We start from the raw sequence: 72,089 nt of genomic DNA on the forward strand, positions 1-72,089 counted from the left end.
CCTGCCACATTGATTGCATTCAGAAGTGTGTATCCTTTGGCAGGGAAGATCTTGTATTTCTTTTTATCTATGTTGCTCGGTGTGAGTGTCATATATGGGTATGCATGCGACATGGTATGGTTAGATTTTTCTAAGTTTTTTCATGTATTTGGAGGATCCTTGGAAATTATATCTCCATATCCATGTGTTGTACACAAGTTTTAGACATGGGTACTTCAATAAATATGAAGAGTCTAGCAAACATAGCTTTTTAATTGCTAATAATTGTGTAACGACCTATATTACTCTGACTCTTCATTTTTCTTCATGTACTTATATCTGATGCTTGTGTCTGAGACATACTCGGACATCAGGGAGATGACCTTCCAAATACATAGAGAAGCTTAGAAATAAAATTACACCAAAGGGATAGGCCAGCAAGGAGGTTTTACATAAGCACACCAAATCTCATTAATGGTCCAATTACAATGTTGTTTAGTTGCATGAGGTACCATTAGTAGTAAGGTTGGCATCTTGCCTCTCACTGATAAATATATTCACTAAATTGTTGATTTTTGCTTGCTTAGATCATTCATTGTAGAATTTATAACTGCTAGCAGCATATGGGAGCCGCCTTCTCATCTCTCTGAAACAACCCTTCTCTCTCAATTTAACTGGTGCAGAGGGGTAAAGATTTGGTCCTCAGCAGTGGAGATGTCAACTTGTTTATCTAGGGTAGATTAATATTGAAGTTGATCTATGGCAGAAATTTTAGTGGTTGAATATAAAGATATATAAAAATAAGAGGAAAGGAATTTTGAACAAATGATAACCGTAGAATTGTTGGAAGTGCCACCATAGGATAAAGAAATGGATATTTCCTTTTAGTAGTGAAGGGGATCCTTTTCTGGCACACAGATGTGTACAAGTCAAATTCTATTGTTGTCTTTATGGTTAAGAATCTCTTTCTTTCATTACATTGCTTTTAACCTGTTTGTTGTGATTCACAAACTTGTCTTTTTCTCTGATAAGTTACTCTTTGTTTTTTGCTTCTATAATATATTTTCATTGTGATCACCTTGAAGTTTGAAATCTGGATTGCTGTATGTTTGTCATTTGCTTGTGCTCGTCATTACCAGGCAGTATGATAAATTTGTTTCTCATCTGTTTCACAACTATGTTTTCTTTATCTAGTGCATTTCATGCATATAGTTGATTTGCTGCATGAGTACATGTCATTGTGTTACTGGTTTGTTGTCTGCCATTGACAGTGGGTTCTTGGCGGCTCATTTATTTAATTGATCCCAATAAGTGAGCCTGTCTGTTACTTGTTTTCACTAGTACAATGCGAGTGTTTTGCATCTTGTCAGCAGCCACTGTGAAGAGCAAAAACTTTTCAATGGGTCTTATATTGTTTTAAAAATCTACTGAGGAATCTTTATCATGATTCTGAATATCTTGCAAAAATGTATCAACAAATCAACCCCTGGGCTAGTGATATTCTCAATGAGCTTCACCATGCACTTCAAAGTTTCAATGAATCTAACATTTTTCGAAATATTTCATTTTACTATTAATGTTTGTGCTTTCAGACCTTGGGTTTGGAAGTGGCAAGTGCAAGTCCATGTATGGTAGAGAAGGTCATCTCGGTATTACAGTGGTCAAGTTTGCCAGTGATCAGTCAGGCCTGATCGATGCTGTCAGGCTCGCTGAATACTTTGAGAAGGAAAACCGTGGTCGCAAGGCTTGGTCCCATCTACAGCCCTTGACTTTAGGGAAGGATGACGATGATAAAAATCCCAATCTTGTGAAGGTGGATGAGAGGAATGGAGAAAAAAAGAGGATCTTTTATGGCTACCTCGGAACAGTTGCTGATCTGGACAAGGTTGATTTTGACATGCGGAACAAGGTTGTGATTGAGAGTAGGAGAGAGCATAAAGGACCCAGGTAGTTGCTTCTGGCTTAACATTGCAATGGTACTAGGATGTTTTCTCAATTATAGTTATATTAGATTTTGGGAATAACTGGTACATGGATATTTTACGGTACCATTTCTTGGTATTGGAAAGTGGTTTTCAAGTGTCTCTCGTTTAATCGATGAAATTATTTGTCATCAAATTAGCTGCCCCTCTTGTCGAAAATGTAATTATATACCTCGTTGATACAAGGATTGTCTGGTTACATCTATTGTATGCTATTGGTATTTTTCAGTTATTCTAGTAGTTTTATCTTTAAAGAAAAAGGTATCAAAGAAGGAAGAATAGTTTGGTTATAAAGCCATTGTCCAGTTCTTGAACTAGTCTACATGGGATTGTTTTTCGTGAAATATTTGATTTGCTCCAGAGAAAATTTTATTTAGATATGTTAAAGAGGTTTTATGAGCAAATCGGCTTCTGTTTATGTTTTGATATTCAACATTAGTCGTACGGTATTTTTTTTTTGGTAATAGTTACAAGCAGGAAAGGCAGTAAAGAAACAATTTGTAAGGAGCATGTCAAACAGAAATTAATTCCTAATGAGATGCACTCTCCAGGAGGTGAGAAAACAATGTTGGATATTAGGTGTCTTAAGCTTCTTCAGGTCTTCGAAGATGAGTAAAAATGCATTTATGGCAAATGGCGTTTTCAGTTTTGGGCAAGTATAATAAAAGCAGCACCAAATACCATTTTGCCTTGCTTTCAACCAAGAGAACTGCCAAACCATACAGCTTGAGAGGGGACAGAGCATGAAAAGATGTTCTGGGGTTTCATCCTTATCACTGCAAAAAGGGAAGGGGAATATCAGTGATTTATACCCTTTTCACTATTATGGATGAACAAGGTTAATCCATTGAAGCAAATCTTCCATAAATTTTGAAATGAGTTCCATTTCCTAATAGAAAATCAGAAGTTTGTTGGCCAAGTAGGATGTTGAGCTGGACCTTCAAGAGTAAGAAGGTTATACCTAGTTTTGATTCTCCTATTACATAATCATACATCAAGAAATACGAAAACGATCTGAATTTTAATCAAGAGAAGACTTGCTTTTTTGTTTAGTTGCTATTTATATAACTTGATTAACGAGTCTCAATTAAGCTGAACTCTTGAAGTACTACTGCTAACAACAATTATTTTGTGGCTAACAACTCATTAGTTATCTTTACTAGAATCTGTCTTAACTCTTAACAATTTAGCACGCGATTCATATAGGATAATAATTCTTGAAAACTCATCGATTTGTAAGTTGACTCGTACAAGATCTCAGATCCATTGTTTTAGGGATTAAGTCTAATTGTAGAAAAATTTCCTCAGAACTAGAATATTTTTGTCGTCACCAACGTGCCAGCGAGTTCCTTGCTTGGAGTGTACTTTGGAACAATAGTTTTATTAATTAAGGAATTTCTTCTTATCTTTTAAAATCCGCCATGGGAAGCAGGTCTAGATTAAAAGAGTCACTACCCTGATTCCAATGGTTTGCATAAACTCCCAATTTATGAAGTGACATTTCCTTGCTCATTCCATCAAAGCTTTTGGTAGTTTTAACCAAAGAAAAGCAAAAGGCCTTCGGGGCATTAAAACATGACATTTGAAAGAGTGGAAGGCCAGAGAGGGTATACTTAACGAGAGTCAACCTTCCATCGTGATAAAGTAATTTTGAAGCAGAATAGGCTTAAAAAATTGATTTCTTTTAGACGTCAAAACCAATATAATCGACCCTAAAATCAACAAACTATTTTGTTAAGGATTTGAAAACTATTTCACTTTTGAGTGTTCACGTCTAGTTCAGACCCATTGTCCTTCTCTTTCATAAAGAATTCCATAATGTTCTTTGATCAGGGTGCTGGTTTTCTGTTGAGAATTCATCAAATTTGAATTAGCGGATTGTTGAGCTAATCTGACTTGGTCTTTGAGCAAATCCTCTAAATTTGTCATGATCTTTTTGGCAGTACAAAAATTCTCGTGTTGTTTTTGCAACACACTACTCATGCTCGTTAACATATAACATCGAACAATCAAGTCAGAATCTCTCCAGCGATTTCTCGCTTTGGGTTGAGCTTCAGAAGGGCATGTTTTATCAAGAACGAATTTGTGTTTCTCACAGTTGATAACTATTAGCAAGTTTAGTTTTCATTCTCGAAAGTTATCCCAATTTAATTTATTCTCAATAAGAATACTAATAAGAGAAGTAGGAGACATATTTGAATTGAAAAAAAAATAAAGATTCACTAATTACTATCTTTGTATTAAGCAAATATTTTTCATTTCAACAACATATCAAGAATGCAGTATAATGCATGCGTCTTGTATTAAAAACTTGAAAAAATATTTTTCCGTTGCTACGATTATTCTCACACCCATCAACCATGCTGCATTGGGGTCTCATGATTAACTAGCAAGAATATGAATTACATCCAATCAGTTCGTGAATCTTAATTCTCAAGACTCTACACGAACTAACGATCATTTAACGTTTGGTCATCATCTCTATCTTAAATATTATTTTTTGGGAAACTATTTAATAAAAGATGATCTTGAGTGTGTAATCATTGATTCAACACTCATCATGAACATGTTCTCACATTGTGAGTCATTTTGAGACAATCTCTCTGAAAGTCATGCATGATTAGTTGTCCTTAAAAAGAAATCTCATATAGTGAACCCACATGACAAAGTTTACCTTGGGGTGTAGCCAAGGTAGGAATCAGCTCGAAGCTTTTTCATGCTATCACTTAAGGACCATCAATGGAGGTCGTAGGTCTTGTTCAATGACCTTCTCCCACTCAATATTTTTAAAACATGCGAGATTTTTTATCCCAAATTTCAAGAATGATCATATAATAGTCCTAGTCACATTCTTACCTAATCTAAATGACATGCTTCCAATATATGCATGACATTCTATGACAATTTTATAATATTCACATCCATTCACAATAATCAATCAATCATAAAAACAAACAATTTGGATTCTCCACATGTTTTCTTTTAAGGGAAAAACCGAAGAAGTGAATGTGAACCGTGCACCAGGTAAGGTCCCAGGAAAGGGATGTGAGTCAAATTTGACTGCTTAAAAATCAAACCTTTCCTAACCAGAGCCAATCCTAAACATGCATATTCTAATTACCATACTTCTCATAGTTATCGAATAACCTAAAGAAGCCAATGAAACAATACAGCACATGTATTTTCTCATTACCACACTTCTTATTTTTTATACGATCAACTGTGGATCATCTCATATATATACCACAATTATAAAACAAATATATAATGAGATAGCTAATTAAAACAAAATTGCCAGTCAAGGTTTCCATGGTTCTATTTCTAGAAAATAAAATTGTAAGAGCCCATTTTTGCCCGGCCCGAGCCCAAGTATTAAAACCAAAATATAAAAAATATATATAATAATAAAAAATAAGTAATGTCCATTTACATCTAAAACCCGCTAAGCCCAATACCAACCCAATGACCCTAAACCCAATTTTCTAAACCCAAATTAACAGCCCAAAATCAAAACCCAACCTAGCCTCAGACTTTCCCAGACATCAGAAACCTTAGGCAGCAACATTCGGCCTAAGCCACCGTAGTAGCCTCGCAACGTGCTGCCTTCGGCTTTCCTTTCTACGCGCGCCACTCCACCACTTCCGTACTTCAGCACCTGAAGCAAACAACAAAAAAACAACAAAAAGACGGACGAAAAGAGGGGCAACAATGACAACAAAAATACAGTGAATAGGATAGAGAAAAAGATAAAAAAAATTCTCTGTAATTTTTGGCTATAAAAAGCCGATTTTTAATTTGTAATGGAGGTTACGCACACACAGAGATTGAATACAAAAAGAAATCAAAAACAAAATTTCAGAGAAGTAGAGTTTTGGAGGTGATTTCAAATCTGACTTTGGTTTGGGGGTTGTTTTCTTTTTAATCTTTCTTCGTTTTTCTTTGCCTTTTTTTACTGCGTTGTTCATTAATAGTGTAAAACGAAAGGCAAAGAAAGAGGGGGAACTTACCTGGTCGCCGGAGTCGTCAATCTAGGGCCCTCTCCGTCGAAATCGGGGCGTGGGCAAAGGCTTGGCGGCAGTGTGAAGAACGGGTTAAAAAAACCCTAGCAGAGCCACTGCTCTCTTTTAGAAAGGAGAACAAAATGGTTTCCTTTTTTTTCTTTCTTTTTGTTTTGTTTATTTTAAAGAAAGACAAAACGGCGCCGTTTAGGTGGCCATGACTCGCGCGGTGACCTGACCCGGAGGGGAGGATCCATGTTCTGGCCTTAAATGGTCCATTTGCGCAATTGGTCCCTCGGTTTTCAAAAGAGTGCTTAAATCAACTTTTATTCCCTTTAAATTTAGCCACACGCTTTGTTTTTTTGTTTCAAATCGGTTTCCATTGCTGCGCAGCGTTTTAGGGAGGCGAATTATTTCCATTTTGGCCCCCTCATTTAATACACGCGTTGCAAATTAGTCCTCTGTTTGGTTAATTTCATTTATTGGCTTTTTCTTTTTGTATTTTTTTTTTGTGTTTTTTAAATTTTATTATTATTATTATTGTTATTATTATTATTATTATTCCTATATATTCATTCACATGCACTATTTTTATATAATATATATATATATATGCATTTTCTTTTTTATATAGTATACACGCATTGCTTCTTACGTAATATATATATATATATGCAATTTTTTTTTGTTTTGTATCCGCCTACCTATATACATATTTTTTACATATGTTTTTTTTCTTTACTTTTGTTTCCTAACTTCAATATATATATACTTTTATATTTTAGTTTCAAAAATCTTTTTTACTTTTGTACATATGTATACGTATGTTTCTTTCTTCTTTTCTTCATAAATTTTTTTTTACAAACATATAAATGTATACATACACATTTTAGAATACGCACGTGTTCCCATATTTTACAATTCAAAATACACATTTTTTATATTATATATATTTTTGAATTATCATAAACATTTTATTATTCTATATATACTCTGTTATTTATATACACATTGTACATATATATAAGTTTTTTAATACATATACGTGTTTTCATGATTTACCAATACATATGTACTTATATATTTTTTATTTTTGTAAATATATACACATACAAATTTTTATATGTTTATTTTATTTTATGATTTTCATGTACATATATACATGCATTTTTTTATTTTATTTTTTTGATATATTCCATTCCTTCCTTTTTTACATGTATACTTGTAGATGTGTGTTAAATATATGCATACACATATTTACAAATTTACTTGTATCTTGTGCTTATATTTTGTAAATACATATACATATACAATTTAAATTAAAGTATTTGTTTCAATGTTATACATTAACTTTTCTAGCATATCTTTCAGAAAGTATATATTTTGGTTTCGTCAAAACATTAAAATCATCGTATTTTATAAATTTTCGAAATATTTGGCATTCATGATTCTCGAGGAAGATCGTGTCCTAACTTACTGGATTGCGATTATTTTTCGATGAATTTAGAAAGCCAAGTATTCATTTTGTAGTGAATTCGCAAATTTCAAATAAAAACCCATTCTCGGGAATTCGACACGTTGTGTCCTAACGCATTGGATATGACATGTTATTTTCTCGAGACGAGGATTTTAAAAATAAAGGCAATGTTCGATATTTAGGAATTTTGTGAAATCGAACCCTAACTTACTGGGTTTTGATTTTTCTCATTTGACCCAAATAATCAGATATCCTTCTCAAAATGTATAGGTTTTAAAAATCAAAGAATAAGCTTAATTTTGAGGATTTGAAATGTTGCACTCTAACTTACTGAGTGTAACAATTTATTTCTTTAAAATAAATGAGCTTTATCCTCCAATTCATTTTATTCAAAATAAAAGGATCGTTTTTTAAAATCTTTTCAAAATTTCGACATTAAGACATTAAACAATCGATACGGTACCAATTTTGGGCGTTACGAGGGTGCTAACCCTTCCTCGTGCATAACCGACTCCCTAACCTGTTTTTCTCAAAATCGCAGACCTAAAATTATTTTCAAGGTGATCCGATCACACCACAATAAAAGATCGATGGCGACTCCAATTTTCATTTTTAATAAGTCGATAACTAAAATTTTTGATTTAACATGAAAATGGTTTCGACAAAAATTACATAATTTTTTGCTACAAGACGTTCCTTGAGTTTTTAACCGCTATCATATCTTTTCCTCGTCATGGACTCCTTTTGGAAAAGTTACATTTAAGTCTTATGTCTGTTTCTGGCTTACAAGAATTCTATGAATTTTAAAAAAATAGCCTTACGTGGAGATGATAGTCCATGGTCTATTTCCTAAGAAGCACAACCTTGGCAATAAAAAATAATTATATAACAAATATATAATATCATATCCATTCTCGTATATAAATCAAAACATGCATAAGATATAAGAATGTCACTTTCTATGTAGTCAAATCATTCAAGAATAGAAATTTATTTTGATTATTGTATACTCTAATTTATATAGGTTTTTTAGCAGTTTATAACACCTTTTAACTTAAAAATAATATTAATTTTGAGTATTTTTAATTAATTAGGTAAATTTTGTTTATATTCTGATGATGGGCATGAATTTATAAAAAATGCAAACATGTGCTTTATTGTATTAATTTTGTGCATAAATTAAATTATTTAATGTTATTTATTAATGTGTTATATTTTATTATGATGGGAACCATGAAGTTGATATAATATGAAGCTTATTATAATTCTTGCTTGGACATGAGTAATCCTACTCTACTTGGATAGCAAAATTATGCAATGGTCATGGAGATGTTACTTTGACCCAGTTAAAAATGATGTTACATGGAGGACAAGTTTAATTATTTAATGGGTCACAAAACCGTCCAAATAAGGGGAAGACAAGCCCAATTTTACACAAGCATGTTGGCTACCCAAAAATTAGTTTTGGGATATTTATTGGAGATCTCTACAGTTGAAATTAAATCAGAAAAGAGCCCATGAAGTTTGCCTTTGAAATTGTCAAACCCTTGCTTGATTCTAGCATGATTTCATGCTTGAATCAAGCAAGCATCATCCACCCTTTTCCACAATGTGTGGCCGACCAAGGAAATGAGTAAATGGGGGGGGGTATTTTTCACTATTTTTAGTAAACTCTCCCACCAACCTCAAGTATAAATACCCACTCCCATATCACATATCTGTCATCCCTTACTCAATCCCTTATCCCCCATTTCATATTATTCTTCTATTCTCTCATTTCCTCTCTTTATTCTCATGTATATCATCTCATAGTTCTTTCTTTTCTTAGCCAGCAAAACCTTGATAAGATCATCTCTTGGCCGGCCACATTGAGGAGCCATTAGCAAAGGAGCAGTATAAGGATTGGAGGAAAACATCTTCAATAAGAGTTCGCAAGAATGCTGATTCAACATAGTTTATTCTTTCTTACTTTGTTACTTTAATTTTAATCATGTTTGCAATGTGCTATGCTATCTTGTCATCAACAATGGTAACTTAAATTTGTTTAGCTAGGATGATTGCATTAATTCAACAAAATTTGTTTAAAACATGCTTATAGTGTTTGTGCCACAGTCGATTATGTTTTCAATTAAACTCAAATATGTATTTCATTCATACATGATTGGATGTATTAGAATTAGCTGAGCGATCCTAACCAGACGACGACTAATGGACACAATAGTTGAAAAGTACATGCTTAATTTAAATCCTAACCTGTCTAAATTGAAGGTTCTTAATAACTTTAACGAGCTCTATTATATTGCATAGTTTTTAGGTTTATGTGATTAAATTGTTTCAAAACCTAACCCGTCCTATTACTTCACATGAATTCTAAGAAACCTTTAGTTTAATATGATCAGTAAAATGCATGTTTGACTAAGTAAAAGATTTCGAAAGGACTTAATTTGGTTTCAAGACTCATGAAAGATTGAGTTGCCATGGAATATTTTCCGAACACTGTTAAGCATGAGAAAAATGAATTAAGTTGAATGATGTAATTATCCTAGCCTATTCATGTTATTGGTTATTGAATTTTGTGTTTTTGCTGCTAAACTTATTTCATACATTTCACTTCATACTTTGCATTTAGATTAAAATTACATTATGCATCATCTTACATTTAGTAATTATTTTTACATCACACCACCCAAAAATATTGTGTTTTTATCACCAAATTATTAACTCTAATTTTACAATTAATTGATTAACATGTACAATCCCTATTGTGACGATAACTCTTTTACTTACTTATTACTTGATAACGACTGTGTACACTTGCACAAACCTACGCGATACAATTATCTATTTATACTTATAGATAGAACACAACCTGGATCTGATACCAATTGTTGGAAAAAAATGGTTTAAAAATGCATCAGAAAATAAATTTAGGGAAAATAGAGTTTTAATTTTTTTTTCCAAAACAAGATGTTAGTCGTGATATCTAAAGTAATAAACATTTAATCAAAATTGTACATTTTCGATTCGTCTAGGATGAGCGCTTCGACTGAGTAGTCTTTTTTGCTATCCTCAAGCTCATGTCTATCGAGTGTGGGCTTGCTTCGAATCAGAAAATTTCCCACAAAAATTACCGATGGGGTAATTTTGCAATTTTTCTAAATTTTTGGGTCAAGTTGTATATCAGAAAAATAATTCTAGAAATTTTCTGAAATAATCTCTTTAGAGAAATTTTCTCTCTATAACTTTCTCTTGAACTCAAGTGTGTGTAAAATAATGACCCAAGACTCTCTTTATATAATGAGAATTTAGAGAGTTAAACTATGATTAAACTTAATTATTTTAATATTAAATTAATATAATATTTATCAAGATAAATATTAGATAAAATTTAATATTAAATCTTATTAAAATAAGTTTAATATTAAGATAATTAATTTAATATAAAATTAATAAAATATTATTAAGATAAGTATTAAATTAAATTTAATATTAAACTATTAAAATAATACTACTTTTGGAATAGTTAATTTGAAATCAAATTCTCTGGTAGAGTCCCAGTAGGAGTGTAACTCTTCCACTGCTCAACCAATGAAAACCAACTGCCGCCAGCCACCAGGACGCCGCCGTCGCAGTTGCCGACACTATCGTGTCCGATGGTGCAGGTGTGACACCCTTACGACATCCAGAGCTGGTTCGGCTACTGCCGGTTCGATCCGGGTTAGTGACAACTCGACCTATCCTGTCTAGCAACAGGTTGGACCGTCGACCTGGTTTCACATACCGGGCTTGATTCGACCAGTTTTTGGGTTTTGGTCTTGATTTTTGAGCTCTTGGGCCCAATTTACGATCTTAGGTCCAATTTTGAAGTTCAATTACCCATTGGGCCAATTGTCTGACTTGAAAATTAATTTATGATAATATCATAATAATTTTAATTAATTTGATTAATTTTAATTTTACTTGATCAAAATTAAATTTTTCAAAAATCACTTAGATTTTCCAAATGAATTTTTCAAGAAAATTCTTTAATCAAATTCTTTAGTTGAATAACTCTCATGACCACCTAATTTAATTTCACATCGAATAAACTAATTCAATTAAATTATTTTCAAAGTCGTAAAATTTTCTTCTAATTCAAATGTAGTCCGATTGAGCTTTTGTTAAGCTAGTGGAGGGACCAATCGGACAAATACAATGAGGCTCTAGTAATTGCAATTATGTCTAGAAGCATCATTCCGATAATTCACAATTACTTAATCATGGAGTCAATCCACAAAAAAAGTACCATGATTGAGAACTCCTTATTGTATACTATTTAGGAAAGCAATTCATCAACTGGTTTTTCCATTGACCTTGTCATGTGTGTGTTACCCTCATATGATATCTTTGATTCCTTTGAGTTAAATCCGTTCACTCAATACAATCTTATTTTATCTCATTGTCACCATTGTGTCTTCTTAATTATTAATATGATCACTATCAACAAATGCCTATGATAAATTGCTCATTCTAGAACAAGCAACTCGTGGCCAAATTCCATATTTATCAATCAACACAATGCCAACGAGAGGATATCATTAACTCTTCAATTGAGCTATGAATTCCACTGTTGCTAGTAAAGCCATGCCATACACAAGTCATGTACCCCCAACATACCGGTTATGGGCTCGATCATCTTTACATCATAAGCCTCCACTTATATCAAAGCACATGAGTTGAATATGCATGGTAAGTGACTAACTAAAGATTTTAGTAAATCACACAATGAACGTCACAAGTGAATTAATTCACAAACGGATTCAGAATTAATTCATCTTGGGTCCAGTCCAATGTATCATTCTACCAATGAATACATCTACGCCTCTATCCTTGAAGTCAATTGCTTTGATAGCCAAGACTAGTCATCTCCCCAATTGGAATTGTAGACGACATGATACTCCTTCTTAGTATTTGAATCATATGCTCACTTTGATTCTTTTACGGGATTACAGATTTATTTAGATTATCTATTGAATTAAGTTATCTTTCTCTCAATGTAAACATTCTTACAATGCCACTTATCTTCAGTTTAAACTTAGACAATCAATAAGCTAATATTTGTTAGTCACAATTTCGCTATGCATCCAAAATATAAAAGACAGAAATACAAAAGACATAATGGTGAAATGTGAAATTAACTTTATTTATTTATTCATCATTCAAATAAATAGAAAACAGTTACATGTTTACTACGATATGGGCAACATGGAGTTCAAGCTCGTCGTGACAACCATCGCTTGACTTCAAGGTTATCTTTTCAGGCATCGTCTAAGAATTCATACTTATTAACATATTAAGTCTAGCATATGTCTATGTCAACAACTTAGTATTTTTAATAAAAAAAAGAAACAAATTATATGAGATAACAATAATATTTCTATATTGAAAAAGCTCAATCACATAAATCCTAGGGTTATGCAAGGTAATAAGGTTCTTTCGAGTTATTACAAATTTCTATCTAATTTTCTCAAATATAGATCAAACATGCACCATTCAGATATTGTGTCAATTAATTACAACCCAGTTCTAATTTAATAATTAATTCAATTGCATCCCTACATTTATAATGCATGAATAACATATGCATGATTTTATCTGAATGAATTAGCAACCAAGGCACATAACATCATTAATAGAATTAAATAATCTAAGATATGGAATTTAAATCATTCTAACACTGAAAGAATTAAGCAACCATGATTATATTAAAAACATAAAACTCAGTTACAATCATGTTTCTTGAATTGAACAAAAAATAAAAGAGTAAAGGGAAAAGAAAAGCAAGCTATTTCTGGTGGTTCTCTGCAACACAACTCATGTTGCTCCTCTTTTGTTCTTCATTTCTTTTTGTGAAAACCAAGCTGAATTGCTTCTAAAATGGCTACATGGGGCTGCTCTCAAAGCCTTGTTAAAATCTATTGAGGAATGGAAAATGGAAAAGAGAGAAAAAAGAGAAGAGAAGATGAATGAGGGATGAATGAAATGGGTGAATGGCTAGGGGTATTTATACTTGTGAGGAGCCTTTTGAGTTTACTAAAAATAGCATGTCAGTCCCTCTTTTTTCTCTCATGCATGGCTGAGCCCTTGATTTGAGGATGACTTTGCTAAATTTAGCTAGTCAAAGCTTGATTCATAGGAAGGAATTGAACGGTCACATGAGGAAGTTGTTGTGGCTGATTTTTAAATTTTAATAAGTTTTGTGTGCCTACGTTAATTATTTTATGGACAATCGGGCTTCTATAGCCAAATTGTTCTATTTTCCTCTCTTAGTGGATTGTTTGACCTTTAAATTAACCAACAAGCTTGTCCACTATAATTACGAGCTGGGTCAAACTGACTTTGGAAGTCCAATAAATAATTTTAGGATTCCCCATGCAGGTCAACCATCAACCCACGTCTGCGTGACCTTTGCTGCAGGAAATGCTATAACATCGAACATCAAACAGGTGAGCTTCAAGACTAACTTTTCTCTTATTGCACCAAACCGCGTAAAATAATCAAAAATATGTCACATTAGCATGTAAATAAGCAAGATTACAAAATTATCTTTAATTTTATCCTACTTTACAAATTTGTAATAAAACTACAATATTTTCTATCAAAATACTCAGAATTTACATGAATTATTAATTAGAAGGTTCTGAAAATGTTTATATAATTTTGAGTGATCACACCACCAAACTTAATTCATTTCTTGTCCCGAGTAATGCCAAATTATATTAGAACTCAAGGGGTTACTTTTGCAAAAATCCCTTCAAATGAAATCAATCCTTCCTATAGTCATGTGTTTAGAAAAATTGTGCTAAAAAGAAAAAGTTTGGAAACATGCAACTTGAGTACTTATATCATTCAATTATTTTCAAAGATTAATATTCTAACAAAAATATGTACTAAATATCTTCCCTTAATAAATGTGTGCTAAGTACTTCCCAATCAAACTTTATTTCCCTTGATTAAACTATGTAGCAATCCTAAAGTTTAATGATGGCTTCATATGTTGAACTTAGTAATTCCTATCCACTAATGTAGTTGACACATAAATTTAAATCAATAGGTCTTTAATATGATTGTAACGTGGCTTGGGTCAAGGTAGGAAAAAAGATAAAAAAATTTTAGGCTAAAACCATAGACTCAGTTTACCACCTTCCAAATACAATTATCCCCAAGAATACCAACTCTTTTGAGTTTGAGTACATATGCTCATTGTACATCTTTTTTCAATAATTGGATTTTTTAAGCAATCACTGATGCTTTCTTGAGCATACAAATCCACATTTTGAACATTCCGGTACTTCTCTCTAACTCCTCTAAATTTAATCGCAAAATTATTCTAGATGCGTTGAGTCTAAGATTTGGGACAAGTAAAGAATAATTTAAATAAATAAATGACTTATTAATGTAAGGTTCGAAAGAAAAATCAGGCTATATAGCTCAAAGCATGGTTTAAAGGATAAATATTTACTAAGGTTGACTTGAAAGACTCGAACGGTCCAACAAAAATTTTCCTAAATCACTTGCAAATTACGATGCCTCTTAGGATTTCGCCTCAAAGAAATTACTAAGTTAATTCTGAAGACTTAAGCTATCATGCGTACTTAGTTTTTCTAAGGAGTTCAAAATTTTCATGGTTTGACTTATATACAATAACTAGGTTCAACATTTTTTGTCATAATTAAGCTAGCATAAAAATAATTGAAATAATAAAATTTTATTCATACTAAAGCTAACATATTTAAGCAAAAATTAAAATTTTTGAATGGTATTCTACTTAAACATAACTTGATGGAAAAAAATTAAATTTCGTCAAAAAATTTAGAAAAATTCTAATTTATGGCCTTTTGTCAAATATCTCAGAAAAATTCTAATTTTTGGTCCCCCGCACTTAAATAGAAACAATGTCCTCCTTGTTTAAAACATAAAATAGAAGGGGCAAAAATCAAAGAAGTCAATGTGAACTGTGCACTATGTAGGGTCCCAAGAAAGGGAGGTGAGTCAAATTTGACTAAAGTACAAAATATTTCGTTGACAGAGCCAATCCTAGACATGCACATTCCCATTACCACACTTTTTATTTTTTCGAGAATTTAAAAGTAATGTGCAAGTCTGCTCAATTTTATTCATAATTGCAACCTAATATTTATTGAACAAAAAATGTAAAATAAAAATAGATAAAAAATGAAATAAATGACAACTAAAAATATAAAATAATGACAAAGAAAAGTTAAGAGAACCCCCTCAATTTTATTCAGAATTGTCATTGGCCGAAACAATGTCAAAGGGCCATTTGTCGTACCAGCCATACTTATCTAGAAAGTAAGCATACTCTTGCCCAGCAAATCTATCCAACATTTGATTAGGAAAAGGAAACTAGAAATGATCTTTCCTAGTGGTCTCGTTTAACTTCTTGTAATTCATGCAAATCCTCCAACCTATGGCTCGAATATATGAAATAATCCATTTGATAACCTTATTGTGCCTTTTCAAAACCACAAGTGACTATTCTCTTAATTCTTGGTGAACTCAACTGAAATAATGATAGGTAAAGTCGAAGATAGACCCAAATAATCATATTTTAAGCGAGGACACAAAATTTTCAGTTGCAATCCAACTGGCTTTTCAATCAATGCCTTTGGTCTTTTGTACTCCCGAGATGATAACTCTAATAATTCGAGTGGAACTTCTTGAGTGAATCTCTTCAAATTAGCTTCTAACAAAGCCAAACATTTCTTATCTTCATCACCACTTGGCAAATTCGCTAGTAGCATACACTCTAATGGATCATCTAGAGAATTGAGTTGCAATTTTGTAGAAGCCAATGATTTTATCTCAGAAATAGTAGAGCATTCTTTGACTACATCTGGGGATTTAATAGCATTGAATACACTAAAAGTTAACTTATCATAAAAAATTTCCTTAAATTGAGTACCTTTGTAATGCCCTAAAATTTAGATTTTTGGAATGTGATTGTTTGCAAAAAGTTTGATTTGGTATTGTGGTTGTGTGCCTTTGGAGTATGCTTTAGGACCCAAGTTCAATTCCTAAGTTTTGGATTTTCTCCTATTAATTTTTGGTCTTAAGTTGGAGTTTTATGGCTGGAATGTGACTGTTTGCAAAAAGTTTGATTTGGTATTGTGATTGTGTGCCTTTGGAGTATGCTTTAGGACCCAAGTTCAATTCCTAAGTTTTGGATTTTCTCCTATTAATTTTTGGTCTTAAGTTGGAGTTTTATGGCTTAAATTAATTTATGTGTTGGAGTGTAACAATGATGGGTTTAGTGGTTCAGTGGTTATGCTTTAGCATACTTAAGGTCCCGGGATTGAGTCCTAGTGTGAGTGTATGGATTATTTTTATTGATTGCTATATGTGAGAAGTAAAATTCGAGTGGAATTCTATTAAAAATCTGGTGATAAATCTTATTTGTTCTATTTAATTTAACTTTTACCAAAATCCCTTTTATTTTTCAATTTTGTAACCACCCACGTTTGTTTTTCTTTCTTTCCCTTTCTTGCTTGCACGTCTGCTCCTTGTTTTCTTCATCATATTTTTTTATTATTTTTTATTCTCTTTTTCTTCTCTAGTCTTTGGATTTTCTTTCAATCTTTCTTGAGTAGTTGTAGGTTTTCTTCTTGGGATGGATTTGTTCCTGTGCGAGTTAAGTTTCAATTGGGTATTTGTTTTGTTGTTGAAGGATGCTGTGTTTGAGGTTGTTCGTTTGAGTGGGTTTAATTGATATATGTATTGTTTATTAAAATTTGTGTTTTCGTGCTTTTGATTTAGGTGAATATTGTGAAAATCCTAATCCTCTAGCTGAGCAGACTTAGTTTTAGTCGTTGTTTCCCATGTGGTAAGTATGCGAATTTTGTTATGCAGGCTAGAATTTTGGGTGTTAAAGTGTCGAATTGATTGATTTTCAATAAATTGATTGGATCATTTTGCTGGAAATTGTTGGTTTACGGGTTCCCAGTAGTAGAGTTGGTCGATTATGTAATCAGGTGTGTGAAAACAACCATAATTCCATTGAAATTCGACTGAAAACTCGACATAGAGGTTGTTTTGAAACCGCCCAGTTTCCACATGGCCATGTGTCAGGCCGTGTGAGGTACACGGCCGTATGGGCCTTTTTGGCCAATTTTAGGGACCGATTAAGGGTTGTTTAGAGAATTCGATAGTTGGGTCCGAGGACATTGTAAGGGTCAAAAAATTGAAAGTTTTTTACTTAATTATGTACGAGTAGCTCTAAAAGCTTGATAAATATGTTAAGCATGTCATGTAATATATGCCATATGTGTATGTATGTCATCTATTTATGATTATGATATGTATAAAATATGTATATGATAAGTATATGTGTGGGGTGGGATGTGTTTTGATGGAGGAAGTGTATATGGCATTACTTACTGCAAATATGGCGGTTAGACCGCAACACTATATGTATAGCAGCTCCACTGTAATTATATAAGTGACATACCACCACATATTGGTGTGATTGGATGGATGGACTCGTGTAGTTTAATATGGTGTGATTGGCTGGATGGAGATGCTGTGTAGTGGATGGGGGTAGGATATGATTTGCATAATATGATTTAATATGATATGTACGATATGATTTAGTATGTTATGCTACAGTATGATAAGTTAATATCTGCATGGATTTTCATAAGATATGAATTATTTGAAATATGTTATTCTGGCATAATATTGATGAATATGAAAAATGCATGTTTTGGAATTATGGGCCAAATCACACATTGGGCTATAAGCTTACACTCCTGTATGATTTGTTTCAGGTAATCCTTCGACTTAACATTGGACGACGTCACAGAAAACTTGAACTTCACATTTTAATTCAGTGTTTCATGGTTTTATTCTATTTGATTTAAATTGAACATTTCAGACTTTATTATGGTTTGTTTAACTTTTGGACATTTTATGATTTGTTTAGACCATTAGGACTAAATGATTTATTATGCTAAAGCTTAAAATGGTTAACAATCGAACTTAGGGCAACTAAAATGAACTCCGTTTTTTTTCAAACTATAAGTTTTAAATATTCACTTCTGTAAACTAAATTTAAGGATTTCACTAAAAATAATTTTGGTACACTATGATTATAGGTGAATTAGCTTGAACTATTGAAATGGTCAGTATGTTTTACAAAAGAGTGAGATGATGGAATTTTCAACCCGCTGGATTTGGTTTTTCTCCAAAATAAGTAATAGTTTTATTTTATCTAGCAATGTAACCTTCATAATCCGACCACAACGTCTACACCGAGTTTAGGTTGTTACAACCCTAATGTTTCTTCTGGAATTGTTGAGGATATGGAGGTGGTGGGGTTTTGATCTTGGCCTATTTGTTTTGTTGCAGTAAGGCTGTTTCTTGGGTCTCAAGTGCAGAATTCTCAGTTGTGGGAACAAAATTTGGTACTATAGGAATTCCAACATTTAGTTGAATTTCCTCCTTGTTCTGAGTAACAACAGGTTTACCTCCAGTTTCAACAACTTTGGGTTGCAAAGTCTTCCCACTTCTCAAGGTGATAGTTTTGCAATTTTTTTCCCATGCTTTTAGGATTTTTTGTGTTGCTAGGCAAAACACCTTGAGGTCTGCTTCTGAGCATATTGGTTAGTTGTCCCGCTTGGTTTCCAAATTCCACAAGGTTGCATCATTCTTTTCCATATATGCCTTCAACAAGTTCTCCAAACCATTAGAAGATTTGACTTGTGGAGGTTTTTGAACTTGTTGAGTAAATCTCAACAGATTATTCATTTGGGATGGAATATAAGAATTGCTAGGACATGAGCCTTGATTACTCCATGAAAAGTTAGGATGGTTATGCCATGAAGAATTATAAAAGTTCGAATGCATACCTCGACCATTCCTATTCTGATTTTGATTCCTTTTGTAGTAGACAGACTCTGAATTTGACAGGAAATTTTTGAGCACATAGTTGTACCCACAAAACACGCATGAAATGTTCTCAAATTGAATTGGCTGTTGTCCTGTCATATTACCATTGAAACCGTTAGTAGTAAAGTTCTTATGCATAGAGGAAATTGAAGATACTTGAGCTGCTAAAGATATAAGTGCATCAACTTCATTGTAAGACTTAGAAAGAATTGCTCCATTTGTAGAGGCATGTACCACCATTCTTATGTGTGCAGTAAGACCAGTATAGAAAGTTTCCATTTGAATGCAATAAGGAATAACATGGTGATGACACCTTCACAATAACCTTTTGAATCGCTACCGTGCCTTGTGTAAAGATTCTTCGTCGAATTGCTGGAATGTTGTGATCTCATTCCGAAGTTTGGCATTCTTATTAGGAGGGAAATACTTCATCAAGAATCATTCGACCAATTCTTGCCATGTACTTATGGAACCAGATGGTAGAGATTTCAACCACATTCATGCTTTATCTCCCAAGGAGTATGAGAATAATTTTAGTCTCAAGTCATCTTCTGTAACTCCGATCAATTTGAACGAGTCACTTACTTCCATGAATAAGCAAAGATGAAGATGTGGATCTTCAGTAGGCATCCCACTAAATTGACCCACAATTTGAAACATTTGGAACATGAATGGCTTTAGTTCGAATTGTGGTGCCTCAATTTAGGGTCTAACAATACCTAGATTGAGCTTATTGAAGAGAGGAACAACATATTGTCGAATGATGTAGTTTCTATCATCAGAAAAAATGATCAAATTGTGAGCATTATAAGCAAATGCTCCTCCTTGAACAGGTTGTAAAGCATCCATTATCACCTGAATAACAACGAAAACTATTAAAGTAAAAAAAAGAGATAAAATTAAACCAATTTGCAAGACAATTAATTTCACAAATAATTGACTAAAATAATAGTCTCCAACAATTATGCTAAAAACTCGTATTAGAATATTCGATTATGTGGAAGTATACACGATCATTGACAATAAAAAAGTAGTGAGTAAGAGTTATCATCTCCACATGGACTGTTTATACGAATCAAGTATTGCAAAACTAAGTAATAAGAAAGTTGGTGATGAAAATAAATTAAAGTGATGGGTTTTAATTATATTAAACTAACTTAAGTTTGATTTAAATTAAATTAAATAAAGAAAGAAATAAGTATGCAAGTCTTTAAGAGAAATCGCAATAGCATGTATGTGTTAAAATAATTCTCCTTCCTAGCTTGGAATTATTTAAATAATGCTAATGATGTGAATGGTCACATGGAGAAGTTGTTATGACTAATTTGTAATTTTTTAACAAGTTTTGGGTGCCTAATTTAATTATTCTATGGACGGTTGGGCTTCCATAGCTGAATTGGGCTCTTTTCCTCCCTTAGTGGATGGTTTGGGCTTCAAATTAAGCAGCAGGCTTGTCCAATCCGGTGATCAAACTACGAAATGGGTCAAATTGAATTTGGAAGTCCAATAAATAATTTTAGGACGCTCCATGCTGATTAGTTATCAACCTACGCCTGCATGGCCTTTGCTGCAGGAAATGCTATAGCATCAAACATCGAACATGTGGCTTCAAGACTAACTTTTCTGCTATTGTACCAAATTTCTTCAAATCGGAAAAAATATGTCAAATTAGCATGTAAATAAGTAAGATTACAAATTTATCTTTAATTTTTTCCTAATTTCCAAATCTGTAATAAAATTCTAATATTTGCTATCAAAATACTCAGAATTTACATGACTTATTAATTAGAAGGTGTTGTAAATGTCTATATAATTTTGAGTTATCATCCTTATAACTTAATTAACTATCAATTCGACAAAATTAAGGAACCAAAATTTAATATATTTTTATACTAACATCGTAATATTAAATATTAAATATTAATCTTTACGGGCTCGAACATAGAAAATGAAATTTCAAAATCACTATTTCTAGCACTACTGAAATATGAACCACTGCATAAAAATAGAGAGGTTAGAATTGATATTTGGGGATTAACTTTTCATGTAAAAAAACAATTGACATTTGGCATGCCATGTACCTTTATATATATAGTAATATAAATATTGATAATTATCATTATTTTTTTCATTTGCTCATTTAATTTCGTATTATTTTTTATATGTAATCTTGAATAATTACAATATAAATGTATTCATAAAAAATACTTCCCATTAATTTATACCTACTATTAAACTTATCTCTAATTGATTGTCAATACCAAATTTAAGTTTTAAAAGCCTTGCTTATCAACTCTATGATTTGTTTAAAAGAGGTAAATTTTAAAACTACACATGAATTTTAGTTTAATGTATAATTTTATATATGAATTAAGATTTTGTGAAATTTTGTACAGAACATTTTAATTTGATCTAATTTCCATAAACTACTAACACAACTATTAATATAACATCAGTTTAAGTTTACATGTTGCATACACAAAAATAATTATATTTATCCAGTATAAAAGTAAATTGATGCATATATTTCTTTAAACACGTATAATTGAATTAAAATTAAAATTTCACGTAAACATTTGAACCACAATTAAAATTTCATGTATATAATTGCACAAAATCAAAATTCATATATGAAATTATACATTCATTTAAAGTTCATATGTAATTAAAGTTCAACTAAAAAAAATTCAAATTTGATTTGTTAATTATCAAGCAAAGCTTGAACTATTAGTTGAGCTAAATTCAAGTGTTGTAATACGTGATTCAAATTCTCCGTGAGCCTAATTAAGTTCCTTTTGTAAACTGTGTCTCACATTTTGGATGAAACAGATGGCGATGTCGTGACGAGGAAGAGCCGGCATCCAAGTGACGCAACACACCACGTCTCAACGAGAAGAACCCATTGTCCCGACAATGCAATGCATGGCGTCTCGACGAGTTGAACATGGCGTGGCAACGTGCTCCTCACTTAACTAGGTTTCTTTTCCTAGTTTAACTCTGTTATCTTTTCCCAGTCTAACTTTGATTATTTTAGGAATGTTTTAGTCATATTTTCACACAAATTTCAGCCTATAAATAGGACTTTTAGCAACCCTATATAGTTTAGAATAACAATAACAAAATTAAGAGTGTTTGTGGGAATTTGGTAGAATTTTGTAATTTTGAGTTTGAGTTTGTTTGTTTCTCTATCTTGGACTCCCCTTTCGATTTTTTTTTTCCATTTTAGTGAAGTTTTCTTTGCCCATATTATTTTATCCTCTTCGGAGGGGTTTGTTCACGTAAATATTTGTGTCCAATTTTCTCAATTTTTGTTTGTGTTCGTTGCATAATTTAGGTTCAACCCAACAAACTAGTATTAGAGCTTGGTTTGATTTTCGCATTCAACCCGTTCAGAGATGAACATGAGGTATGATATCAAGAATTTTGATGGGATCACAAATTTTAGTTTGTGGCATGTTTGGATGACGACAATTTTGGTATAGAATGATCTGGAAAAGGTGGTTATAGGGCAAAGGCTCGCGGATGAGAATCAAACAAAATGGGAGGAGCTTGATGAGAAGGCACTGTTAGCAATTTAATTGTTCCTCACTAGCAATGTATTGTAGGAGATACTTTTGGAGAAAATGACAACAACCTTATAGAGAAAATTAGAAGCTCTTTATATGACAAAGTTCTTTGCAAATCACTTGGTATTAAGACAACAAATATATACATTTCATATGGTGACTGTGAGTTTATTAGGGCTCACATTAGTGAATTTTTAACTCTCTTAAATGACTTGAAGAATGTTGAGGCCAACATAGATGATGAAGATCAGGCTATGTTATTACTTTATTTTTTGCTCCCTTCATACAAAATTTTTAGGGAAACCCTAATTTACAGTAGAGAGAGACTCTCGTTTGAGGATGTGAAAGGAAACCTTTTGAGCAAGGATAAACTCGAGAATGAGTTAGGCTCGAAGAACAAGTCATATGGGCAAAGCCTCAGTTTTTGTTGATAGAGGAAGGCAACAATCTAAGTATCCGGGTCAAAGAAGATCAAGGGCAAGATCAAAATCTAGAAACTTGCAACAAACAATATGACTATTGTAAAAAGATGGGTCACATTGAGGTATAATAGTAAAAACTTGAGAATAAAAATAAGAGGGCTGCCAAAAATATTGAGAGAGGTAAACAAAAAACTGATGTAGCCGATGCTAATGTAGTTGAGGATCGAGGTGATGATTTGTTGTAAGTATCATTGACCAAAAGGTTTAAGTCCACACACGAGTGGATCTTGGGTTCAGGGTGTTCCTACCATATGTGTCCCAATAGGGACTAATTCTCCACATACAGTTTGAATGAAGGTGAAGTTGTGCTTATGGGAAATAAGTCACCCTGTAAAATAATCGACATTGGTACCATTCATATTAGGATGCATGACGGGATAATCAGAACATTGTTAGATGTCAAGCATGTACCTTATTTAAAGAAGAATCTCGTCTCTTTGGGTATTCTAGAATAGAATGGTTGCAACATCGTTATTGAGCCAAATGAATTAAAAGTATCTCATAGAGCCCTTATTTTGATCAGACGATAAAAAGGTTAGAAACCTTTACATTCTGCAAGGTGCAACGGTGTTTGGTTTAGCAACAATTATGGAAGAAGATGTGAGATGATTGCCATGTCTTGACAAGAACTCTCTTGATGTTGTGATGACATGTGAAAATTCCCTCTTTAGGGATTCTGAATCAACCCAGTTGTGGCACTTGCGACTCAGTCATAAGAGTGAAAAAGGTATGACCGTTTTGAGCAAAAAAGGTCTTTTCACAAGCACCAGAATTGGAAAATTTATATTTCTATGGTCATTGCATTTATAGGAAGCATAATCGAGTTAGCTTCAATTTGGCAGTGCATAGAACTAAAGGGACCCTTGATTAGATTCATTCTAATTTATGGGGTCTGATTCTAGTCGTCCCCAAAGGAGGTAGCATATATCTTCTAAATTTTATCAATTACCACTCCAGAAAAGTTTGGGTATATCTTTTAAAGCACAAGAATGAAGTCTTGGGGATCTTTAAGTAGTGGAAGACCCTACTAGAGAAACAAATTGGAAGTTTGTAAAGTGGTTTAGAATGAATAATGGGCTTGAGTTCTATTAAGCTGATTTCAACGATTTCTACAAACAGGAAGGAATTGAGAGACATTGCACAGTGGTAGGCACCCTGCAACAGAATGGAATAGCTGAACAAATGAACATAACTTTACTTGAGAAAGCCCGATGTATGATTTCCAATACAGGTTTAAAAAAAGAGTTTTTGGCCCGAAGCAGTTAATTTCGCAAGTTATTTGGTGAACCGGTCTCCACATCGAGCATTAGATGGAAAGGTTCTTGAAGAGATTTGGTCAGGTAATCCTCCTATTTACTCTAATTTTAGAGTACTTGATTGTCTTGCTTATCCTTAAGTTAGTCAAGGAAAGCTTAAAGCAAGGGCGGTGAAGTGTATTTTTTTGGGTTTTTACTTTCGGGATAAAAGGTTACAAGTTATGGTGCCCATAAACAGGTAAGATCATTATTATTAGAGATGTTACGTTTGATGAAACATTGATGATTCTGTGAAAAAGGGGCTCGTCGAGTCAAAACACCATCGAAAAACCAAGTGTTTCAAGCAAGGTGGAGCTGAAAGATGAAAATAGATGGTCACATCACGATGTCATAAAGCCCTACGTGGTAACATCACAACGAACATGGGTGATGTCTTGACAAAGAGGATTGCCACGTTTTAACATCATGCAGAAATGATGAAACCGTCATTTCTTTGATGTATTAGAAGGTTTTAGAAGCCTCTCCATCCCAATCAGAATCCCTTCAAGATTATAAGTTTACTCAGGATAGAAAAAGGTGAGAGATCAGGCCACTACAAAAGTACTGGGAAGGAGATCTAGTTGCATATGCTTTAAGTGTTGCAAAGAGCATCGATTTAGCCCACCATTCAAATTATTTAGAGGTAGTTCAGGTTTATGATTCTAGTGAGTGACTTGTTGCCATAAAAGAAGAAATGGAGTCTCTTTAAAAGAATGAGATATGACAGCTCGTTAAACCACCCATCGAAAATAAAATAGTTGATTGCAAGTGGGTGTTCAAAAAGAAGGAAGGATCGGATCGAGATGACACTAGATATAAGGAGATGTTGGTCGCAAAGGGTTATAGTCAAGTGAAGGGAGTTAACTTTCATGATGTTTTCTCTCTAGTTGTGAAGCATACATCCATTCAGGCACTATTAGCTCTTGTTGCATTATACAATCTCCAGTTAGAGCGGTTCGATGTAAATATTGCATTCTTTCACAGGGATTTGGATGAGGACATTTATATATAGCAACCTGAAGGCTTGAGGATTGAATGCAAGGTAGATCATGTTTGTTTTCTTCAGAAATCATTATACGAGCTGAAACAGTCTCCTTGGTAGTGGTACAAGAAGTTCGACTCCTTCATGATAAGCATAAGTTTTGTACGAAGTAAGTATGATAACTATGTATTCTTACATTGTCTTCATGATAGATCGTTTATATACTTTGTTGCTTTATGTTGATGATATGTTAATAGTGAATAATGATCTATTAGAAATAAACCGATTTAAAACCATGCTTAATTCTATGTTCGAGATGAAGGATCTTGGTGCAATCAAAAAATTTTAGGGATGAAAATTTTGAGAGATCGACACTCCGGGAAGCTATTTCTGTCACAATAGAGATATATAGAAAGAATCTCAAGCGGTTTGAAATGTAAGATTGTAAACGAGTTAATACACCATTAGCTGCACACTTCAAACTTTCGACTTTAGATTCACCACAAACTGAAGACGAAGAAAGATACATGTCCTCGGTTTCTTATTCCAGTGCAATCAGAAGTCTAATGTATGCACGTTTGTACTCATCTTGATATTTCACATGTTGTTAGTGTAGTAAGTAGATATATGACCAAACTCGACAAATTACACTGGCAAGTTGTTAAGTGGATTCTAAAATATTTGAGGGGAACTTCCAAGACTTGTTTGGAATTTAGAAGATGTTCAGAAGGTCTAGTTAGTTATGTAGATTCAAATTATGCTGGAGACTTAGACAAAAGAAGCTCTCTCATAGGTTATGTGTTCACTTTCGACAATTGTACAATTAGTTGGAAAGCCACTTTTCAGGCTACTGTGACATTATCAACTACAGAGGTAGAATATATTGCTATCACAGAGGTTGTGAAAGAGGCCATTTAGTTGAAAGGTCTATTCAAAGAGTTGATTGATAAAAACGACAATATTATTGTTTCGTGATTAGTGCTAATTGAGATTTAAATTTGGAATGGGGATAAGTTTTACGGTATTTGAACACGCTAACTTTCATGGCTTCTACGTAGGCTCCTCTCAATTACCTTTTTCTCCCCTTTATTTAGTATTATTTGATTCAATGGTAATTACCAATGTGGGTAATGGGCAAATTGATTTTAAATTAGGTTCGATTGCTTCCAATTACCTATTTTATTTAATAGATTTAAATTAGGTTAGATTGCTTCCAATTACCTGTTTTATTTAATAGAGTTAGATTGCTTCCAATTACCTGTTTTATTTAATAGAGTTAAGTTCAGCAATGGGTACACTTAAATACAAAGATTATAAAATAGGGATAATGCATGTAAAAGGAAAATAATAACAAGAATGGAGAAATCCAGATGTAAAGAGGATTTCCCCGATTGCTTGTTCCCTTTAAAAACCCACTTCAATGTTTCAAAATCAATTTTTGTTTCCTTTGAAAGAAAATAGATTCACCGACTACTACTACTACTAATAAAATAATCTATTATCAGATTTATTATAATCTTATTATTATTGAATCCCAAATTATGAAACGTTCATCTTTTCCAAAACTATTTTGAATTTCAGTCATAATTGTACCAAAAAAAAATTATAATTAAATTTAATGGGTGAATATCAACAATCGTTGAGCAAACTTTTCCATTAAAAGTATGTTGTTAAAACTTTAAAAAGAATAGATTAAGGAATTGGTAGGCAAAACCCTTTAATTGCTGCTTCAAAGTTTAAAAGTATCATTTATTTATATAATTAATGATTAGAATAGTAGGGTGGGGTGTTCTGAGAAGACTTTCTATATAAGGAGACCTTCACTGTTTATAACAAACCATACAATCTCAAAAAAGAACGAAGAAATGGATATTGCAACAGAGGCACCCAAAGCTCCTTTGACAAGTGAAAGGAAGGTTCGAGCAGACCTTGAAGATAAAATACCCAAACCCTGTAACTCTTTTTTCCTTTCTTCGTTCCAACAGCTCCATATGATGTTTCTTTTGACAAACATGTATGAAATGTTGGATCAGATTTGGCAAGGGCATTGAACACTTCAAGTGTGGAAAATCCACATGGAACAGTACCAGGACACAACAACAATGGAATGAGTGTTCTTCAGCAACATGCTTCCTTTTTTGATCAAGACAAAGATGGAATTGTTTATCCCCGGGAAACCTACAGAGGTTCTTTTTTCTACAATTTATTTTAGTTTTTTTATGTTTTACAAATTTTGACAAAATTTATGGTGAAAACAAGCAGGTATGAGAAATCTTGGTTTCGGTCGATTCGAAAGCTTTCTTGCTGCAATCCTCATCAATGGGGCATTGAGTTACTGGACTCTCCCTGTAAGTTATTCTGCCCACTTTTATTCCCTCATGTAAAATATACACTTACCTATACTTGTACCTGAACATGTGAGTTACTCGCATGTTTACACATTATTCTTTTCAAATTTGTAATTTTTTAGGTTTGAGTTTCTTGTTTATATCGACCTCAGGTTTTTTCGAGTCAATTAGTTGGTATTAATTTTGAATTGATGCAATTATATTTATTTATACATAGATTTAAGTGTTTTGTTGAGTTAACCAGATCTCGATTTAGTTGTAAAATTATTCAAAAATTATTTATTTGTATAAAGTAACAAATATTATTTTGAGTTATTATATTTTTTATATTTTAATATAAAAGAATACTTATACATAATGAGATTAAAACTTAAAATCTCATTGTATTTATAAACTCAACTTTAAAATTTCAATTAAACCCACGTTTGATTTTTTTTTCTAACTTTTTATAAAATTATTAGATAAATTTATTTTCACCCATATCATAGATGTGTCATAATCTAGAATAATTTAAATGTTTATCTATCCATATAAATTATCAGTTTATTATTATTTAGTAAATTTTTTATAATATTATATTTTTAGTTATATATATTTAAAATTATTGTAATTTCAAAATTATATAACATTAATTTGTTTTATAAAATAAAAATTTAAATATATTATGAATTAATCATATTAAATTCTAAAACATAATTTTTAAAATAATTATATAATAATTTTTTAAGATAATCATGATATAACTTGTTGTTTTTCTTTTAGAAAAGTACTATTTATTTTAACATATATAAAAAAATATATTAATATTTAATTAATTTATTAAAAATTTAAAATAATATTAATGATTAAAGTTTTTATAGAAAACTTAATTATCCTTTGATTATTTATTAATTTTAACATTAAATTTGGTTTGCGTTAATCTCAAGTTCAGTTTTTTTTTCGGGTTTTGACTTTTTAGTCAAATTATAATTTAATTGGTTTGAGCTTAAGTTTTTTCTATTGGTTTTTCTAGTTTAAACTCATTTTGTCACTTTTACCCATAATTTTATGTGCATCAAGACACTAGTAAAATTATTAAAGCATCAAGTTACTTGTGTAAGTTCAAAGACCAGTCCAAAATATGAAAGGATTTAAATAAAAGTATGAGATCTGAAATATACTCTTCAACAAAAAGAAAGCCCATTTAAAATATGAATTGGACTTAGATTCTAACATTTAAGACCTGACCCAAATCCTTTTTGTGCATTTATAATATATTGCTTTATGTTATTTTTACATATTATATAATTTACATAACAAAATATTAAAGAATAAATTTGAACATGAACAAAATTCTATACTTAAATTTTAAGTTAGATTAGGTCTGAACAAACATAAAAAATATTAATATTTCAATTTAAACTTCACCCAGAAAGGCACAAAATAATGAAGAGTATATATATACCCCTATAAGGTTGCTAATATTGCATTCACAAATTTGATAGAGATGGCTACCAAATTTACATTTCCCTTTATACATAGATAGAATACATAAATGCAAGCATGGAAGTGACTCGTCAACATATGACACTGAAGGAAGGTAATTAGCATATCATATTTGAATTATTAAAAATATCAAATAAAAATTATTTTAATCTTTCACATGTAAATGAATGTGATCTTTTTAGGTTTATGCCAATGAACTTTGAAAGTATTTTCAGCAAGTATGCTCGAACTGTGCCCGACAAGTTAACATTTGGAGAAGTATGGCATATGACTGAAGCTAATCGAAATGCATATGACTTCATTGGCTGGTATTTTCAATCACCCTTTTCTTTAAATCTCATGTGTTTTTTATTCAATTAAAAGAAAAATGGAATTGGTTTGCAGGATAATAGCAAAGGGAGAATGGATACTTTTGTATAGACTTGCAAAAGATGAAAATGGTTATCTGTCAAAAGAAGCTGTGAGGGGTTGTTTCGATGGGACTTTGTTTGAACAAGTTGCCAAAATGAATAATACTGGTAACAAAAAGAGCCATAGATTGAAGGAATGAAGGTTGTGGCTTTGACATACGTGTTGTTTGAGTATGTTGCCAAAATAAAGAATAATAACCACTGCTTTAACATATGTATTTAAATGTTTTATTATATTGGTGTTGCTCCTTTCAACCCGGTTATGAAATTATCAAAAATAATTTATTTTATAAAATAATATTATCTTTTATTATTTTTATATGAAATATTTAAATAAAACAACTAAAAACACAATTGGATTTAAGCTTAAAAGATCTTAACCTTAAGCACTTTATTATTTTATCAACAATTTAATTATTAATTTTTATAAATATAATTTTAATATTATGATTTGCTTTCACCCACATGATAAAATCTAATATATTTATATATTTTTTATATTTTACACGTATTAAAGAACTATATATATTAAAATTATGTTCACAAAAAATATATAAATATATATTTATTTCTATAACATATATAAAATCAAGATAACTCGAATGTAAAACAATTACTTCATTCGCTCGGGTTTAAAGTTCATTAAAATAATTTTTTAAAATGGTAATATTATTAATATTAATATAATTATGAAATTAATATATTATAATTTTTAAAAATAGCATATAAATTTTCAATCTTTTGAGAGTCAATATATGGTTTAATCTAGGTATGAGCGTTGAATCGAATCAAATGAAATTTTTTTGAGTTAATCGAGTTAGCAAATCTTATTTTATCATCCTAACTTGATTTGAGGTTTTCTTGAATTGAGTCGAGTAAGATGGAATTCGAATCGAACATATTTGTTTGAGTTTAATTTAAATAATGACTTTGAATCTTTGTAGTCACTGTCACCCACCGTAATCAAATTAGTTGTTAACTTTCATCACCTCATAATTTATTTACTAATCTTTTATATACGAGTTAGCTTCTTTGCTTGCTTAGTTGTTTTAATTATCTTCTGATTCTTGTCACCATGTATTTTGAAATTAAAAAATATTAAATGTAAAAAATGTGATTTTTTAATAAAAATTATTTTAAGATAAAATGTGAAATTGATACCAACAGAAAATTTTAATACGAATAATTTATGGCTCAATAATTCAATTTTAATAGAAATTGATAAAGATCCAACATGATTAAACAATTCAATAATATAAATAGTTGACATAAATTCGGGAGAAAAAAGTTTTTGGGGTTTGGGGGGAAGTAAAAGTTTTGGGGGAAAGTAAAAGGAAAAAAAGTTTTGGAAGTTTGGGGGGAGTAAATGAGTTTGGTATTTGATTTATTCGAATTATTCGGGTTATTTGAATTCAAAAATTCAACTCGATTGAAATTAAAAATTAAAAAAAAATTCGAGTTGATTCAATTAACTCAATTAATTTGATTCAAATAATTCGAAATTCAAACTTTTTTTTTGAGTTGAATCGAAATTTTCTCACTCCTAATTTAATCTTTTTAAATTATGGATTTTAAATTGTTTTGTTGAATACATGAATTGTAACACCCTGAAATTAGGGTTAGAAGGATCAAGGTTGCTAGGGTGAGTTAGTAGGTGTGATGGACTGTTAAGTTAGTTTTTGAGCTTTAAGAGTAGATTGAGTTTGTTGGTTCAGTGGTAAGGTGGTTGTTAATTTATCCTTAGGTCCTCTGTTTGAATTCTTTAGTCTGCTTTGTGGGGAATGTTTTTGTTTTTGGGTTTCACCTTTTAAAAAAGAAACTGATGGGTCAAAGTTTGTTTAATTTAATTTTATTTAGATTATATTTTTTTTAGTTTTTGATTTTTGAAAAATAAAGGAAAATCACAAAAGTTTATCATGTTTTCCACTCTCTCTTTCACATCAATCTCTTTCCCACTTCCAAGAATTTAGATTATGATTTTCTTTCTATCATTCTCTTTTGTTCTTCATTTTGATTTTGTCTATTCTCTTTTTTATTTCAACATCGTTGTTGAATTGTCGTTCTCTAGGAGGTTCATTTGTGTTCTCACATTTTTGTTCAAATTAGATTTGAATTGGAGTAGAGTAAGTGTATTGTTTTGGGTATTGATAGGTTTCAGTGATTTATTTGTATGGCTTCGATCCAAATTCTTATAGTTTTAGTATGGTTGTGATATTAGGGTTTCAGGATGGTAGATTAAAGGCAAATCAATCGATCTTTGGGCTAGGAATCACGTTTTTAAGGTGTGTGTGTGTTAAAACATTTCAATTAGGCGTTGGATTGATGTTGAAATTTGTATTTTGCAGCAGATTTGGGTGTGGTTTCTGAACAACACAAGAGTGTGCCACACATGGGCGGTCCACATGGTCGTGTGTTGTTGTTGAAGATTATGTAGTTTGTTTGTCACATTGCTTGGAGTGGGTCACACGGGCCGACCACACGGCTGTGTGACCTCTGTTTGGGGATTTTTGTCGATCACACACGGGTGTCTTCCTCAGTCACACGAGTGTGTCATTCAGCTGCATAGTCGTGTCTCCCCTACTTTTAAAATTGTATAATTTTGTCACACGGGCACAGATAGTTACACGGCTTGCCCACACGGCTGTGTATCGCAGTCACACGGGCGTGTGTTTCAGCCACACGACCATGTGCCTTTATCACATGGGTGTGTCTCTCATTCTTACGGCTGTGTAGACTTGTCACACGGTTTGGACCCTCCCACATAGCCACGTGGTCCTATTTTGTAGTTTTTATCATCTATTTGTAATTTGACTCATTTTGGTACTTGAGTAATCCTTTTCTCATTTAGGCTTTTGAAGGAGTGTTTGGGACATTTCTTCAATTTGGAGAAGTTCTATAAAGTGAGTTTTAGTGATTGAATTTATTAACATATATGTATTCATAAGTTAAATTTTGTTAGACACATAAATGCTTGGATTATGATATGATTGGATGTGATAAGTGATAATGGTATGTGTTATTATTTTTGTTGTTTTGTAAATGATTATGAACAGGTTTGATTCTGACTCTACTAATTATGAACTATTTACTAATATGTTTATTGATTATGAAAATCGAGAATGAGCATGTCCGATTCAGTAATTCTGTATGTATGATAAGTTTTGAATCGACATTTGGGGTCTGGGATTTGTTTGAAGAGAATGAAGATTGATTTGGCAGTATTAACTACATTATTAAAATTTGGCGGTAAAACTGCAATCACATTAACAACTTGTCTGCTGAATAACTTGAGTGGCAAATGACCACAATAAGGTATGCTCAGTTGGATGGGTCCACCATAACCTAAATATTGGTGTGTAGAGGTTGGAAAGGGTTTAGTATACCCTAACTGGTGTGTGACGGATGGCTAAAGGTGGTGTGTAGAGGCTGGATAGGTTGGTATTCGGACTGGTGCATTTGCATGTGAATTGTTTTTTTTTTTGAGTAAATACTTCACATAAGACTGTTTGATTATGGAATGATCTTGGAATTTGTATGTTTGAGAAATTCCACGTGAATATGTTTTGCATATTTGTTAAGTTTTACAATAATATGATATGCCAATCTGATATGATCTTTAATTTTGAATTGATTTTGGTAAATGTAAATTTTAGTTAACTGTTCGACTCTATATAATTATGTTTGTTTAAGTCTCACACTGAGCTTTGTAGCTCACTCCCTTAGTTTTTCTTCTTTTCAGGTAACCCTCGTGTTTAGGTGTTGGACTCAGCAAACTGTAGGTCTCGAAAACGACACTTTTTGGTTTGATTTAATAAAGTTTTTCATCAATTTGATAAACTAATTTTATAGACTATGGTATGAGTTTTGACTTTGGTCATTCGTTAATTTTTGGTTTCTGAGTTAAACTTGAGATGCCATGCATGAATTTTAGGTATCTGACTATGGTTTTCTGGCAAGATAAAAGGTTTTGTTTTTGCATTGCATAATTTGGTTTGAAGTTCAGAATAAAAAATTGCTAATTCATTTTTGTTACAAAATTAATACGTGAAGTTTGGAATTTAGTTACAAATAATTTGTAAGCGATGAATAGATTTAACTTTTTCAAACTATAAATAAAGCTTGATTTCAGTTTCAAATAAATGAGTTTGGAAAATTGTAAAAAAAGCTCAATCACTGTTTCAGTCAAATGTGAGTAAATATGGTTCTTGGAAAGGTTTTTGACAAATTCAATCGGTGTTTGATTTAGGGCCATTTCGGTGGCCAATGTAACCCCTAGAATCCAATCGAAACTTCTGGGTTGGGTTTTGAGGTGTTACATGAATAAACCAACTCATTTAAAAAATTCCAGTTAAAAAAAATATTAAAGACATTTTTTTCGAGAGATCAAGTGAAATTAAGAAAAAAGTTGTACCAACTACTTTAAATGCAATATTTAAACATAATATAAAATAATTAAAAACCGTTCAATTTTGAATCATACAAATAAAAGATTTGGTTATTTGTTATGAGATAATGAAAGGAAAAAAACAAATTAAAGAGAAAATGTCAATACAAAGAAGTAATACAGTAGAAAGATAAACGAGAAAACTTTTTATTTCATTAATTGTGTATCACTACAAGCCTTGTACATGCCTCTATTTATAGACCTTCTAATATAATAGAATACCTTAAGTTACAAAGAATAAATAGAGGTTTAATTACAATATAAAACCCTCATAATTCCATTAGGGGTTACTACAATGAAGGTTACAACTTTGAGATTATGAACATCCACAATAAAGTAATATTTATAACACTCCCCATTGGATGTCCATTAACAAAGAATGAATATGCCTCGTTAAAACCTTACTAGAAAAGACCCAGTAGGAAAAAATTCTTAATGAAGGAAAAAGAGTACAATATTGATATATATATGCATGGACAAACCTGCCTCATTAAAAACCTTATCTGTAAAACCCAATGAGATAAAATTTCGTAAAGGAAAAAAGAGTACACTACGTATTTTACTACCCTTTATTTAAACATCATTTTATAACTTAATATTAAGAAGTTCAATATTATTTATCAATAGTAAATCATCAACATATACAACAAATTCTGTTGATGCATATCAATATAGGAATAAAATTCAATTGTATTCTCATACTTTAGATGTCGCAAACAACTTTTTAAAGAATGACATATTGTATCATCACTATTACCAACAGAATGAGTGCATTGAGCACATAAAGAAATGGTACTTCAAGACCATCGTTTTATAACATTATTGTTTGACCATTTGTATTCCTTTTCAATATCTCCAATCTACATGAAAAATTAGCCTGGTTAATTTTGATTATATAAACACTATTGGATACTTAATAATAATTCTTTATAATATCATTTTGTAATAATTTGTTCTTTTTGAACACTCGATCTTCAGGTCGAGACAAAATTTCATTTTTAGATATACTTTCATTATAAAGTTTATCTATCGAATAATTATTTCTCTTGGAAATTCTTTAGGAACTCCAATGATATTTGATACATTAATATCAACAATAATGATAATAACTTATATGTGTAAATATATTAATTAATAAAAAAACTTGAGCAAACTCATATTTATATTTAATGGTTTCCCACGAAACTAAAGTTTTATGCTTCAAGTATCAATAACAATGGAGTCTTTTTTCTCAATAGCAATAAATGGAGACAGGTTAATCAGAAAACATGTAGTAGAGGCCATTTTGGCCCAAAACGACTTCGATAAACAATTATTCAACAACATATATCGAATCTTCTCCATGATTGTTCTATTCATCCGTTTTGCAACGTCATTTTGCTGTGGAGTGTGACAAACTATCTAGTGTGGAAGTGTTTTATTTTTTTTCCTGTTTGCTTTTCGATCATAGTTTCCTAAGCCTTAAACGTGGAAAATACATCACTATTCTGCTTCAAGAAGAATGCTCAAACCTTTCTAGAAAAATCATTAATGATCGTCAGTATATAATTAGCACCACCCCTCAAAGGCACTCTAGATGGTTCCCAAATATCAGAATGAATATAATTTAGCGTTTCCTTTGTGTTATAGATTCTTCTGGTGAATCAAACTCTCTTTTGCTTCTAAAAAACGTAGTGATCATAGAACTTTAGTAAACAAAATACTCTGATACCAATAAATGTCATAGCAAGCGCCCGACCGGGTAAGATATTGTTCACTTTGGACGCACATGACCCTTACGGCTTTGTTCTTGGGAGCGCCCATACACCCTCCAAAGGCTTCTTACCACGTAAGTGTTGCTACCAGTTTATATAGCTCAGCTTCACCCCATTAAGGACTCAACGTCCTCACTGAGGTTTGCCCCACCATTGCTCAAGAGGCACGATGACTGGCTCTGATACTAATTTGTTAAAATTTGAACGTCAATAATGGCAATGTAGAAAGATCGAAAAGAAAAGAAAGAAGAATACAACACACATATTTTATATGGATACCTTTTCAGGAAAAAAACCATCAGCAGATGAGACGAAAATTCACCAATGTCGAATTCGAATGATACAAGAGGAGTTTCGACTACATCTATTTATAGGTTGAAAAAACCTAATTTTAATCAATGTCAAATATATTATGCTAATAAATGCTAAATATATTATACTAATAAATACTAAATTTTCAGAAAAAAATATATTTTGTTTAACTTTACTTACAAGCAATCTCTTAGAATTTGGGTCACACAACTCTAACACCGTGCAAGGCTTAAGAAACTACCAAACGTAATATACAAGCAAAGTACATATATTGCATCAACTTAGATAGGACATCCTCCTAATTATTATAGTTTCATGAAGAACTAGCAAGATTAATACATTTTGCAAGGATAAAGGTGATGTGAGTCTCAAGACCAAATTTTAGACCCATGGATGTGATAGGCTTACACTACCTCAAGGCCTAACCATGCTGTCAATTTTCAAGCTAAAATGGTTAGTCAACTTGCAACAACTATTTGTATGGGATCTAGACATTTATGGATTAGGATGTCTTTATAGCATTCGATGCTCTATCTTGTAGCTTCAAAAAGAAGTTTGAATCACTCGATTTTGAGTTTGAGAACTCAAGTTATGACCGTTTTAGTGAAAATTGAGCGAGTGGAATTTCTAGATGAGATTATGATGGGAATTAAGAGTTTTGGGCTTTTAATTTGAGTTTAAATCATATTAGGTTTGGGTTCTAGGCTTAATTTTTATTATATATGAGCCCAATATTGTATTTATCAGCTTTTATTATATTATTATTTTATTCTAAATTTTTGATAATTATGAATGAGCCTATTTATAGACTTTAGAGTGGTCGTCATTCTTAACCTTAGGTCAGTTGTCGTTCTCGTGCTTAACATTTGATTCTGCGGACCAAAACGCCCATAGCTCGTAACTATTTCCTGTACAGAGGTGATTTGGTGACACAAAGGTCCTTTATCGCGACATCAGGGCAGTATGCTCCTTCAGAGAATCTTTAGGGTGTGTCGCGAGATCCTCAGGCTGTGTCATGACACTAAAGGCAGTCTTGGAATTCTTCTATTTTGCTTTCTATGTTGTGATATTCAATACTCCATGTTGCAATGCAACGACTAGTATCGACTCTAAAACGCCTTCTAGTGGTCTCCTACATGCTCACAAAGTATATTAACTTACCCTTAGGCCTCATTCGGCCCCTAAGGTAATTAAAAGACTCAAATTACACACTTTATTGATTGTAACTAAACTTACGAAAACATAATTAAAACTTAACTAAAATGCTTATGTTCAAGCTCCTAAAGTGTGAACTAGTTTAATTTACTACACTGAACTACAGTCACATGGCCATGTGACAGAGCCCAAACCATGTGGTCAAACTGTGTATAATTCGAAATAAGGGTCACGGTTGTGTCGTAGCTTGTGTGCAAATCAAAGTAAGGTCACACGACCATGTCTCCAGGCCGTGTAACTCTCTGTAACCGTGTGGGCAATCCTGCACCTAAAATAAATAAGACATGACCGTGTGATAGCTCGTGTCCTAGGCCGTGTGACAGCTCGTGTCCCAGGCTGTGTGCACCTTAAAAAGCTTACAAAACAAGGAAAACTTTCATCCAAACCTTAGGTACATAGCTAACTCAAAACTGATCATTTCCATACCTTTAAAACATATTGAAACAAGTTTAAAATATACCAAAACATACAACTTAGGTGTCTAACCAATGTGTCTTCATTGACACCACAATTCAATTATCAAACCAAATCCACATTACAAACAAAACTAGTTGCATTCAAATATCACAAGTACATACACTAAACATATGCAAAACCTACCAATTCATTCAATCCATTCACATTTTAATTTACCATATTTCAAACACTTCCATGAGGCATGTACTAGATAACCAAAGACATATTTATAAAAGCATGTACAAACCAAAACCAAAGGCATATGCGCAAGTAAGCTAAAATCCAAGATAAACAACACCACACAAGTATAATATGCACCACTTGTAATAAGTATCTCAAACATACACAAGACACACCTGTTACATGCCATATAACTCAAAGGTAAACATGCCAAAATCTACCGATAGATATCTGGATATTGTGAGCTTTAAGTTGATCTGATCGCTTGATTCCACAAAATGATATCTATAAGAAAATAGGAAAAAAATCTAGTAAACTGTTATGAGCTTAGTAAGTTTATAGGTTGAAGCATTATAAATTACTGTATAATCACATTTTAGTAACTTAACAAAATTGCTAGCTAATATTAACTTTAACCCTATCAACCACAACAATTCAACAGGTGAGTTTCATAAATACGAGTCATATAATCATCACATTTATATAGTGTCAACCATTATCAAGTCACGATATATTATCAGAAACCATGAACACTTATACAATTAACCATCAAAGCATCATAATTGAAAATCAAATACATATCAATATCATGTCATCTAACCATAAAATTTTTAGCCCGATGAATGATATGAACGAATATAGATACGTGATTAACCATCTAGAACATGCCAGAATGCTCAAATGAACCAAATCAACTGAGAACACACCTGAGCACCAAGTGTCAAGCCCGTAAGCTAACATCTGCCCCCGGTAACACACTAGAATCATTGTAAATATAACACGATAGTCCGCAACAAATGCTGAACACTGATATATTTAGTGGAAAAAAATCAAAAGGCATCATCTCATCGCAAGTCAACCCCATACCGTGCGCAATATAACCTATTGGTGTGCCAATTGTATCCTATCCTATGTTCATCCAGGCTCAATACAACTAAACATATAACATTTTACAATTCAATTCACTTTCTCACCTTGTGCCAATTTTGCAACAATTCAAACACATATATATATACATATATATTAACATACCACAATTCATATATAATTACCAATTATACCAAATTAAACCGTATGAACTTACCAATACCAAAATGCAGAAATGGCTAAATTCAGGGACTAATTGACAACCTTTCTTTTTTTCCCGATTATCCTCCGAATGATTCAATTTTTGATCTATATAATGATTAAATTCAATTTATCAAATTCAAATACATTATCAAACCCATTTCTATGCATGTTACCTTTAAATTTAATTCTACAATTTTTCCCTCAACTTTTACACTTTTTTCAATTTTGTCCTTAATATTATAATGAGCCTATTTTGACAATTAATTCATAAACTTGGTTTTTGCCGAAACTTTAACCATATAAAAAAAACCTTTAAATTCTAAAAATTTCTAATAAAATCCTTTCAAATTTCACTTGCTTTTAATCAAATCTTTAAACTTAAAACTATACAAAATTAGTTTACAAAATAACTTTATTTAACAACCAAGCTTAATGATCTACCATTTAACTTCAAAAACACATCAAACTCTTCAATGATATCTTCCAAAACATTTAATAGTTTCACAAATTAACCCCTAGGTTAGCTAGATTAAGCTAAATCGATCTCAAAAACATAAAATTCATGAAAAACGGGTGATAAATGGACTTACATACAAAGAAATGATCAAGGTAGGAACTTTTTCCTCCTAAAACAATGGTGTTTCGGTTTCAACACAAACAAATGAAGAATAAGATAATTTCTTACCATTTTCAATTGTTTAATCTTTATATTTAATTATAAAATACCATTAACTAATATATTTTTAATCAAATTTTTGCCTACCTACTGTCCACTAAATAGGAAATGACTTAATTGCCATAGGAAACCATCATATTTTCCTTAAATACCCAATTGGCACTAAAACATTAATAACAATAGACTTTTACACTTTTTATAATTTAGTCCTTTTTCTTTAATTAACTATCTAAACGTTAAAATTTCTAAACTAAATTTTAATACAACATTGATATCATCGTAAATATTAAATACTTAATGTTTATGGACTCACAAGTCAGAATTGTGGTTCCAAAACCACTATTTCTTGCACTATTAGAAAACAGGCTGTTACATAAAGATTGACTTTTGTCATGTAAATAATAAACCTACTTGCATTATAATAAAATTTATAATTAAGTTTTAAAGTAGAATTAGATAAGATGAATTGGGTGTTATTAATAGGGACTAACTATAGTAACTTCACTATCTATAACACCCCATACCTGACCTAGACGTTATGGCCGAGTTCTGAGGAGTTACAGACGTTCTCTTGAAATAATTTATTTAAGTTCAAAAACATTTCAAAATTACTTTTGACTTGCCCCTTTTCAAAATATTTAGAGAAGAAACATCATTAAGTGTTTATAACTTATTTTCAAAAAATGTGCCCACATGACCTTGTGGCCCACACTGCCCAAATGGCGAGACTGTGTGGCCCACATTGCCCAAATGGCGAGATTGTATGGCCCACATGCCCTACCTAATTTTCCCGTGTGATCACACATGGTCTACCTGAATTGCCTATGTAATCACACGCGTCTGTGTGCTCGACACAGCTTGGCACACGACCACCTAGACGCCTATGTGGTGCACATAGACAACCACACATCCAACCACACGTCTGTGTGACAAAAAATAGTTTCGAGTTTTGCTCTTTTTTTTTCCAAATTTTCTTGTGCTAAACATGGAGGTTTCGAGTTAGAAACACACACATAAATTAGTTTTGATATAAATTCACCAATGAGAACACCTGAACCTAAAATCAATATTCCAAACGTTAAAATCAGTAATGAAATCCCAAACTAAATCGCTGAAATGACCATAAGGACCAAACCATCGACCACTTACCCAATCCATACAACAAATTTCAACGAAATTTAATTCGTTGGAGCAACGTTAGTCTCGAGATCTTCACCTAAGACAAAAGATTTCACAATGATTATGTCCTTGCTGCAAGAAATAGCCAAAACATCCATCAAAACCCTTCATAAAAACTTAGTACTAAGCATTTACACATGGTCTAACGAAAGGTTAATAGTGTGTTGATACATAGAACAAAAGAGCAAAAAAGCAAAATTAAGACCAAGCAGAGAAGATGCAAAGAAAGAAGAACGTGGAAACCAAAAAAAAAAAGGAAGAAAAGAAGGGGAAAAAACATGAGAAGAGGGCTAGAGGGAAACAAAATAAGTGAGTAAACTTTTTGGAAAGAAAAGATAGATAAAAATTCAAAATAAAATATTAAAAGAAATATAAATCTACCCACTACCCCACAATACCCACTAAAGTAGATACACATTCTAACAACACTCCTTAAGAATAAAAATCCCATCCAACTTCTTCCACCTAGGTGGCACCCAAAAAAAAAAAACAAAAGTAATTCCATTTTGCTCATGCAAGGATTTGAACACAAGATCAAAGGGCAAGTTGAAGCCTTACCACTGATCCAGCAAACTCATTCTTGTCAAAACTTGTGCGACAATAAAATTTAAGTCAAAAGTTCAAGGATAAAGATAGGAGAAAAAATAGAAAAAAAATCAAAGAGAAGGAATCAAACCTAGAACCTCTCACACATGCACAACACACCTAACCTTTGAACTAGATAAATTTACTTGGAAAAGTTTTAACAAATCAAGAACTCAAATTTTGGGACGTTACACTATCAGTTTCATCTACCCCAAATTCTCAATTTTAATAGAAACACTATTTACTTTAAGTATTTTTGGTTTCTAAAGTCTACAGTTTTAAAGCATTAGATTTTTTCTGAGTGTTTACAGTCTAATGTTTGACTGTAGTTTCTAGAAATAATAGTAGTTAAGTTAAGCTCTACATCGAAGTCTTGGATTTAATTTCTTTTTGAAGAAAATAATTTTTCAAAGGTTTGTGACATGGATTTTCCCAAAATACCCCATTTTAATACATGCATGCCGACTTCATTCAAAAATCCACAGTCCGAGCCTTGTAAATCTAGGCTTTGATACCACCAAATGTAACCTCTCCAATATAGCCTAGACGTTAAGCCTAAATTCAGAAGATTACATTGGTTACTGAAATGAACCGGTAAAACTGTTGGAGATTCTAAAAAAGACTCATTAAAACATTTTCTTACTTTAGTAGATTAACTTAGTGTGTTTTCAAAAGGTACAATATCTTTCAAAAACCAATTGATTTTAATGATTAATTTTGCAAAAAAAAAATATATTTTTAGTTTATATGATTTTTCAAATCTCATTTACATAAAAATGCAGCAAAATGTGATATTCAAAATAGTTTTAGTGAAGAAAAACCAGAATTTTATGCATGATTAATTAATAATTCATATTTCAATAACCTAAATCAAAATAAATGTCATGCATGCCAAATAAACCCTAAAATTAAGTCTCATGCCACAATTCAAATAAAACAATATAGTTTCAAATAAAAGAAATGATAATAATAAGTCTTAAAATATTTCTAAAAAATAACTATCCGAGACGAGACCTTCTAGATGTCTAGTTCGTGCCCTAACCTTATGGGTTATCTAAAAAAATGGAAATCAAAGTAGGGTGATCTTCTGAAGCTTAGTGTGAGTTCTATCACAAGAAAATCAATGCAAACAGTGGATGTCGCATACAAAAAAACAATTCTCAGAATAATCACTTATTTAGAGTATCAATTCTTTAGATCAACACATCAATATCATAATATTTTAGAATTCACAGTTTATGTATGCACATGCTCATAAATAGCGATGTGGTTTCAATTTTTCAAAATAGTTCCTACCTAACTCCGCTACACACCACAATAGGGGTTTCCCAAAACTTCTCTACCTTACACCACGCTGTGGATGAACCACTGGTTATTGTAGATGAACTGTTAGTAATAAAAATAGTGGATGAGCCACCAAAGTTTTTGATAAAAAGTTTGAAGACAAGATGCTAGTATGGTGTAGATAAATCACTCATCGGTGCAGATAAACTATTCACAATTTCTCCTTCATATCATCCCACCCCATGCAATGCTATATGACATGCTTATAATAGATCAATACAGTAGCAAAGGACATGCTTATAACATATGAATACTATAGCAATAGACATGCTTATATCAAATCAATACGGTAGCAAAAGACATGCTTATCATGTATTCGGTTCAATGGTATCAAAAGACATGCTGAACATGCAATCAGTAATACGGATACAATAGGCATGTATTTTACACATATCATGCATATAACAGTAGTAATTTAGTCACTCAGATCATGGATTGAGATATAAATATTATTAAAGATTCAATTGGGTGAAATAAAACTCTAAAAATAGTTTTGGGAATATACATGAAGTAAATAAAACAATTCCCAAAATTTTTGGGAAAAATTATAAAATAGGGGTCACACGGCCGTATGAGATGCTAAAGGACATGTGTAATGGTTACACGACCGTGTGGAAGGTCGTGTAGAAGGTTCTTGGTCATGTGTAAAATGAAGTACCCTAACGTAATAGTAGCACATGTCCGTGTGGTGGTCATGTGGTCTACCTGTGTAGTCCACACGCCCGTGTGGGAGATCGTGTGGCCCTAAACCTGCACACAATTTTCCTTGATTCACTTGATAAAGAAACACACCTTTCTCTGAGATTCCAATCAACGTTCCTCATGCCTGATTTTGATCTGTTTCACCCAAATTCAGTCCTCCAAATTACATTTACACATGAGTTAACAATTTATTTCGAGATTCGACAATATTAAGAAAGATTTGGCAAGAACCATAGAAGATTGTTTAATTGAACTTAAGGTTAGCATTCGATAGAAATACTATGAAAACTCAATATCTAAACTTCAAAACAAGATGTACTTATCGATTCTTGACAAGAATAGGGATGTCGATGACAAAAATTACAAAATCGATAAAAAGAATGATTGCATGAAGGTTGATTTGATTCGAGAAAGAAAAATAATAAAAAATAAGTAAGATGAAAATATGATGTAAAAAAAAAGGAAAGCAAATAAAAAGAAAAGAAATAGAAAGATGGAGAGCAAATTCTATTAGGATTTGAAAAGGGACAATATGAATATCTAATTACAAAAAGAAGAGAAAAAAAGATGGTGGAATTCTAATTCTATTGGAATTTTGAGGAAGGGCAAGGTATGAATTTTAATTAGGAAAGAATTGGTTAAATTACTTGGGTGTGTAAATCCTAGTGGCGACACATGCAATTTTCCCAAGTTTTTCTGAACTTGAAATTGAAATTGAAATGAAGGGGGGAGGAGGAGGCAGCTCGAACCTAGGATCTCTAAGAGTACTAACGCTTTAACCATTGAGCTCGTTGTTCATTTCTTATTTAGTTTAGACACTTAATCATATATATATTGGGATGTATATGATGAAATTACGAAATAAAAAGGCGAATGAGGGCTCGAACTGGGGACTTCTAGGAACGGACACTAACACTTAACCACTAAGCCTTAAGCTCATTTATTGCTTAATCTAAACACCTAATCGTATATATATATTGAGGTGTGGCAACTAGATTTTCAAAAATAATAAAAATATGAGAAAGGGAAGGCTCGAACTTGGGCCTCTAGGGTGGATCCTCCAACTCTTAAGTTAATAGGGTCAAATCTAATTTTTTTGTCAAAAAAAATGTAATGTTGCGAGAATAGGATTTGAACCCATGACCTCAAGGTTATGAGCCCTGCGAGCTACCAAACTGCTCTATCCTGCGATGAAAAGAAACCAAACTAATGGACAAACAAAGATTGAATGCGCCCTTTTCCATATATGTACTAATAGAATAGCCTATTTATACAGAATAGTAAAGGGGCTCCTCTATGATCATCTATCATAGAAATAAATAGAAAAAGGAAGGGATATTTTAATCCTTACCAACTTGATCTTGTTGTCCCCGACAAAAAACATGCGTGAACCATTTCACGAAGTATGTGTTCGGATAGTCCAAAGTCTCGATAGTTAGCTCTCGATCTTCCGGTCGAAAAACAACGTTGATGAAGACGTGTGGGTGCGCTATTTCGTGGTGAGGATTGTAACTTTCCATGAATTTTCCATTTCTCACTCAACGGCGGAACTTTACTTATTTCTTTTTTTGAGGATCGGCGAATCAAATGATATTTTTGTTTCAATTTTTGCCTCTTCCTCTCCCAATGAATCAAACTTTTCTTTGCCATAATGGTTCAATTCCTATTATTATCAATGATACAAGTCGGATCCTAGATGTAGAAATAGAAGGGGGCATACCCCCTTCTCCATCGAAAGAGATGATATTCTCGTAGATACAATGCATAACATAAGGAATTAACCAAATTTGCCCGATGTAGAGGCATTCAAGAAAACTGTATAAGTAAATATATAACCTACAGAAAAGTGGGCTAATCCAACCAATCTTGCCTACACAATAGAAAGAGCCACTGGTTTATCTCTTCATCGAATCAAATTAGCTAAAGGTGTGCATTCATGAGCCAATGCTAAAGTTTCAATCAATTCTTGCCAATATCTGCTCTAAGAAATTAAGAACATAAATCCGGTAGCCCAAACAAGATGTCCAAATAAGAACATCCATGCCCAGACTGATAAACTATTCATACCAAATGGGTTATACCCATTGATAAGTTGTGAAGAGTTTAACCATAGATAATCTCTTAGCCATCCTATCAATAAGTGGAAGATTCATTAAACTGTGAGACATTACCCTGCCATAATGTGATGTGTTTCCAATGCCAATAAAAAGTAACCTATCCAATGGTATTTAACATCCAGAAAACCGCCAAATAAAATATGTCCCACGCCGAAATATCACAAGTAGCCCTGCACCCCGGACCATCGCAAGGAAAACTATAACTGAAATCCTTTTTATCCGGTAATAACTTGGAATTACGCGCATCTAAAGCGCCCTTTACTAAGATCAATGTAGTTGTATGTAAACCTAGAGTAATAGCATGATGAACCAAGAAGTTTCCAGGACCTATTGTTAAGAATAATGAATTACTATTTTCATTAACAAAATTTAGCCAGCCAGGCAACCATGTGCTTCGACCTGCATTGAATGCTGGGCCATTCGTTGAAGATAAAAGCACGTCGAACCCGTATGAAGTTTTACCATGAGCAGATTGGATCCATTGGGAAAATATGGGTTGGATCAAGATTTGTTTCTCCGAAGTCCCAAAAGCAAGCATGACATCATTATGGACATAAAGTCCCAAAATATGGAATCCCAGAAAGAGGTTGGCCCAACTTAAATGGGATATGATAGATTCTTTATGGTCTAACATTCTTGCCAATACATTATCCTCATTCTGTTCCAGATTGTAATCTCTAATTAAAAATATAGCTCCGTGGGCAAAAGCTCATGTCATGATGAATCTTGCGATGTATTGATGATGGGTATATAACGTAGCTTGAGTAGTAAAGTCTTGTGCTATGAACGCATTAGCAGGTAAAGAGTACATGTGTTGAGCTACCAAGGACGTAATAACCCCTAAAAAAGCTAGAGAAAGACCTAATTGAAAATGAATCGAATTATTGATTGTGTCATAAAGACCTTTATGCCCCTGCCTCAATCGTCCTCCCGGAGGAATATGTGCATCTAAAAGATCTTTTATATTGTGACCAATTCCGAAGTTAGTTCTATACATGTGACCCGCTATTAGGAAAAGAATTACAATAGCTAAATGATGGTGTGCAATATCAATCAGCCATAAACTTTACGTTAGTGGATGGAATCCCCCGAGAAGGGTTAGAATAGCAGTTCCTGATCCTTGGGAGGTACCAAATAAATGACTACTTGAATCGGGGTTTTGAGTATAAAGATTCCATTGACCTAAAAAAATGGGCCTAACCCTTGGGGATGCGGTAATACATCTAAGAAATTATTCCATCGAACATATTCTCCCCGAGATCCAAGAATAGCGACATGGACTAAGTGCCCTGTCCAAGCCAAGGAACTTACTTTGAATAATCCTGAAAAATGATGATTGAGACGAGATTCGACATTTTTGAACCACGAAACGCTTGGTTTCCATTTTGGTTGTAGGTGTAACCAACCCGCTATTAAAGATAGAGTAGAAAGAAATTATAGAAAAAGGGCTACAGTATAAAAATATTCATTAGTACGTAACCCGATTGTATACCACCACTGATAAACACCAAGAGTGCCCCCTCTAGTAAAAGCTTCCACCATCGATTGACCAAAATGAGGATCCCAAATTGCATGAGCAATCGGCCTTACATGTAAAGGGTCTTGTACCCATGCCTCAAAATTTCCTTGCCAAGCTACATGAAATAAATTTTCGGAAGTCCACAGAAAAATTATTGCTAATTGCCCGAAGTGAGAAGAAAATATATTTTGATAAAGACATTCCTTAATAATATCATCATGACTCTCGAAGTCATGTCCGGTAGCAATACCAAACCAAATACGATGTGTAGTGGGGTTCTGAACTAATCTTTGGCTAAATTTTGGAAATTTTAATGTCATAATGCCTTTCAAATCCTCCTAGCCATTATTCTACTACAATAATTCTTGCTAAGAAGAATGCCCATGTTGTTGTAATTCCACCGAAAAGGTAATGGGTTACCCCTACAGCACGTCCTTGTACAATGCTCAAGGCTCTAGGCTGAGTAGAATGAGAAATATTTAATTTATTATGAGCCCAAACGATGGATTCAATAAGTTCTTGCCAATAACCACGTCTGCTGAATAGAAATATTAAACTAAAAGCCCATACAAAATGAGCACCTGAGGAAAGAAGGCCATATACAGATAATGAAGAACCATAAGACTGAATTACCTGAGATGCTTGTGCCCATAAGAAATCACGTAGCCACACATTAATAGTAATAGAACTCCGTGCAAAATTTCCTCTTGTGATATGAGTTACCACCCCTTGATCACTTATAATACCCCAAACATCTGACTGCATTTTCCAACTGAAATGGAATATTACTACCGAAATTGAATTGTACATCCAAAATAGTCCTAAGAAGACATGATCCTAAGGGAATACTTGACATGTCCCCCCTCTTCTAGACCTGTCATAAGGGAAACAAAAATCGATATTTGCTTTATCTTGTATCAAATATGAGCTGCGAGCAAATAGAACACCTTTCAAGAGTATCAATACCGTCACATGAATCATAAATGCATGAATGTGATGGACCAAAAAAATGCGGTTCCTAATGGAATAGGTAACAAAGTAACTTTGCCCCTTACTACCACTAAATCACCTCCTCTCTAGGTCAAACTAGTGCTCGCTATTGAACCAGGAGCCATTGCACCGAGTGCTAGCGTATGGGTGTTTTGTATCTATTGAGCAAAGACGGGTTGTAATTGTATAGTGGCATTTGAAAACATATCTTGTGGATGCCCTAAAGCGCTCATGGTATCATTATGAATATACAAACTAAAACTTTGAAAGCCTAGAAATATACATACCCAGTTGAGATGTGATATGATTGCATCACGATGCCTAAGGAAACGATCTAATAGGTCGTTGTATCGAGTAGTTGGATCATAGTCACTTACCATAAAAATGGTTGCATGCACAGTGGCACCCACTATCAGAAATCCACCAATCCACATGTATGTGAACAATAACAGTTGTGTGCCATAGTCAGTAGCTAGGTATGGATAAAGGGGCATGGAGTACATATGGTGAGCTACAACAATGGTTAAAGAGCCCAACATAGCTAAGTTAAGAGATAATTGAGCATGCCATGATGTTGTTTGGATTTCATATAGTCCTTTATGCCATTGGCCTATAAATGGACCTTTATGAGCCTCTAAAATATCTTTTAGGATATGCCCAATGCCCCAGTTGGTTTTATACATGTGATCCGCTATTAGGAAAAGAATTGCAATAGGTAAATGATGGTGTGCAATATCAGTCAACCATGGACCTCCAGTTACTGGATCTAATCCTCCACGAAAAGTAAGAAATTCTACATATTTTGACCAATTCAAGGTAAAAAATGAGGTTGCTCCCTCGGTAAAACAGGGATAAAGTTGAGCCTAATATTCTTTTGTTTTTTTTTCAATATTTTTAATCGTATATTTATTTTGGGGTGACTTTACCCCAAGTTGCCGAAAATAATAAAATGGGAAGAAGGGAGCTCAAACCTAGGACCTCTAGCGATAGCTACAATACTTAACCACTAGGCCCAATACTCAATTTTGTTTAGATTCTTACAACATGTATTCTTAAAATGAGGCATGACACTTGCTAGGGTTTTGAGCAAAATTGTACAAAATAAAATTAATGCAATGGAAGGGATTTGAACCTAGGTTTCATGGTCTAGTTCACTAATCACTTAACCATTAAGCCAGTAACTTTCTTATTTAACGAACGCACAATGATATTAGAAATCAGGGTGTGACCACTCTCGATTTCACAAACCCTGATTCTTCTAATCCTATTTTTGGGATGTGACGATTTAAAATTACTTTTTAAAGCCCTTTTCACAATATTGTTGTTGTATGAGCACATTAGATATTTCAATCATAACAAGTGTTAGAAAGTATTCATTTTCAATTGATCAAATCATTCTTTCATATTTTTATGCAATTTAAGAGTCAAAAGGATCTTTTGCAATTAGATATTCCACTTTTAATCCTTCATCTACATGTTGGAGAAAAATAATAGTTTTTGCTTTATCTATATAGAAAGCGAAATTTGTTTATACTCACAAATCATGTGTGGCTCTATTTTAAATAATGTAATAGGTACCATAGTACATTTGGTAAAGGTCACCAAATAAAATAACATTTTTAAAAATGACTACAATTTTTTAATCATATCAATGACATATGCTTTGAAAGATATACATATTTAAGCAAAAATAAACATATCATGAAATATATAAAATATAAATTGATACTTAAATACGAAAAAAAAATGAGCATCATTTTTAACTTTCTTTTTTCATTAAGAATATTGAAATCTCAAAATCTTTCAAGCTCGCAAAGAAAATCACATACCTTAGGATTGTTGCTTCAATTAGGAGGTTGTACGTCTAGGTTGCCTGTTTTCGAACAGAATGTTGAATACTATCGAGCAAGCTCGTGCTAATAACATGTTGTAAAATAATAGAAGGAAATAACAAACTAAAGAGAAATATCAATACAAAGAGGTAATACAATAGAAAGATAAATGAGTGAACTTTTTATTTCATTCCTTGTGTATCTCTACAAGCCTTGTACATACCTCTATTTATAGACCTTCTAACATAATACAATCCATTAAGTTACAAAGGATAAATATAGATTTAATTAAAATATAAAACCCTAATAATTCCAATGGGGTTACTACAATGGAGGTTACAACTTTGAGAGTTATGAGCATTCATAAGAAAGTAATATTTATAACATTATTAAAATAATTTAAAAAAAAACTCCAATGGATTTAAAATAATTATTTTGAATATTCTCATTATAGGTTCTGATCATATATGTTCTTTTTGACATAATGCCTAGAATTGCCCATAGTCTCTCCTCAATCCATAAATAGGAGGATAATATGCTTCAACACACTCGAAACCCCATCCTCTTGAATTGGCACTAATGCGCATGACAATTGAGCTAAAACTCAAACGACAAGTTTAATACAAATTTTAATAGAATCGCGATGTGGCATGCATATCGACCGCTTAAATAGAATTTTAAAAAGAAAAAACTTAATATAAAAAACTAAAAATAATTAATAAATTAAACTTTTAGTTTTTTTCTAAGTTGAGTACAAATATTAAATTGATTCATAAAGTACATTGCTTATAATTTTTTTAAATACATCATTTTAAAAATAATAATTAAATAATCAATAAATTAATATCTAAGTTTTTTTTTAGTCATTATCAGTCCTAAATCAACTTCTAACTTATGATTTATCTTATAAATCAATCCCTTTAAAATATTATTCTAGAAATTAAAACAATTAAAGCAAAAACAATATTATAAACTATAATACAATTAATAAAAATATTAATCATTAAATCTATATAGCTATTTTTATTTTTTAATTTTAAAATTATAAATATAATTTCAATTTTACTAAATTAATTTTTAAACCATTATCAGTTTTAAATGATTTAATAAATTTCATTCATTCATTTTTATTCCCGCTATCAAATATATAATTCTTACAATTTTTTTTATATACATAAAAAATAAAAATAAAATTTACATTTAATAATATTATCATAATGTCACCCCAATTTGCTACACTTATACAATTAAAAATAAAATATTTCATTAATTGAATTCTTGAAAATATGATAAATTTTCAAATTACTTTTGAAAAATAAGAATTTAAGTTTAAACAATAACTATAAATATATAAAATGGATACTCAATTTGAACATCAAAACTTTTTTCTTATGGGTAATTCAAAGTTTAGTAATTAATTTAAATATACAAAATGTTTGAATTAAGGTCACCAATCATTCTTTGATTCGTATTCACATAAATTATAAATCAATAAAAAAGACTTAAATATTCGCATATGTAATATATAAACCCTCAAAATCATACATCGAAGGGTGTCGAATATTTAACTTATTATTAAACATTTAATGACTATATATATTTATATAAATAAAAGCATATATTGTCTTGGATTATTGTTTTAGGTATAAATTGTTTTAAATCAAATTATTGTTATGGTCGGGTAAATTTGAGATTTAATCACTATATTTTAAATTGACATAATTTGGTATCTCTACTTTTATATATTGGTTAACACAAATAATTAACACCCTTAACTATTTTAGTTAAAAAATGTTTACATGGATGTTTTTTTTCTTCTTAAAACCACAAATTCTAACTCATCTTGTTGAAATATATAATTTTCGTGTTAGAATGATATTTTAAGTGATTCACTTTAGCATTCTAATTGAAATAGTTATTGATATTAACTACTTGGACTAACAAATGACATTATAGAAGTAAGATAATTAAATTATGTCTCATTAAAGTGTAAATACTAAATCTCAAATTTAAACATAGTAGAGGCACAAAAGTGAAATTCAACCATTATCTTATAAACAAAAAATATTTATGTTTGGGGGAGCAAAACTCGATTCGACTCGAAAAAATCGAATTTTTTTTTAATTTTGAGTTAAACAAATTGAGTTATTCGAGTCAACTCGAATTTCTTTTTTCGAATTTCAAGTTCAAATTAGGTTTAATTTTCGGATTCGAATAACTCAAATAATTTGAATATGCCAAATATCAAACTATAATATTTTTATATTTTTATCCCAAACCCCCAAACTTTTTTACTTTCTCCCAAAATTTGTACTCCCTCCCATCCCAAGCCCCCATCTACGGCCAATTTACCAATAAAAGCTTAATTTTTTATAAATTTACCGAAATGGGCCCGGTATTTTATTATTTACCAGAATGGGCCATTTTCTGGCAAATCGCTTTCATGTCACCGCGATGTCAGGGGACGTGCCAGGAAATCACGGCCACGTCAGCACGCTTTGCTGACGTGGCAACAAATTGAGTCTACGAAGGGGCGATTTGTTGCCACGTCAGCAAAGCGCGCTGACATGGCCGCGATTTCCTGACGTAGCGCGTTTCGGGGGACGCGATTTGCCCCTTTTTCCCATGTTAGGTTTTTGGATTTTATGGTTTAGGGTTTTTAGGGTTTTTAGGGTTTTGGAGAAAAAAGTAAACAAATAAGTCGCGCCCATGTGTAAGCACTTTTACTATAATAGGTCCTGAAAAAATAATTTTGAGTTTACGTTTCTGAGCAAATAGTATAAAATTGCTTCTAGCAGGATGCTGTTTGATAAAAATTTGTGAAATCGCGCCCTCGTGGACGCGCTTTTGCTACAGTAGGTCCTGGAAGAAATAACTTCGACTTGACGTTTCTGAGCAAATAGTATAAAATCGCTTCTAGTAGGATACTATTTGAGAATAATTTGTGAAATCGTGCCTTCGTGGACACGTTTTTGCTACAGTAAGTCCTGGAAGAAATAATTTCGACTTGACGTTTCTAAGCAAATAGTATAAAATCGCTTCTAGCAGGATGCTATTTAAGAAGAATTTATGAAATCGCGCCCTCGTGGACGCACTTTTGCTACAGTAGGTCCTGGAAAAATAATTTCGACTTGACGTTTCTGAGCAAATAGTATAAAATCGCTTCTAGGCGGATGCTATTTGAGAAGAATTTGTGAAATCGTACCCTCGTGGACGCGCTTTTGCTACAGTAGCATGTTTGGGCTGAGGCTATAAATTAGGTAGAAAATTTTCTCAGAATGCATAAGTCACAGCAGAAACAATTTAGAGAGGCTAAGAAGGTTAGAGTTTCAAATATGAGTGAACGTATTAGTGCTGTTATTTACTACGATGGTGAGGTTTGCCACACCGAGAATGGTGTTGTTTTTTGTCGGAGAATACGGTGTGACTGGTTTTTAACCAAAACATAGATTTGATAGAACTTCGTAAAATAATTAGGCATAAATTTTTCGGAACGACGCCAAAGAAAGTTCTGTCTATTACGTATCAATTCTGTTCTTCTGTTGATCCGGTGTTATATGACTCGTTCGACATAAAATGTGCTAGTAGCTTGGAGGCAATGGTGCAGACTCATCTTGCTAGTGGAGCACCTTATATTGAGTTATATGTACAATTTACATCGCCAAATGATGTATTTGCGATCGGTGTTCGAGATGTATACACGGCCCCTGGCCGACATTCGGTTAGCAAGTTACAAAATACGGAACTGCCCATGTTTGGTAGCGATGTTGAATGCACATCCCCCGCAAGACACTCTGTCGGTGGATGGGACATGTACATCGGTGGCTCGATGTTTGATGCTGGAAATACGCACTGGGGAACGGCATCAAGTTCTAGTGGTTGGAAATATACATCCAATTGGGGATGTTATGAAATACCCAGAAAAAGGGATGATGTACTCCCTACGACGTCAACCGGTGAGGGGACCTCGTACGCTGCAGATGATTGTGGGTTAAAAGATGACTCCGATATGGATCCACCTCGAGAGCCCGGGCCCGATGGTGCAGAAGTTGGCTTATTTTCTGAACCAGATCCTATTCCAACAGAACCTGAAGATGCTGAAAGGAGTTCAGATGAAGAAGTAAATCCACGATTCAGAGTATACTCACTTCTAGCCCACATGTATAATGTCGATCTATCTGCAGATGATGCGTTAGAATTTCCAGATCTACCACACTGGTTGCGTGATAGTACAAGTTCAGGGCTAGATTCGGGAGAATTTGAAGTTGGTAATCAGTTTACCAACAAGGATAGTTTTATTGGTACTTTAAAACAACATAGCATCAAAAACGGCGTTAACTACCACGTCGTTAAATCCAAATCTGATAAGTTTGAGGCGAAGTGTGCAGTGCAAGACGACACATGTTCATGGAAAATCTACGCCTCGTTAGGGAAAAGGATAGATTTGTGGGATATTAAAAAGTACAAAGGTCCACATACATGTGCTACAGGTACAGTATTTACGATATCTGAATAATACTTTTATTATGTAATGTTGCATTATTTAATGTACTCTGTTTATAGGTGTTTCACAAGATCATCCCAAGATGGATTCAGCTATGTTAGCTAGCTTGATGCTGCCCACGGTAAAAGCAGACCTAGGCTTCAGTACCGATGTTAATTGCCAATATCCGTAGCCAAATGGGGTACACGTCCTCTTACCGCAAGGCTTGGATAGCTAAGCAAAAGGTGTTGGAGAATATGCATAGTGGGTGGGATGCCTCATATAATGATATATGGCAGTGGTGTCAAGTGCTAGAGAGATACGTCCCAGGTGCCATCACAGACCTTGAAACGGAACATGCGTACTACAACGACCGATTGCTACATGGATGCCAAGTGTTCAAACGCCTGTTTTGGACCTTTAAGCAATGCCAAGACGCATTTCCATACTGCAAGCCATTGGTACAAATTGACGGTACCTTTATGTTTGGTAGGTATACTCATCGACTATTGCTTGCAGTGGCACAGGATGGCGGTGAGAAATTTCTTCCAATTGCATTTGCAATAACACCGGGAGAGTCGTCTGATGACTAGAATTTCTTTCTCTCTAGGTTAAGGAGGCATGTGTGCCCCCAACCTGATATCTGTGTTATTTCAGATCGGGGTGCCGGTATACTAGTTGCATTTGATCGACAGGAAAGCTTATGGCAGCACACACACCATTGATATTGCCTAAGACACGTTGCTTCCAACTACTACAGGCAATATCCATCTAAGAGCGAAAGACAAAAAGTGACCAACATGGGTATTTAGTCCATATCTGTGTTATTTCGTTTGTCAATTTGAATTAGTTTTATCGGTAGAAGTGGTATGTAATATTCGCTATGAACTTATATTGGCAGGGTATGAAATAAATAAAGGCCGTTTTCACGAGATGTTAGCAGTTTTACGTTCAATTAATGGAGAAGGGCCGGACTACCTTTGTAACATACGTTTCGAACAGTGGGCACAAGCATACGATGGCGGCCTACGATATGGCCATATGACGTTAAACCTGGTTGAATGCATAAATTCTGTTCCTAAAGGAACGCGTCATCTACCGATAACATCAGTTGCGCGAGAGACATATTTTCGTTTGGCGGCACTATTTCCAAAGCGAGCAGCTAGTTATGCAGGCCAGATGTAGGGAGGCCATGTATGGTGCAATAAGGTAGTTCAAGAAATTAACAAGGCCAATGCGCGGGGAAACACCATGCACACAGTGTGTCACAATTGAGACAACTTATGGTTTCATGTGACAGAGTTTGACAGACTGCACCAAGGTGTTGTTGGCAGGCAATATCGTGTACACTTGCGAAATAGGACTTGCGACTGTGGGCTGTTTGATGCACTTCATTATCTATGCGCTCATGTTATTGCAGCTTGTTAGAATCTCCGTCTGGATTCGATGAGTTATGTGGACGAAGTGTACAAATTAGAAAACATGTACAACGTCTGGAAAACATTTTCCCACCGGTCCCAGATGAACGTAAGTGGCCGCCTGTATCTCTTGCTCCTTTTAAGCTATTACCGGATAAAGAATTGCGTCGCAAACCAAAGGGTCGACCTTGCTCGACTAGAATATGCAACAATATAAATATCCGAGAAACAACCAATCAACAAAAGTTGTGCGGATGATGTAGGAATCTAGGCCATACAAGTCGATCATGCCCTAATCGCAATAGTTGAATGTAATTGTAAAAAAAATTATATTTGTAAAATTATTAATTGATAAATTGTATTAATGGTTAGTAAAATTATCAAATTATATCAAATTATTAATTGTTAGTACCAGTCAAAACATTTTTCCAAATCTAACATTATGTGAATGTAAAATTATTAACTGATAATTGTATTAATGGTTAGTAAAATTATCAAATTATATCAAATTATTAATTGTTAGTACCAGTCAAAACATTTTTCCAAATCTAACATTATGTGAATGTAAAATTATTAACTGATAATTGTATTAATGGTTAGTAAAAACCTTAAGGTTTTTAAGTTAAGGGTTTAGGGTTTTTAAGTTAAGGTTTTAGGGTTATTAAGTTAAGGGTTAGGGTTATTAAGTTAAGGGTTAGGGTTTTAAGTTAAGGGTTAGGGTTTTTAATTTAAGGTTTAGGGTTTTTAATTTAATGGTTAGGGTTAGGATTTTTAAGTTAAAGGTTTATGGTTTTTAAGTTAAGAGTTTAGGGTTATTAATTTAAGGTGAGGGTTTTTAATTTACGGGTTTAGGGTTTTTAAGTTAAGGTTTAGGGTGTTTAATTTAAGGGTTAGGGTTTTAGTTAAGGGTTAAGGTTTTTAATTTAAGGCTTAGGGTTTTTAATTTAATGGTTAGGGTTAGGGTTTTTAAGTTAAAAGTTTAGGGTATAATTGTATTAAGGGTTTATGGTTTTTAATTTAAGGGTTATAGTTTTTAATTAAGGGTTAGTGTTTTTAAGTTAAGGGTTTAGGATTTTTAAGTTAAGGTTTAGGGTTATTAAGTTAAGAGTTACAGTTTTTAAGTTAAGTGTTAGGGTTTTAAGTTAAGGGTTAGGGTTTTTAAGTTAAGGTTTAGGGTTTTTAATTTAAGGGTTACAATTTTTAAGTTAAGGGTTAGGGTTTTTAAGGTAAGGTTTAGGGTTTTTAATTTAAGGGTTAGGGTTTTTAATTAAGGGTTAGGGTTTTTAAGTTAAGGTTTAGGATTTTTAAGTTAAGGGTTTAAGGTTTTTAAGTTAAGATTTAAGTTTATTAAGTTAAGGTTTAGGGTTTTTAAGTTAAGGGTTAGCATTTTTAAGTTAAGGGTTTAGGGTTTTTATTTTAAGGTTTAGGGTTTTTAATTTAATGGTTAGGGTTAGGGTTTTTAAGTTGAAGTTTTATGGTTTTTAAGTTAAGGGTTAGGGTTATTAATTTAAGGGTTAGGGTTATTAAGTTAAGGGTTAGGGTTTTTGAGTTAAGGGTTAGGGTTTTTAAGTTAAGGGTTTTGAGTTTTTAAGTTAAGGTTTAGGGTTATTAGGTTAAGGTTTAAGGTTTTTAAGTTAAGGGTTAGGGTTTTTAAGTTAAGGGTTAGGGTTTCTAATTTAGGGTTTATGGTTTTTAATTTAAGGGTTAGGGTTTTTAATTAGGGTTTAATGTTTTTAAGTTTGGGGTTAGGGTTTGTAAGTTAAGGTTTAGGGTTATTAAGGTAAGGTTTAGGGTATTAAGTTAAGGTTTAAGGTTTTTAATTTAAGAGTTTGGGATTTTAATTATGGATTAGGGTTTTTAAGTTAAGGGTTTATAGTTTTTAAGTTAAGGTTTAGGGTTATTAAGTTAAGGTTTAAGTTTTTAAGTTAAGGGTTAGGTGTTTTAAGTTAAGGGTTTAGGATTTTTAATTTAAAGTTTAGGGTTTTTAATTTAATGGTTAGGGTTAGGGTTTTTAAGTTAAAGGTTTATGGTTTTTAAGTTAAGGGTTTATGGTTATTAAGTTTAAGGTTAGGGTTTTTGAGTTAAGGGTTAGGATTTTTAAGTTAAGGGTTTAGGGTTATTAAGTTAAGGTCTATGGTTTTTAATTTAAGGGTTAGGGTTTTTAAGTTAAGGGTTAGGATTTTTAATTTAAGGGTTAGGGTTTTTAATTAAGGGTTAGGGTTTTTAAGTTAAGGGTTAGGGTTTTTAAGTTAAGGGTTTAAGGTTTTTAAGTTAAGGCTTAGGGTTATTAAGTTAAGATTTAGGGTTTTGAAGTTAAGGGTTAGTATTTTTAAGTTACGAGTTTAGGGTTTTTAATTTAAGGTTTAGGGTTTTTATTTTAATGGTTAGGGTTAGGGTTTTTAACTTGAAAGTTTATGGTTTTTAAGTTAAGGGTTTAGGGTTATTAAGTTAAGGGTTAGGGTTTTTAAGTTAAGGGTTTTGGGTTTTTAATTTAAGGGTTATGGTTAGGGTTTTTTGTTAAGGGTTTAAGGTTTGTCAATTAAATTATATATTTAATTATAAATTATAAATTTATAAATTTTTAATAAGTTAAGGGTTTATGGTTTTTAATTAATAACTCAAAAAAAATTCTATTTTATTACATAAAAAAATATCAAAATATTCAAAATATTTGTAGAAATAAATTTAAATACAAAAATCAATGTCTGTGCCCGCGGGATTCAGTGCCACATGGCGGCCATTGACGGTTACGCGCTGGATTCCTCCTTTGTCCAGCTTCTGGCGGCGGTTCTGGTTCTTCCGGCGGGGATTCTGGTTCTTCTAGTAGGGCATCTGGTTGTCGGAGTTAAGGCTTTAGGGTTTTTAAGTAATAACTTAAAAAAATTTCTATTTTATTACATAAAAAATATCAAAATATTCAAAATATTTGTAGAAATAAATTTAAATACAAAAATCAATGTTTGTGCTCGTGGGATTCAGTGCCACATGGCGGCCGTCGACGGTTACGCGTTGGATTCCTCCTTTGTCCAGCTTCTTGCGGCGGTTGTGGTTCTTTCGGCGGGGATTCTAGTTCTTCTAGTAGGGCATTTGGTTGTTGGAGTTGGGACGATGAGCCACCTTGATAGAATTGTGAATGTGGAGGTGTTTGCATCACCAACGTCGACGGTGTTTGAAACCCATATGGTGGTGGGGATTAGTAAAAAGAAGAGCTCCCCGACGGCCCCTCTTGCGATCCCTCGTGCGTCACTGGCCTATACATCGGCGGTCCACTCGGCGTAACAGGAAATGGAGCTGAATCGGGCCATTGGCTCCAACCTGCCATAGGACTCGGAAAAGGAAACATATAATGGTTAGGATACATAAAAGGGCTAGGAAACGCACCTGGCATCATCTGAAAAGGCGGTTGCGTGGGTATCATCGGTTGAACTGCTGGGTCGGGTGACTATGTTTGTGCTCCCGCTGGGCCTGGTGATTCTATGGGCGTTGATGATGGGCTAGGTGAATTTCTGGGCATAGTTGATGGGCCTGCATCGTCGTCCCTTCTTCTTGGATTTAAAGGCAATGTCGTTCCCTTTGGTTACGTAATTGCCGCTGCCTCTCCTCTGGCGATAGTAAATACGGCTTGCCATGGATCCTGAACCAGGACATGTACTCCGGTACGCATGCTAACTCCGGAACGATGATCGGTTCCCTATTAGGTATATAAGCATAATGATCTTCCCACATTTCAATGAACTCGGGGCAGAATCTCGGCCAATCCGTATTCAATTGCCGAAGGTCGATTTTGTGGTGATCGTCAAACACCTCAGGTTCCACAGCAATCAGTTGTCTACATCCAAATTGCCGTAACACCCTATCTGACTGGTGCATCTCCACGGTCGCGTAGTTGATCAACGCGACTTTCACGTGCCAAGCGTTCGGATTTTGTAAGAACTCTTCCGGAATTATTGCCCTAATTGCCGGAACCTCGTATGGTGTCCATTGAAACTATATGAACATGATAGAAATATTAGTTATATACATAATGCATAATACTAAATACTAAATATCAATCGACTAGCAAATGATGGAAATATCAATTTTATTTAATACTTACATGTGCTTCCAACTGTTGGTCTAATAGAAGCCGTATATCTTCAAGAGAGGTAGGTAATTGAGCATGACTTGCCTGATGGTTCCACCTAATTAAATAACTTTTTAGCATACTTTTATTTTTAAAAATCTAAATAATAATTGTAAAATCTAATATAAAATTTACCTCATTATGAGTGGGAATGTATATGGGTGGTCCACTCGAGGACGTAGAAATGGAAAACGAAACCGTGCCCATGACTGCAGTAGTGACAGGCAACCTCCGATTTTTGCTCTCCTCGGTCGCGTCGCCCCGCATATCTCCCGATATAACGTTGCCAAGACAGCAGACCCCCAACTCAATTCACCAGCTGCTCTAAAATCAACGAGTTTCAGCAGCCATCTTAGATGTACGCGGCTCCGTGATAAGTCGGGTATAAGATAACCTCCAATTAATTGAAGAATGTATGCCCGAGCGTATCGAATTCTTTCAATTTCGGTTGAATCTTTATCCGGTTCAGGGAATGTGTCATGTAACCAGCCCATCTCGATCTTACCTCCGTCCATTTTCTTCGGAATAGCCCCCAAAAGCTCGTAGCACACCGTTCCCCAATCGCTAGATTGAGCAGACCCGGTGACTGGGTACCCGTCCACCGGCAATCTCAATTGCAGACTGACATCTTCTAGAGTGATAGTGCAATCTCCAAATGGAAGATGGAATGTATGCGTCTCGGGTCTCCACCTCTCGATCAACGCACTGATTAGTTTTGGATCCACCTTGCATCCCCGGCCTACCGCTGCCACGTGCCAAAAATCCGCTTCCCGCAGGTAGTTCTCTACCAACAGTGATGGAGGATCATGCATATTCCGGATATTGCATTCCAATACCCGATCTACAGACTTTTATAACAAATAATTAATTAATAATTATCTAAAAATGCATAAATAAAAAATTCTTAAATAATATTTAAAAATTAAATTTAACGCTTATCATTTTCATTTGTTTCACCGATATGTGATGCTTATCAAGACGAGTCAATTCTCCGGCCATTGCTGAAATCGTACAAATTTTTACGGTTTAAAAAAATTTAAAATTATTTAAAAAAAGGGATTTAAGAGAAATTTAAGAGGAACTTGAGAGCAAATTGAGATTAAATATGGATTTGAGAGAAATTTGGAAGGAATTTGAGAGGAAATTGGGAGGAAATTGAGAGGAAATTGCGAAGAAATTTGAGAGAGGATTAGCTTGTGAAAAAAAGGGGTGGGGGTATTTATAGTTTTTTTTTTGACCGTTGGAGGGGGGCAACGGTCAAATTTTTTACCGTTGCACTGTTCACGCGCGGGGCAAGCTGCGGCCACGTCAGCGCGCTTTGCTGACATGGCAACAAATCGCCCCCTCGTGGACGCGATTTGTTGCCACGTCAGCCAAGCACGCTGACGTGGCCGCAATTTCCTGGCACGTCCCCTGACATCGCGCTGACGTGGATGTGATTTGCCGAAAAAGGCCCATTCCGGTAAATAATAAAATATCGGGCCCATTTCGGTAACTTTTAAAAAAAATAGGTTTTTTTGGTAAATTGCCCCCCATCTACCCCAAACCCATTCCCCCCCCCCAAATTTTTTTTTGAATATTCTCTTCTCATTTACTTTCCCCCCAAAATTTTACTCCCCAACCCTAAAACTTTTTATTGTTCTCATAAACTTTTACTTTTTACCCTTTACTCCCAATAAAAAATCATCGAAAAACATCCATAAACCTAAATAGTAATAATTTTATTTATATCTACTATTTATATTATTAAATTAAATTTTACATTTTATACTATTTATATTATTGAATTGTTTAATATATTAAATCTTTATAAATTTCTGTTAAAATTGAATTATTGATGATGCCATAAAATATTCATGTTAAAATTTTATGTTGGTATCAATTTCACATTTTATTTTTAAGATAACTTTTATTAAAAAATCACATTTTTTATATTTAATAGATTTTTTAATTTCAAAATACACAGTGACAAAAATCAGAAGATAATTGAAGTAACTAAGCAAGCAAATAAATTAACCCGTATATAAAAGATTAAAAAATAAATTATAAGGAGATGAAAGTTAACAAATTTGATTACAGTGGGTGACAGTGGTTACAAGAATCTAAAGTCATTTTTTAAATTAAACTCGAACAAATATATTTGATTTGATTTGATTCGATTCGAATTCCATCTCACTCAACTCGATTCGAGAAAATTTCAAATCAGGTCAGGATGATAAAATAGGATTCGTCAACTCAATTAACTCAAAATTTTTCATTTGATTCGATTCGATTTGATCGAACACTCACCCCTATTTATACCAACTAATGACATTATAAAAATAAATGAATCAAACTAAATCAAATTAAAATATAAAAATTAACTTTCAAATTTTAACATAGAATCACAAAAACTAAAAATAAATCATATGGAAAAAAAAACAATTGTCACTGCGTCCTCTCATGGGGATTTTTTTATATATAGATAACCTACATCCATAAATATAAATGTTTTTTTTAAGTTAATAAAGTTAATAAAACTTTAATTTATTCAAATTAGATATTTAAGTTAATAAAGTTAATAAAACTTTAATTTATTCAAATTAGATATTTAAATTTTATTATTAATAAACTAGGTCACTTGTATCATCACTGTTAAATTTGTTTACAGTAAATTTGATTCAAGATTTTTACTCATATTTTCAAGGATTTACGGTTTTCTCAAACATTTGATTTGGTAAATTATTAGGGAAATTACTTTTTCTATTGCTAAAGAATTTTGTGATAGGAAGAATGAAATCAAAATTACGAGAAAAAAGTGATAATTAAGTTTCGACTTTTCGCCTATTAATTATAAATTTATTTAGTCATAAAGTAATTCTATTATAGTATTGTGACTGAGCTCTCCTCAACAACATATCATTACGAAAGCAACTATTCAGTGCTCATCTAATGACCTTGTCATAAGTGTGTTACCCTCATAGGATATCCTTGATATCTTTGGGATAATATATGTTCTCATAATATAATCATATTTTATCTCATGGTAATTATTACATCTTTCATCATGAAAAGTAAATCATTATCAAATAGTGATCAAGTCATCCATCACAAAGATGGACAACCCGTGGTCATGTTTACTTTTCATCAACCATGTAATGCCAATGAGAGGATATAATTTACCCATGTTTAGGGCTATGAATTCCACTGCTGTGAATGACGCTACATACTATAGAAGTCGTACACCCAACACACCAACTTTCAGTTCCTTATCTATTTGAACTCAAGTTTTTACTTACATCAAAGTGTATAAGTCTCGCATACATAGTCCGCCATCCACTTAGGATTTAAGTATGTCACACTATGAATGTCACAAGTGAATAAATTCATAAACGGATTCAAGATCTATTCTGCTTGGGTCCTGTCCAATTTATTGTCAGTCACATCTATGTCCAAGACAAGTCATATGCCTAATTGGACTTGATAGACAACATATTAATCTTTTAATCAATTTTCTCATTTCTGATTAGACTAAAGACATGTTTAGGTTCGTTTACTAATAGAAGATGTCTTTCCGTACTACGATCTGACCACATAATACCACTTAGTATTAGTTAAAAAATTAGACAACCAACGAGCAACATTTACTTCCATTTTGCTTTGCGTGCGAAAATCATGTGGGGACAATTATACAAATTATATTAATGTAATCAATGAATTTGTTTTATTAACCAATCTGTTCAAAATATTTACAAGTTTACAAACGAATATACTACATTCAGGCACTAGATCCAACATTTGACGTTACGACGTTGGCCTTGAATTTATAAAACTTTGTAATTTGGTCTTATTTCATGCTAAGGTTGTCAAAAGAGCTTTCGTATGTTCGATTAAGGCTTGGAATTGTTTGTTAAACCTAAAATGAAGGCGATTTATGTTTGAATAAATGTGAAAATTATCATTTTATTGTGAATATGACTGTAGTTGCTCCAACAACGAATGTAGCAACCTGTAGCTTGGACCCGACGATCGGGTCAGGTAAGGGGTGTTACAATTAGGCTGTAATATATGTATCACAATCATTGAAGGATACTAGAAGAAGGCTTAACTGATGGATTAGTTAGTATAGAAGAAGATGATGCTATAATAATTGGATTATTTGCACTATATAATCTAGTAGTCTAAACATATTATGAATGTAACACCCCAAACCCGACCTAGATGTTACGGCCGAATTCGAAAGTGTTATGAAGAAACACTATAAATCTGACTTCCTTTTATTTGAAATCATCGTAAATCATTGTTACTTAGTAAGCCCGATTTATTTGGAAAACATGTTGATATACTTATTTAATTTAAAATAGTTGTTCATTTACGTCTTTTAATTAAATCGGATATTTCACAGTAGAGTTTCTTAAAACATTATATTTTGGTAAATCGAATTGCTTCCTTGAAAATCGTTATTTTCAGAAAAATTTTCATTTTCATAAAACCATTTTATCAGTCATTATGCTATAAAACCAAAATAAAAATCCGAAACAAAAAATATTCTCAAAAGTTTGGAGAGTCCAAATTATACAAAACTTTCAAAACTGAAATTTAAGTAAGCCAAATTAAAGTAAAAATAGTTTTATGGCATTGTGGACACAACCGAGCTCCTATCGCATCGATCCGTCTTAGTTTGAGGGTTACCTGAAATTCTCAGAAAAATAGAGAATGAGTTTTATAACTCAGTGTGTAATTCAACAGAAACATAAATTCAGATTGAATCACAGGGTAGAATAGATACAGACATAAATCTTTTACAGAATCAGAATTATAATAGAATCGTATAGATATAAATATGTATAATCCTACCCCCATCCTCTACACACCAACTCTATCCATCCAAACACACCACGTGGGGTATAAAACACACACCCAGCCCTACACACCGTATAGTATTGATACGGCACTTTTCAGAATAATCGTAATAGTGTTGCCAATATATTGGCCAGAGATCTCCTCACACGGAATACTTCCTCCACATAACAAATATCCCGCCCCATAGTCAGATACAAAGAGAATACTAGATATGAAGGAATTAACAGATACCAGAATTAATATATCAAGCATGCTCATATAACATATATTAAACATGCATATACATAGCAGATCAGACATTTCACATTACGTTACTTGCATTTAGGTGTTGTTTACATCATATTCCATACAAATAGATTATTAGATTTCATACTTTAGAGCTTGTCTAAACACATATCGACCCTACGGAAGACCCAAAGTCGATCGGGACGACATGTACGACCCTAGGGAAAAATTCTAAAATTTGGGTCATACGTCCATGTGGCTCACACGACCCAAAATGGCTAGTCTGTGTGGGCCCACACGCTCGTGTAGCCCACATGCCCAAAATGGCCTTGCCTTTGTGGCCCACACGGCCCAAAATGGCCTAGGCCGTGTGCGACACATGACCGTGTGGCATCAACAAGCCCCAATTTTGGCTTCCTTCGTTCGCTATTTTTTGGGTTTCTCGTTACACACCTAAGTCGATTCTGATACGGAACAACCTAAGAGACCACTAGTACCTAAACTCAACAATAAATGCTCCAATTAGCTACGTTCACTTACCCACAATGAAAAACCCAATCGTTCAAACACTTACCCGAACTTCCAAAACAATTTCTAACACCACTAATCCACAAGGAGGGAATTTTGATACTCATCATCCTCTACATCAACAAACCTAAGAATGTAATAAGAGAGAAGAAAAAAATGATAATAGTATCGATTCTACAACGAACCTCAAAATTACCCTTAAAGCCCAACACACCTGAAATTGCAACATTACCTGTTGAACACTTGCGATAATCACCACTCCAAAACAAATATATAATTTAAAAGCCGAAGGAGTAACCTAAATATTCCAGGAACTTAACCCAATAATGAAAACATTAAATTAAATATATAGGTTGAAGAATGAATGAAACAAAATAAGTGAACTCAAAGGAACAGATTAGTAAATAGGATTTGGTAAAGTGAATAATAGGTTTTGGGAAAACTCAAACGTGAAATTGGTGGGAAAAAGAAAAGAAAATTTAAACGTGGATTTTGTTAGGAAAAAGAAGAAAAATTAGATAAACTAAAAATAAAATAAAATAAAATCCCCTAACAACCTTATCCCACAACTTGATAACTACCTAGTGTTTGACTTTCAAACCAACTCCACCCCATGCACCCTTGATCGAAATTGCAAAAACAAAACCCCCTTTTTGATCATGCCAAGACTTGAACCTAAGTTTTCAAACATAGATTGACGACCCCAAACCCTGGAACATATATTACTTTACGACAGAATCTAACAAACAAAGACATATATTTTTAGGGCGTTACAACTCTACCCTTAAAAAGAAATTTCAACCTCGAAATTTACCTAACTCAAATAGATGTGGATACTGTTGACGAATCGAGTCCTCAGGTTCTCACGTGGCTTCCTTAGTGCCATAATTCCACCATGGTACCTTCACTAATGGAATAAATTTCCTCTTTAAGACCTTACATCTCAATCTAGATCTAAATCGGCTCCTCCTCAAATGTCAAATCTAGTCTAACCTCAATCTCCTAAAAAAAACAATATGAGTGGTCCGACTGATACAGTCTTAACATAAAGACATGGAACACATCATGTATACAGTCTAACTTCTGAGGTAACTCTAATTGGTAAGAAACTGGTCCCACACGTTTCAGAATCTGATACAGCCTCATAAACCTAAGGCTTAACTTGCCATTACGTCCAAACCGCATAACCTTCTTTCATGGCAATACCTTGAGGAACACATAATACCCCATAGAATACTTATGTCCCTCATTTTTAGATCTACATAAGACTTCTGTCTATCAAAAGCCGCCTTAAGATGATCCCGAATTAATCTGACTTTGTCTTTAGTCTCAGAAACCAACTCTAGGCCCAAAACCAATCGCTCACCCAACTCAGTCCAACATAGAGGGGTACGACACTTACGAATGTACAGAGCCTCATAAGATGTCATCTGAATACTAGACTGAAAGTTGTTATTGTAGGCGGACTCGGCTAATGGAAGAAAGTCCTCCCAACTACTCAAAAATCAATCACACAACTCTAAAGCATATTCTCTAGTATCTGAATCACCTTATCATATTGACCATCTATCTGAAGATTGGAACGCAGTACTGAAGTCCAATCTCAAACCCAGAGCCTCACAAAGTTTTCTCTAGAATCGAGAAGTAAATGGAGGATCTCTATCAGAAACAATCGAAACTGGAACCCCATGAAGTCTTACAATCTAAAAAATGTATAGCTTGGCCAACTACTGAAGAGAATAATCTGTCTAAACAGGTATGAAGTGGGTAGACTTGGTCAACTGATCCACGATGACCCATACAGAATCCTTCTTAGTAGGTGCTAAGGGCAACCCAATAATGAAGTCCATAGACACACCTTCCCATTTCCACATGGAAATCTTAACGGGTTGAAGCAAACTTGAAGGCAACTAGTGTTCAGCCTTAACTTGCTGGCACGTTAGATAACGAGAAACAAAGTCTGTCACTTACCATTTCAAACCAGACCACCAGTATAAATCACAAAGATCTCGATATATCTTATTTCCACCGGGATGCATAGCATAAATGCTACTATGTGCTTCCCTTATAATAGATTGTCTCTAATTAAAGTCATTCGATACACAAACGCGTCCTCGAAAAGATAGAACCCCATCACTATTTAGCCCAAAATCAGACGTACTACCATCTTCTACTTGACAAAATCGCAGAACCAGAAAATCATCCTCTAACTATTTATCACAAATCTAATCAATCCAAGTTAGCTTAACTTACAACTCGGCTAACAAACTCCCATCATCAAATAGAATTAAGCGAGCAAACATCGCCTTCAAATTAGACATAGCCCTACGACTAAGAGCATCAACCACCACATTAGCCTTACCAAAATGATACTTGATCGTGCAATCATAATCATTAAGCAGTTCAATCCACCTACGCTGCCTAAGGTTCAACTCCTTCTGGGTAAGGAGATATTTAAGGATCTTGAGATCGATATAAATAATGCATCTCTCACCATACAAATAGTGCCTCCAAATCTTTAAGGCAAAGACAACAATAGCTAACTCGAGATCATGCGTAAGATAAATTCCTTCGTGTGACTTAAGCTATTGTGACGCATAAGCCACTACCTTACCATCTTGCATCAGAACACATCTCAAACCGACGTGTGACGCATCACTGTACACCACGAACTCCCTACCAGATTTGGGCTGTATCAAAATAGATGCCTGAGTCAAAACAAATTTGAACTTCTCGAAGCTCTCTTGCTACTCATCAGTTCAAACAAAAGAGGCGTTCTTATGAAACAGCTTAGTCAAATGAGCTGCAATTAATGAGAACCCTTCGACAAATCTCCGGTCATAGGCCGCAAGACCTAGAAAACTGCAGACCTCAAAAACATTCTTAGGCTCTTTTCAATCAAGCACAACCTCAATCTTCTTAGGATCAACTAGGATTCCCTCAGCAAAAAGAACGTGTCCTAGAAAATTCACTTCCCTTAACCAGAATTCCCACTTGCTCAACTTAGTATAGAGCTGCTTCTTTCTCAGAATCTGAAGAACTACTCTAAGATGCTCATCATGATCATCTTCAATCTTAGAGTATACCAAAATGTCGTCGATACAGACCACGACGAACTGATCTAAGTACGGCTGGAAAACTCGGTTCATAAGAACATTCATCAAACCAAAGGCCATGACTAGGAACTCGTAGTGCCCATAAAGAGTCCTAAAAGCAGTTTTATGAACATCAACATCCTTAACCTTAAATTGACGGTTCCTAGAACGGATATCTATTTTCAAAAACATCAAAGCCCCACAAAATTGATCAACTAAGTCGTCTATCCTCGGAAGTGGGTACTTATTCTTCACCATTAACTTATTTAACTGACAGTAGTCGATACACATCCTTATAGTACCATCGTTTTTCTTTACAACTAACCCTAGTAGTCCCTACGGAGACACACTAGGATGGATGAACCCACGATCCAAGAGCTCCTGAAGTTGAGCATTTATCTTCATAAGCTCATTCGGTGCCACACGGTAAAGAGCAATGGATACCAGGGTTGTACCCGATAGAAGCTCAATACTTAACTCAACTTATTGATTTAGAGGTAAACCCGGTATTCTTTGAGAAAAGGATCCAGGAATTTCTAGTCTGTTCGGAGGTTCCCGATAGAAGAGTCCACAGAAGGTGAACCACTTAAAAAAGCCAAATACACTTCACATCCCATCCGAACCAGTTTCTTGGCCACAAGAGTAGAGATCGCATTAGATAATTAATCTCGACGCCCACTGATCATAATCACCTCTACATCAGTTTCAGATATTAGAACTACCCTATTAGTTGCACAATCCAAACTGACTCGATGCTCTACAAGCCAGTCCATACCCAGAATTAGATCCAATTACCCAAATGGTAGCTCTATCAAATTAGCCAGAAATACAACCCCTTGTACCTCCAACAGTACATTCTATATAGTCTATTCACCCGAATAGATTGGCCTAACGGACTCAGTACAGAAATCTCATCAGAAGTGCTCTCAACAAGAATCCCCAACTTTACAGAAATAGAACTAGCTCATAGGAATGTGTTGACCCTATGTCTATTAGTGGAAAATACGGAACATCATGGAACATCATAAAAAAGAAACGTACTCGTAATTATATCAGCGACGACCTTGTCCTCATGACGTCGAGCAGCATATACCAACGTAAGCTGCCTTGCCTTAAACTGATTAGCACCTTTACATGATTCTCTCTGTCCTTTACCCGTACTATTACCACCCCTGGCTGGACGACGACCCCTAGATAGCTACTGAACTACCTACTGAGGCTGAACAAAACCCAAAGTTAGAGCTTGCATCTGATTAAAATATTATGGGTAATCTCTAATACGGTGCTCCACTAACCCGTACCGAAAACACGCTCCCAACCTCCTCCAACACTCTCTCAGATAGCGTCTACCACAATCACTACATGGTTGAGCCACAGTAGGAGCAACTTGAACTCCAACTCTAGAAGGCCTATCAGATCAGACCTGTTTCTTAGGCCTCTGAACAGAACTAGAGGGCTACGAATGCCTTTTATTCTTACCTCTCTCTCGGTCTCTATTCTAGCATTCAACACGCTTAACCTCTTTTATGATCCTCGCCTTTTCCACTACAACGACGAACTCTCTCTCCCTCTGCGGAGCTATCAGGACTCTCAGATTATCTCTTAGACCATCCTCAAAATGGACACATTTCTCATACTTAGACGCCACCATCCCACAAGCGTAATGAATCAATCTAAAAATTTTGGCCTCATACTCAACCACAGTTCTATCCTCTTGAGTGAGATTCATGAACTCGCGTCTACGAGCATCCACATAACTCGCCCTCACATATTTATTTTGGAAGGAAGTCTTAAAAAATTTCCAATTAATCTGGTCGAGCTAAGTACCCTCCTCAATCGTTAACCACCACTGATACGCCTCATCGCGAAGCAGAGATACTGCACCCTTCAATTTTTGCTCAGGGGTGCAGTCAATATCATTCATTATCCTCTTGGTTGCCTCCAACCAGTATTCAGCCACAATTAGGGTAACCCCAATGACGCCCCTAAACAACTCAGCACCATTAGACCAGAGTTATTCAGTTACCGACCCACGACTCCTAGAACCAAAATGGGGTCTAGCAACCCTCTCCAATACTCTAAGCATGGCTTGGGACAATGTGTCGTTCCCAGCCGAGCGACTATGAGACCCAGTTTCAGTAGTAGGTATAGCCGGTGTCTCACTCTTTTCCAGATTAGGCATACTGCCCGTCTAGGACAACTCAGCTCGAGCCCCTCTACAGCGTCCGCCGCGCCCACGAGACCATGACCATGCGTTCCACAAGCACTCATCATATTCAAGTAATTATTAGAAGTTTCAAAAATTTTAGAAGTTTCAAAAATTTCAGAATTTTTCAGTCTCTAGCTAACTTAGTGTGGTTTGAATAGTTTTAGGATCAGCGCCAGGGACTCTGTATTCCACTGACTTACTTTTTATATTCAAAAATAAACTTTACTCAAAAAGAAATTTTTACAAATATAATTTTTGAACATAAAATTTCACGGCCCAAGTTTTGCAACTTGGCTCTGATATCACTGAATGTAACACCCCAAACCCGGCCTAGACATTACAGTCGAATCTGAAAGTGTTACGAAGAAACACTATAAATCTGACTTCCCTTTTATTTGAAACCATCGTAAATCATTGTTACTTGGTAAGCCCGATTTGTTTGGAAAACGTATTGATATACTTATTTAATTTAAAATCGTTGTTAGTTTACGTCTTTTAATTAAATTAGATATTTTACAGCGGAGTTTCTTAAAACGTTATATTTTGGTAAATCGAATTCTTTCCTTGAAAACTATTATTTTCAGAAACATTCTTGTTTTCATAAAACCATTTTATCAGTCATTATGCTAGAAAACAAAAATAAAAATCCAAAACCAAAAACAGTCCCAAAAGTCTGGAGAGTCCAAATTATACAAAACTCTCAAAACCAAAATTTAAGTAAGGCAAATTAAAGTAAAAACAGTTTAGGCAAATTAAAGTAAAAATAGTTTTATGGCATCATTGACACAACCGAGCTCCCATTGCACCGACTTGTCTAAGTTTTTGGCTTACCTAAAATTA

General features: G+C 33.4%; 2 protein-coding genes, 1 long non-coding RNA gene and 1 pseudogene across 4 annotated transcripts in view; 3 read left to right on the forward strand and 1 right to left on the reverse strand.

Annotated features, from left to right (window-relative positions):
• Positions 1 to 2,193, forward strand: part of LOC107891937 (uncharacterized) — a 9,239-nt gene extending 7,046 nt beyond the window's left edge. The window contains exon 3 of the mRNA XM_016816860.2: positions 1,572 to 2,193. Coding sequence (XP_016672349.1) covers positions 1,572 to 1,930 — 359 coding nt within the window. The 3' untranslated portion in view covers positions 1,931 to 2,193. The remainder of the gene's footprint in view (positions 1 to 1,571) is intronic.
• A 25,314-nt stretch (positions 2,194 to 27,507) lies between these two features.
• LOC107891938 (probable peroxygenase 3) lies at positions 27,508 to 30,168 on the forward strand. 2 transcript variants are annotated; one of them, XM_016816861.2, is made up of 6 exons: positions 27,508 to 27,660; positions 27,741 to 27,893; positions 27,970 to 28,055; positions 29,540 to 29,634; positions 29,723 to 29,848; positions 29,925 to 30,168. In XM_016816861.2, exons 1-6 carry the CDS (start codon positions 27,573 to 27,575, stop codon positions 30,088 to 30,090), a joined length of 714 nt encoding a protein of 237 aa, XP_016672350.2. In that variant the 5' UTR covers positions 27,508 to 27,572; the 3' UTR covers positions 30,091 to 30,168. The 2 variants fall into 2 exon arrangements, with proteins under 2 accessions (XP_016672350.2, XP_040956213.1); XM_041100279.1 differs by having other exon boundaries at positions 29,933 to 30,168.
• Positions 30,169 to 30,586: 418 nt separating this feature from the next.
• On the forward strand, positions 30,587 to 33,821 carry LOC121220800 (uncharacterized). The gene is made up of 2 exons (XR_005917976.1): positions 30,587 to 32,850; positions 33,690 to 33,821. It is a non-coding gene; the product is annotated as an uncharacterized lncRNA (long non-coding RNA).
• An 11,735-nt stretch (positions 33,822 to 45,556) lies between these two features.
• On the reverse strand, positions 45,557 to 47,824 carry LOC121220801 (photosystem I P700 chlorophyll a apoprotein A2-like; annotated as a pseudogene).
• Positions 47,825 to 72,089: the final 24,265 nt, after the last annotated feature.

This window comes from Gossypium hirsutum, chromosome D09 (assembly GCF_007990345.1).
Source record: "Gossypium hirsutum isolate 1008001.06 chromosome D09, Gossypium_hirsutum_v2.1, whole genome shotgun sequence".
Classification (NCBI taxonomy): Eukaryota; Viridiplantae; Streptophyta; class Magnoliopsida; order Malvales; family Malvaceae; genus Gossypium; species Gossypium hirsutum.

Bases quoted from the DNA above. Each gene is read 5' to 3' on its own strand.
- LOC107891938 (XM_016816861.2), top strand. From the start codon at position 27,573: ATGGATATTGCAACAGAGGCACCCAAAGCTCCTTTGACAAGTGAAAGG. The intron at 29,635-29,722 runs GTAATTAGCATA...TGATCTTTTTAG, and splicing joins ACATATGACACTGAAGGAAG to GTTTATGCCAATGAACTTTG. The intron at 29,849-29,924 runs GTATTTTCAATC...ATTGGTTTGCAG, and splicing joins GCATATGACTTCATTGGCTG to GATAATAGCAAAGGGAGAAT.